The sequence below is a fragment of the Lissotriton vulgaris genome, chromosome 10 (genome assembly GCF_964263255.1).
Source record: "Lissotriton vulgaris chromosome 10, aLisVul1.2, whole genome shotgun sequence".
Taxonomy (NCBI): domain Eukaryota; kingdom Metazoa; phylum Chordata; class Amphibia; order Caudata; family Salamandridae; genus Lissotriton; species Lissotriton vulgaris.
The window spans coordinates 335,758,666-335,830,754 of NC_141698.1; positions in this window are offsets into that span (position 1 = coordinate 335,758,666).

The following is a 72,089-nucleotide window of genomic DNA, read 5'->3' on the forward strand; positions in this document are numbered from 1 at the left end:
ACGGTGGAGAGAAGAGGCGCATACATCAAAAGCTGGCGGAAAATCAGAGACGCGGAGTATGGATCCCTAAACACCCACCTGTGGACTGAACTATCCATTAGAGAAAACTCACCAGCAAGAATATATCTAATGGAATCATTGGAAACCCTAGGACTAACAAACTTATGGGAGTCAGCAACTGATCCCAAGACTTTTAAAAAAATGGTATTGAAGGTTACCAAGATGGTCTCATCAATCGAGGACAAAGCAACTCTTGCTAAGAGAGCACATGGATGGGTGGTACTGGATGGCTACACAGCTCTCAAGCCACAGCAGTATTTAACAATGGGTCTTACACAGAAAACAAAAAATAAGTTTCTCAATATGCGTCTTGGCAACATACCGATAATGCCTCATTTAGCACCTTGGAAAAGAGAAAACGCAGCAACCTGCTGCCGACTCTGCTCTACTGGAAAAGAGGATTTGATGCACATAATCTGCATCTGCACAAAACTTCTGGACATAAGACGCTACCTGCTTCGGCCCCTATGGATTCAGAGGGGAATAACTAGCTGCAGGCAGGCTGTGATGCTTTGCTTTAACCCTGGTGAAACCCAGTTAAATTGTAGAACAACAAAATTCTTTGACATTGTGGCTAACAGACTAAAAGAATTAGCTGCCGGGCCAACTGGAATCACTGCCTAATACAAAAAACTGTTAGCATCCAGTCGCCACAATGGATAACAGCATACCAAAACGTGTTTTTAACTATCAAGGAGAACTCAGCTGTTATTTTAATTACAAACATTTTGGTTAGAGATTGTCTTACAAATTTGCTTGTTTCAATAATTGTGAGTTTTTATTAACTGTGCAATAAATCTTTATCTTATCCTCTTAACCGAGACATGGTTCTGTGATGACTCCCTACCCACTTTGCTAGCCACTTTGCCCGCCCCCTACTACGCACTTCGAGTGGATCGTTCATCTGGCAGAACGGGGGGTGGCGTAGCTGTCATTGCCCGTTCTGATCTTCCATTTCAACTGCTCTCTCTTCCTGATATTGCCACCACCGAGTATCTTGCTATATGAACCACGTCCACATCCCCCCCTCTCACCTGTGTTCTCATTTATCGTCCTCCCCAGTCACCTCTACGCTTTCTCCCTGATTTCCAGGAGGTGCTAGCTACCCTCTCTGTCAATAACTCTTCTGTGCTACTACTGGGTGATTTCAATTTCTGGCCCTCTGACCCAGCAGAGTGTTTATCTTCGAGAGAGTTCTCAGACACACTTTTATCTCTTAATTTTGTTTCTCACATATCCTCCCCAACTCACGTCAAGGGGCATATCTTGGACCAGATTTAGTCCTTGAACAGCCCTGTCGACTCCCTTTCTATTTCTCCTTGCACTTGGTCCGACCATCACCTGATTTCTTTTGCTCTTTCTATTAGTTCTACAGCTAGGGCCCCCCTTCCTAAAAATGTCTGGGTCCGCTCGTGGAGCAGAGTTGACCCGGCAAACTTATCGGCCCTTTTAAGTGCTTCTTACCCTGCCTTACACGGTCTTTCCACCTTGGCTCAGGCTAACATCATTGAACAATGGCTTTCCTCAGCCAGCGAGTCTATTGCCCCCTTGAAACGATTGACCTCCAAGCGGGAGAAAGATGCCAATCTGTGGTTTACCGATGACCTTAAAACCATCAAATTATCGGTACGCCGTGCTGAGAGGGCCTGGAGGAGAAACTACTGTTCCATCTTAAGAGCTGATTTTATCACTCTATTAGCTCATTATAAGAATGCTATCTTGGCCGCCAAAACGGCCTATTTTTCCTCCAAGATCCTCACAGCCGAGAACCAATCAAGGGAAATTTTCTCGAATGTTCAGAACCTAGCCTTCTCAGATCGCACCTCCCTTAAGCCCTCTCCTTCCCAAGCCCTCTGTCACTCTCTGAATAGTTTTTTTATCGAGAAAATTGCCGCTATCAAAGCTAATATCCCTTCACCTTCCCCCTCTTTTGTGGATCCTCAGTGCCCTCCTCCGCAAGGACAATTAAACTCTCTCCCCCTTCTGAACAAGGAATCCTTCACATCTTTAATCCCCCTTGTAAAATCTGGCTCTCCTCTTGATACCTGTCCCGCTCACACACTTCGTCATATTTACACCTCTTGCCCTGATCCCCCCCTTAACCTTCTTAACAGCTCCCTTTCTCAGGGGGTTGTCCCTAACCCCTTGAAACCAGCTATTATTTTACCCATTTTAAAAAAACCTGGCGCAGACCCCTCGATCCCAGCCAACTATCGCCCCATCTCTCTCCTACCATTTTTGGCCAAGGTGCTCGAGCGCCATGTCACCAGGTCTCTGAGCACCTTTGTGGAAGAGAATGGGGTATTGGCTTCCCGTCAGGCTGGCTTCCGCCCCGCACACTCTACGGAGCCCGTAGTCCTTTCGGTCCTTGACAACCTCAGGGAGGGGAGGGATACCAATCAATTCCAGGCGCTGGTTCTCCTCGATCTCTCTGTCGCCTTCGACACGGTGGATCATACCATCTTACTTTCCCGTGTCGCGGCGGCGGGGATCGGGGGCACGGCCCTGGTTTGGTTATCCTCCTTCCTGAGGGACCGCACCCAGGCAGTTCGCCTGGGTGACTTTTCTGCGGACTTTCGGACGGTTTTGTGCGGGGTCCCCCAAGGTTCCTCCCTCTCACCTCTTTTGTTTAACCTTTACATTTCTCCCCTCATTTTTTCTTTAGAACAAATGGAGGTCGCCGTATATAACTATGCGGATGACCTCCAACTTGTTTTCAATCTGTCTTCTTCTTCTGCCTCTATTTCTCATTTCCAGTCTATTATGATTTTCATCAGGGACTGGATGGATTTCAACCACCTGAAACTCAACCCCGATAAGACCGAGTTGGTGCTGACGGGTGGTTGCTCCAGTCCCTGGTCTTCACTTTTTTGGCCCCCTTCCCTTGGTCCCCCTCCGGTCCCCTCTACCTCTGTCAAAACCCTAGGTATCAAACTCAACTCCCACCTTACCCTTCACTCCCAGGTTAGTTCTGTGGTTTCTTCTTCTTTTCTTTCTCTTCGTACCATCCGCAAGGTCTCTCGATTTTTCACCTTCGAGGCCTTGAAACTGATCGTCCTTGCGATGGTCATCTCCCGCCTGGATTATGGCAACGCCCTATATGCAGGTATACCTGCATATAGTCTCAGGCGGTTGCAGATGATCCAAAACCAGGCGGCTCGGTTGGTCTTTAACCTTCCCAAATCCTCACATGTCACTCCCCTCCTGAAAATCTTACATTGGCTCCCGGTTCGGGAACGTATCCAATTCAAGCTTGCGACTATCATCTACCTGGCTAGATTGGGCACGGCCACTGCATTCATTTCCTCTGAGATTTTCCCCTACTTGCCAGCCAGGGAGCTCCGATCCTCTTCCCAATTCCTTCTGACAGTCCCCCGGTTTCACCGGAAAAAGGGGGGGGGCTCAAAATTCGCCACCCTTGCCCCAACCCTCTGGAATTCATTACCCTTAGAGCTCAGATCCCTAACCCCATATCCCCAGTTTCGAAAGAAACTTAAAACTTATTTCTTCAGTAAAACTTTTATTTAGTCCCCTGTCACCAGTCCTCTTCCCCTTGTTCTTTGTGGAGATCTGCCAGTTACAGCGCCATGAAACCGCTGGTGTAAGAGCGCTATATAAGAATTTTTAAACTCAAACCACAAAAGGAACTCCACACAAGGTTATATAAAAATAACTTTTGTATTGTCAAAACACATCAGATTGTAATCACACAATATACATTGTGCCAACTGTCACGGGCAATATTCACAAGGGATTATTTACTCCAGGAAAGAGCCACGTGGGCCACTGTCAGAATCAGCACTTAGAAAAACTAGCACTTAGAATAACTGTAACACCAAATAATTATAGACCACAACCAGTAACCACTGGTAAAAGGTAGGTAGACTCTACGCAATACTAATAACCATAGGCATAGATCATGCATGCACACATAACCTCTCTAGTATAAACTATACTAGGCAAAACAACCTCCTAAGCATGAAAGCACATCTAGAGGTATCACAGGCATAAAGGCATTGCACATTACGCATACTTCACATTAGGCCTAACTAGTATAAATACAGTAGGCAATCTCTTCACTAGTCTAAACACATTAGACCCTACCCCCTAAGCATAACTCACATTTAGGGGCGTAAATCACAGTGAAGCACAATCTCACTAACACAAACCTCCATAGGTAAAACCATCTCTAGAGGTATCAACACAGGGTGCGTAAAACATACTAGATGCATTACATTTCCTAGCACCACATTTACAGCACATATCACCTTCAGCACATAAATCACATTAGGCAATTATCATCACAAACATAGTAATTAATCACATGGCGCAAAAATCACATTAGGGCCTTGCGCCCTATCCACATACCAGCCCCCCCCTGGCCAACTGGCCATCCAATAAGGGGACTCAAAAGCCCTATGCCCAGAATGTCAGGGCGCTCTGCCAACGCAGAGCCAGTCAGGGGTGCGCCACCGGCACAAGCCTAAACGTTGCAGCTGCCCACTACTTGCTGGGCAGCTGAGAACAACAACAGGGCCTAAACGTTGCAGCTGGCACTAAGTGCTGCGCAGCTGTAGAAGGCCTGGCACCTCTGTGCCACTTCTGTCCCTCTCAGGGACTCTCTCAATTGTGCCAAAAACGGTGCAGCTGCCCACTACTTGCTGGGCAGCTGGAAACTAAAAACTGCAACAGGGCCATCACTGGCGCTTCAGAACATTGCGGCCACTCACCGGAACTTGGAATTGGTGTACTGCTGCTTTAATCTGCTGAGCGAGGGATCTCCCCCCGCTGACTGTATCCAGTGTTGCCTGCTCTGAGCTGACGCTCATTCTCCATCGCTCCGTGGTGCAGCCTCCCCTGGACTCGCTGGTGTGAGCGAGAGCTGCAATCTGCACGCTCTGCCTATCGCTCCCAGCTAGAGTCAGAAGGGTTGAGGCCAGGGTGTGAAACCACAGCGCACCTAGCCTGGGGGACTGCGAGGACCAGAAATCCCAGCTGGGATCAGCTGGTTCCTCTTCCCCCAGGCAACACGCCCACGGACACGCCCACCGACGAGGCAGGATTTATTTTCGTGACACCCGCTTCGCGGGCGCCACTCACCGGAACTTGGAATTGGTGTACTGCTGCTTTAATCTGCTGAGCAAGGGATCTCCCCCCGCTGACTGTATCCAGTGTTGCCTGCTCTGAGCTGACGCTCATTCTCCATCGCTCCGTGGTGCAGCCTCCCCTGGACTCGCTGGTGTGAGCGAGAGCTGCAATCTGCACGCTCTGCCTATCGCTCCCAGCTAGAGTCAGAAGGGTTGAGGCCAGGGTGTGAAACCACAGCGCACCTAGCCTGGGGGACTGCGAGGACCAGAAATCCCAGCTGGGATCAGCTGGTTCCTCTTCCCCCAGGCGACACGCCCACGGACACGCCCACCGACGAGGCAGGATTTATTTTCATGACACACTTGGAATTGGTGTACTGCTGCTTTAATCTGCAGAGCGCGGGATTTCCCCCCGCTGACTGTATCCAGTGTTGCCTGCTCTGAGCTGACGCTCATTCTCCATCGCTCCGTGGTGCAGCCTCCCCTGGACTCGCTGGTGTGAGCGAGAGCTGCAATCTGCACGCTCTGCCTATCGCTCCCAGCTAGAGTCAGAAGGGTTGAGGCCAGGGTGTGAAACCACAGCGCACCTAGCCTGGGGGACTGCGAGGACCAGAAATCCCAGCTGGGATCAGCTGGTTCCTCTTCCCCCAGGCGACACGCCCACGGACACGCCCACCGACGAAACGCATAAATATCAACTTGCTCCCCGCGACGCGGGACGCGCGCGGGACCAAGCGCGGGGCTAAGCCCGGGCAAAGGGCGGGCTGTCTGAGGCCGTCCGAGGTCGAACTAGGACGGGACGGGCCACCCTGCTAACCATCTGCTCCTGGTAAGCAAAGTCTCCATCTGACTTGTTCCCCCTACTAGTGCCAATTTCTGCTCTCTAACCACGAGGGAATAGAAGCTAGCAAGTACCAACAGATATCGTGGGAAAAAAAAGAAATGGGGCTTATAAAATTACGATCTAGGACTATCTTTATGAAACGTATGGGTACAGAGGACGCTGTTCGGAAAACTTCAGACAAATCAATAAAACAAGGTCGAATTACACGGACCCCGGCTATCACTGAATATTTCTCTACCCTAACATCTAAAGACGAAATTGACAAAAAAATTCTGGAGACAGAAGAAATAGCCAACTCAATATTGCATACAGGGTTAGAAGAATGTACGCTCACTAAATTTGGGTCAAATCTAAAATCAAATCTGAGCGATATGGTTCCGGACAACATACAAAAATCTTTTAACAACTCTACAAATTTTCAAACCCAGGGACATGAGGAAAATCATTTAACATCCTCAACACCTAAAAAAAAGCCCTGGAAATACCTGTCAACTGGAAGAACTCTGTGCAAATAATTCCAAGATATCACAAAACCAACCTGAGCCAAAAACAATAAATAGTCCCCTTTTACTAAAAAACCAAGCGCAACCTCAAACACTTGAATCATCTGTAGACCCTTTTTACATAAAAACCAACTATTCAGCTAACATAGCTACACCAATGTCAAAAGCCCTGTTTTCCTTACACGAAATACTTGAGTCGGTCCTTTCCTTTCTGGGAAACATATTAGAAAATTCGGACCAAACCTTGGATGTTCAAATTGGAATCCTTAAGCATCTAGTAGAGGAAAAGAAGAAAAGGAAAGAACCTCCTGAAATGGAAAAAAAACAATTGAAGTCCAACAATAATGAACAAAGGAATTACACAAGTTACCAAAATAGAGAAAAAGAGACAGAAAAAAACGACTGTGGTACACAGACATCAGATGTTCCAAAACAAAAAACGGGAAAGCTAGTACGACAACATGAAACACCAATATTCTCCCTGAAAAAACTTTTTACAGAAAAATCCGTTAATGATAAGCAATACCCAATTTTCACAAAGGTAAAGAAATCAAACACACCAAAAAATGAAGATATGGATGAAAATACCCAAAAAGTCAGCTTTAATAATACATCAGAAAGTGAAAAAGGAGGAAAAATGAATAAAACTATAAATACTGAGCAAGTAGAAGGAAAAAGAAAGAGGAAAAAACCAATAAGACGTATCCATAGAAAAAAAAAACGCAAGCTGAAATTTCAAAAGTTTACAACTGTCAATAACATACAAGAAGTACAAGAAACTGAATCTATAAAGTCCGGGACCATTGTAAATACGGAAACTAGTTCAAAAAAAAGAGAAGAGAAATTAAAACCATTAGATCCGGCTGCAAAAGAATTTCTTCCGTATAATGTCCTTGAAGAATCACAACATCAAAACACGACTGAAAGAAATAACAAAGGAAAAAACCAACATGGAGCAGGAACACCATACTCCAGAACACTACAACTTGAAGAACTTTTTCCAATGGATATGATACTACTTAATAGAAGAAGGATCATCAATCTCCTTCACCATATAAAACCTTTGGAATCCTTGAACAGCAACGACATAGATCTAGTAATCTTCCCGCAACAGGATAATAATAAAATAGTTACAGTAACCTTCTGGTCAAACGTTATACCTGGGATTATAATCAGTGAAAAGGAAACACTACACAAACATGGATACGACGTCTATGTAAGAAGGGATCCTAATGAAAACAGAATTCCCCCAGGGTATGATGAACAAATTCGAAAAATCTCAAACTCTCAATACAAAAATCCTCTGAGAGAAACTGATGCGTCCAGAGTAACGTACTCAGGATTTAAACACTCAGGGAAAGACACTCTGAAGGTAAAAGTGGAAAATGGCGAAAGGTTAGTATGGCAACAAGATTTAAAGGAAAAGGAATACAGAGAAAGCATCAGATCTTGGTCATGGGTATCTGAGAACTTGGGACAGAGGAGTGCAAGGGGGGCTTGCACTGTTTCCAGGGGCACTCCAGTTGGAGATAAAACTCCTAACTTATGATTTCAAAAGTGCGTTTCATATAGTTCAAACAAGCGTAGTCAAAGTAATCTTTCTTGAAGATGATTTATTTGGTGGGTCACATATTAAATCTTCATAGTGACTCCTTTGTGAAACAAAGCGTTAAAGAAAACGTTTAAACAACATCCATGGATCTATGCATCATCCCTATGCATTTCGGGCGGGGCCCTTCGTCAGGGGATAGCAAAGGATCTGTAAGTAAATGAATCGAAATCAGGAAGGGGAGTTCGCAGCCACAAGTTGAATGAAACGTAATGTGTGGGTGCAATAAAAACATGCAAGTCTAAAGTAACGTCATGGGGAAAAGAAAAAGAAAAATGTGCACAAAATAAACCATATCATCCTGTCAGAAGTAGAAGAGAAAAAGATGAGCCTTGTCATGCTGTCAAAGTGGGTGGAAAAAGGAATCGCCGTGTCTGAGATGAAAAAAGAATCCGGACTGGTGCCTAAAGGATCCGAGACCCCTAGCGTGTGCGTGAAGTTGATGGCAATCGAAAACTCGGAATTCAACTGGTGGGGTTTTTTACAAAGTGCCAGTGAGAAAAATAGCCTTACGAAAGAAAGGTGATGTAGAAAAAAGCTTACCGATGGGTGAAAGTCGCAACGCGCCAAACGCCGTGTTGCCGAGGGTTTGTGAATGAACGCGAGTGATGCGGAAGTAAATAAAGTGCCGTGAAGGTAAAAAACGGACTAGCGGAAATGTGGGTAGATAGAACTATCAAATCGGTGAATACTCAATAGAGTTAAAAACATCATAAAGTGCCAAAAAATGTGGGGTAACATTGGTACAACATATCGAGTGAAAAATAAAAGCCAAATTATGCGTGAACTAGCACTACATTTAAACACGAGAATGGCGGCCATCTTTAAATGGGCTCTAAATGGTATACATACACAGTAGTATCATAGTAAACATGGCAATGAATAAAACAAAAGATAGACAGAAGGTATAAGTGAGAGGTAAGTAAGAGAGAAAAAGGTGGAAAACCAACTGTTGTGAATAACAGAGACCTGTTGCTGAAGAAAAAATCAAGAAGGTAAAGAAAATTAAATTTTACCAAAGAAATTGTAGACAAGGGAAAAGTATGAAATTGTAGACAAGGGAAGAGTCAGAAAAAGACTAAGCAAGAAATAACAGTGTGACAACCACTTAAGCTGAAGGAGAAAGGAGAGTGGGGGAAGTAAAGACGTAGAGAAACAGAATAAAGACATGTAATTTCAGACAGAAAACAATTGGATGTGTATAGATTTGAGACAACAATTCTCTATAAGAAACAACTATATTCGAGTCTGTCATTAAGCCCCTTGGGCTGGCAGGCATCCAGTCTCTTGATCCACACTGTCTCCCTTTGGAGTAGTAGTTTCTTGTTATCGACGCCTACTTTCAGTGGGACAACCTCCAAAACGAGGAACTTCAGTTGGCTCACGTTATGCTGGTGTGTAATGAAGTGAGCAGCTAATGGGGCTTTGGTTGATCTGTTCCTGATAGTGCTTTTGTGTTCGGTTAAGCGAACTTTAATCTTTCGTTCAGTTTTGCCTACATAAGGCAGTCCGCAGGGACATTTGAGTAGATACACCAGATTCATGGAATCACAAGTGGCGTTGGTTCTCAATTTGATGGCTTTTCCTGACGATGGATGGTTGATGGTATTGCCCGGAATTATATTGTGACAATGACTGCAATTGTGGCACGGTATGGTGCCACAGTAGTTGGTAGAAGTGTCAATGGGTTTGGTCTCAAGAATGTTCTTTAAATTTTTGGGCTCTCTGGTATGCGAAAAGTGGTCTGGTGTTAAAAATGCCCTGAAAGTCTGGTTCAAAGCGAATCATGTCCCAACTCTTAAGGATGATGGTTTTAATGGCCTTGCTTCTGGTTGAGTATTTAGAGACGAAAACTGGTCTCTGTTCATCAGTTAATTTGATGTTGGTTCTTAGAAGTTCTGCCCGGGTTTTGGTGGCCACTCGGGTTTTGGCTGCTTGTAGAGTGACTTCAGGATATTTTCTGTCTCTGTACTTCTGTAGTATTTTTTCTTCAGAATTTACATAGGCTTCTGGTTCAGAACAGATTCTTTTGGCCCTTAGGAGCTGAGAATATGGCAAATGGGTTTTGAGTGGTGTCGGATGACAACTGGTGAACATTAAAGCGTTGTTCCTGTCCGTGGCTTTAACGAAAAGATTAGTTGTCAGTTTGTTGTCGAGTAATGTAACCTGGACATCCAGGAATGGCAAACTTTGGGGACTGATGGTGTGAGTGAACTTCATGTGATCGTCCAGAGAGTTTATGTGTTTCAGGAATTCCAAAATTTCATCAGGTTGGCCAATCCAGATGAGGAAAATGTCATCTATGTACCTCCATAGGGTGAGAATGTTGTTAATCCACTATATGAAACGCACTTTTGAAATCATAAATTAGGAGTTTTATCTCCAACTGGAGTGCCCCTGGAAACAGTGCAAGCCCCCCTTGCACTCCTCTGTCTGTTGTTTAAATTCCTGTCCCTACCGGCCGGAAGGGACCATTTCCTGGCACCCTAAAATACTTACCATTGGTTTACTTTATTCATTTGATGAACATTGCATACCCCGTGTGCCGCCATCTTCCACTCATTTTGCTTATCTGAGAACTTGAACAGCAATAAATCCTCCTCATGTCCGGGACAATCTGTTTAGCAATGGTCTAAAAATAATATCGTGGAACATGGCGGGAAAAACTAAGACCAAATTGACGGAAGCCATAAGCAACCACCCAGATCTATTAATGCTACAGGAAACCTGGGCAACTGAAACATTTTCGCAAAAAAACTACTTTGTATATGACATCCCAGCCAAAGCATCCAATCGGGGCCACGCAAAAGGTGGTTTGGCCATTCTCTTGAAGGAGGATTATATGTGGGCCCAGGAAATTATCCAGACCAAATCATACTACCTGCAATGTTTAAAGGTCCTTCTAAAAACCCATAATGCAGCACCTAAAAAATCATTCTTGTTATTCAATGTATACGCCCCTCCTGGCAAGAACTACGATACCACTTTTCTAGAAATTATGGATTCCATCACACAGATTGTAGAAGATCAATTATATATTCCATACATAATAACAGGCGATCTAAACGGCAAAATTTCCAATTCGGAAATTGGTAAATGGATGCAACTTTATGATGAGGAATTTGTCGATCTCTCAGCCCCGCAATTCCCCAAGGGTGCAAAATGTGATAAAAGAGGGAAATTACTACTATCGACACTACCTTCCCTAAGAGGGGTAATTCTGAATGGAAACATAGAAGGAGACATTCCGGCATCATACACCAGACGGGGCAACGGAAGTTCATCCATCATTGATTATATTATCTGCAATATGAATCTAATAGAGACTGTCACTCATCTAAAAATACAGTCAAGTCAAGAGAGCGACCATGCACTGTTGATTTTAAACTCTGAATGGAGGCCTCAAACAGCAACTGACAGGCAGTTAATATTCCACAGAAGTTCTGTTGTGGTAAATAGTGATCAAAGAAGAATTTTCTGGAGCTCCAAAGCACTGGACAGAATATCGACATTGATTGAACAGAATGATCTCTTATTAAAAACAATCTCGGACGACCCAATAGAAAATTTTGAACACATTACTAATGAGCTAAAAAATCTTCTATTGGATGAATTGCATCATGCCTCCACAGGTGCCAATAATGGAAACAATAATAGCCGTAATAAAAATAACACACACAATACCCAAAATTCTATTACTAAGAAAAAATTGAACAGACTGGTACGTGCACAATATCTGAATCATTCTATGTCAATTAAGAAAGAAATCAATAAACTAAAAAACAAACTCAGTAGAGAAAAGCAAAGAATTAAAAAAGAAATTCAAGATCGCAATTGGGTGGACATTCAAGAAGCTGCAAAAGACATAAATTCCCGTAAATACTGGTCCCTTGTAGCTAAACTAACTGGGACGAAAAAGAAGCTTCAAGCAATACCTGTTCCACCAAAGGATTGGGAAACTTATCTTACAGATTTATACAAAGCAAACCCGATAAACTTTGAGGGGAAAAGCTCAGAACAAGTCAAAGGAGACGTTGACTTACAAATATACAGAGTTACAGCTATCTCAGTGGAATGGAACATTAGAAAAGCGAGAAAAACAGGTGCTTCTGGCCCAGATCAGATTCCTATAAAGATCTATCAGGCAAACCCAAGGGAATGGAGTAAGTTGTTATCACACCTATTTAACTATATTCTTAAAACTGGACAAATGCCAAAATCTTGGCAGGGGAGTACCATCATCCCAATACACAAAAAGGGAAGTAAGACAATCGCAGGAAATTATCGGCAAATTGCATTAATGGATGCTGCAGGAAAAATCTTCGCAGCAGAGGTTCTACAAAGATTAAAGGACTGGGCTTTTTCACTGGATAAAATCCCAATGTTTCAAGCTGGTTTTAGGCCAAAACATTCAGTTACGGATAATATTGCTATCATCCAAACAATAATAGACAAATACGTAACAGGAAAATCTCAGGCGGTATACGCAGTGTTCATAGATTACTCGACTGCGTTCCATCGTGTAGACCGACCTACTCTATGGCACAAACTCAAGGAACTTGGTATTCCAGAACTACTGCTCCAAACTATAGTGAACCTTCACACCAACACTTGGTGCCAGGTACAAATGGGAGGTGAAAAGGGCTTAACAGAAAGGATAAAAACAGCTAACGGCCTAAAGCAAGGGTGTCTCTTGGCCCCACTACTATTCTCCCTATACCTCAGCGATTTACCTAAGCAATTACAACAGGGCTCAAATGTATCCCCAAAAATTGCTAAACAAAGCATTCAAGTGCTACTCTACGCTGATGATATTGTGATGCTTGATCTCACTCCCTTTGGTCTGCAAAAATCCCTGGACATTCTTCATAATTATTCAAAAACAAACTTCCTAATCCCGAATTTAAAAAAAACAAAAATTGTGGTCTTTTCAAGGAAGAAATCCAGTGTCAAATATAGATGGAGTCTAGGCGGAGAAAAAATAGAAACAGTAAGCGAATACCCATATTTAGGCAGGATACTCTCAAAGAATAATACAAATGTAAAACAGTTAGAAAACTTAATGATGAAGTCAGAGGTACATACAGAGGCCCTCTTAAGACTATATCGGTCAACTGGGAATCGGCATTTCTCCTCTTTAATAAAAATATATAAGGCAAAAATTCCTCCTGTACTGTCATATGCAACAGAATACATTCCGATGAAACAATGGACCTACATGGACCGCAAAGAGGGAAAAATTTTAAAAAAGATAATGAAAGTTTCTGACTCCACACCAGTTCAAGCATTACGTTTGGAATTCTCGATCACAAGTTCCTACGCCACGGCGGTAGCCAACGTAATCAGGTGGAGCTACAATCTTCTCCATGCAAAGGAGGGCACATTAAGACATTTGTTGAAACAAGAAATCTTCGAGGGCGAATTTAAAAATCAGACGTTTTTAAAAAATATGACAATTATTTTTCAAATGGCAGAAATTAGCCCGGAAATGCTAAAAGGCTGGACAACAGCCCAAATGAAACTCTTCTTAAAATGCTTCACCCCGAAGTTAAGTTACGAACTAGATTACCAACATTGTAAAAAACTGTCAACATACAAATCCTTTGTAGATTCTTTGGAATACAAGCATAATCAACCATATATCGGGTTTTCATTGACTCATGGTGCAAGGAGGTCAATCACCTTGTTAAGATTGGGCACCTTACCCATACTAACTTACACAGTAAGATGGTTGCCAGGAGGATCTTTGTTATGCCCCCTGTGCGAAGGGGGAGACCAAAACTTAGAGCACTTGTTGTTCGTGTGTCCAAACTTAAAAGTATCTACTGCACGGACAAGATTCCTTGCCCCTATCTATCGAACTTGCAGAATCTCCCGAGTGAGCGAATTAATAGAACTATGTAAACAGCCATCAAACGAATTTGTCTGTTATAACTTTTATACATTTCTTAAATCTTTTTTAATATTGTATTGATTAAAATGTGTACATTTTTTTTTTTTTTTTGTAAAATGTAAATTTGTGGTCCTCTGTTGAGTACCTATACAAATAAAAACTTTTTTGACTTGACTTTTGACTTGCACCCAAATCGTTGGAGCCCTCTGGCTCTAAGAACAACTAGGCAAATGGTACAGCCACACCGGGCTTCTGAAAATGCATACTGCGCCCACCGCTGGAGCCCTCTGGCTCGGGAACTAACACTGTGCACATTGGAGCCCTGAAAATGAACCAGAACCCTGGAGCAACTTGACGCCTAAAATCATGCCCCCAAACACTGGTGCAGAACTGGGCCCCCTAGGAGCCACTCAGGCTCTGGAAATACTCTGTGCCCATGAAGCGCATTGGCTCTGCAAATAGTCATGGCCCCAATCGTGGGAGCCATCTGGCTCTGCATAACGATGCCCAAAATGTTGGAGTGTCCCACTGCTAGACGGGGCCACTCTTGACTGCCACGGGGCCTCGGGACCCTCTAGACTCAATCTGGCCACGTTGGGGCGGCCCACTGTGCAACCGGGGCCACCCTGACTCTGTCTCCCCTCGGCACAACTACCACGGAGAGGCCCATAGTTACCGGGCTCTCTAGGCGCAGGGAGCAGTCTCCGCTCGGCGAGGCAGCAGCATTGCGCTGCCGTTTCTTTTCTTCCCCAATGGTGGGGGTAGCCTTGCGCCCCCTCCGTCTCTGCTCACCATAGCTGCGGGCTCTCCACGGCTCCCGGGAGCCCCGCAATGGCCGCCTCGCTGGACTTCCTCCTTCTCCTCTCTGGTGCCGGCGGCGGGCGCAAGACTTTCCTCCCAAAACCGGAAGTCCCGCCCGCCGTCAGGCAAAACATCGCCTGACTTCCTGTTTTGCGGGCGTCCTCAATCCTGGTGCTGCAGCAGTGATTCTCTCGGGGGCAAGAGGGGTAGGCACCCTCGTAATTAAAAAGTAAATAGCGGGGTGAGTACCCGCTTCGGGGAACATCAAACCGGGTGGGCACCCGTAATAATAGTTAAAAATGCAAATAAAGACACAGGGTGGGCACCTGCGCACTTGGGGCACACAAAGGGCAGGAGCGTTACCCTCCGAGGGAAAACGACAGCGCTCTGCCCCGGAAAGCAGAATACAGTGCTCTCAAGGCGCTAGGGGCCTAGGCAAGCCCACAGGCCCCAGGAATGACCCCTACAATAAGAAGGGTCCCAGAAACACGGCCCCATAGGTGAGGAGGGCAGGAGAGTCCCACAAAGTCCTGGATCTCAGAAAGATGGAGCAAGCAGCTCCCAAGGAAAAAGGAAAGTCCTCCATCATCCAAGTCCATCCAGGGGCTGGGCAGGGCCCAGGGAGGCAAGTTTTCCCCTGGGCCCCAGCAGCAGCATGCCCCTGGTAGATTCTAGTTAGGAAAAACAAGAACATTTTAAATGAGGTCGCAGCCTCTTTTTATACACCATTTCCCTTTCTTTCCAAAGGTGCAGGCAAGGGGTGAACCAGATACAACTGGTTCCTGAGCACTTTGTTTTTCTCAGCCCCTCTCTCTATTCACAGGCTAGGCTAGGGTCATCAGTTGCACCACAGTGGGCGGAGCCAGCATCATGGAGGGAAAACCCAGCCCTATTCAGGTCCCAGGTGCACTCCTGCCCAGCCATCAACATGCATAGCTCTCCGTTCACCACTGGGCAGACCCATCCTGACTCCTGGAGCCAGGCTCACCAACCAGCTCCAGCCAATCACAAGCCAGACAGCTAATTCACATAATTTACACAGACCCACCAACTTCTAGAAGTGGCAGTTCCACACTAGACACATTAAAGCCACACACATCATCGCGCAGCATTCAATCTCACGAGTTTGCACATACCAAACTCGACCCTGCACTCCCCACACATCAGGAACTACCATGGTCACACATATTCCCCATGCATTCCTATGAGAGGGCAGGCTACTCACCACACATACACAGAGAGCGCATGCACATTACACTGGACCACAGTGAAAAAGTGCGCAGAGGCCTAAAATCACCAACACCAGGTTACAGAAATAGGCTAGGAAAAAGCAAAAAGTTTCAGGGTGAACCTGCCAAAAAGGGCCAGGTCCAACATATTGTTACTGCTAAACTTTTAAGTCGGCTACATAATTCTGATCCCAAAACTTGGCAATAACATGTTTGTCACAAGATATGATATTGTGCTCAATATCACTTCTTAAAGCATGTATTCATAGTTTTAATGGCAAGACTAGGCCTGTTTTTTTGCAGCATGCAGGAGTAAACCAGTTTCAGTTCCTGGAATTACAGTTCTGTATTTCATGGAACAAGGTAAAAAATGAGCCTAAGAACAGAATGCCAGTTCCATGAAACACAAAATGTCATGAATGTTTTAGTATTTGGTGGCGGTTCGTGAACCACGTGACCCATGACTAAAACTTCCAGGAAGCGGTGAAACTGTGGAATTCCATTGGACTTTGCAAGTAGGACCCGTTTTGCGAAACAGTCAGTGAATCTGTCAATCAAGATCTAGCAAATAAAGCAAGGCTGAAAATGTAGCATGCAAAATGCAGAAACAATTTCATATCCACATAACTAGACAGCATGCTCCATTTAAAGCAGGGGGGATATAGGCTGTGATGTTGTGATCAATGTTGCCACTTAACGTGATGTCACTTTCTATGGTGTCATTGTTCATTGCATTAACTAATCAGCCCCTACACTTTTGTATGACTTGAATCGTGTCGATTGGGCATTGATCCAGAGTTCCTCTGATAAAAATCAACAGTTACACTCTTAACAGGATCTTCCAGACATCCCCCCTTCACTACTCCACCCTCCAACTGTGTGGGCTGTGTTGGCCTGTGCTTCACTGTCCCACTACTGTAATAACCTCTGATCCACATCAGGATCTAACCATCATGCTTCTGTACTTCAAAACAACCCTGAAGACCTTTCTCCCCCACAACCTGGAGTAAGTAAACATCCTCCCACTCCAAACCGACCACCTCATGCCTGTCTAAGCATTTCTCTTCTTGTACACAGTACATGCTATTAGCATGTTTAGTCTTGCTCGCACGAATGTTACCATTCGTCTTAAGATGCGTCTTCTGATCACTGTGTGCCCACTGCCATCGGCCTGAGATAATAAACATGTGTTTGGGTGTAAGCAACACTTTTTGTAAATAAACATACTACTGTGTATGTTTAGTGCTCTTTCTAAAACTGCAGTGGAGTAACTAATATTGTTGCTGGAGGTGCAGTGGTCTACTGTAGCTTGGTTATGGCTGGCAGATTACTTCACAACGCAGGTGGCCCAATTGGGAGTGGATGAGCGGGCGCTGGGATCACCTGTGAGAATCCTCCACTCTCTCCCATTGATACTGTCTTCTTTGCTTCCCCCTCCCCCCAGCGAAGGTCAACAGACAATGACCATCCACGGAGCCCCTTTGAGATGGCCAGTTGGCCAGGGGGACTGGGAGGTTTGTTGGGCGCCAGGCGCAAATGTGATTATGTGGTGCTAGGAAATGTATTCCATGTAGTATGATGTATGCACCCTGTCCTGGTTACCTCTAAATGTGGTTTCTGTGATTATGAGAATGTCTTGCATATTATGGTTTATGCTAGTGAGATTATGTTCCACCCTGTGATTTATGCCCCTAATGTTAGTGATACTTAGGAGGTAAGGGTCTAATATTAGACTGTTGAGATTATGGGCATACAATGCGTTTGGCACCTAATGTGATGCTGTGCATAATATGGTTTCTGTTACAGGCTGATGCTAGGTACAGTGATGGCCAGTGGTTACTGGTTGTACGTTTATGATCTGTTTTAATTCTACTAAGTTCCCTTTGTGATGGCTCTGACAGTGGTCCAGTTGGACCTGTCATGTGTAATCAATTCCCTTGTAAATATGATCTAGTGCCAGGTGGCACATGTATATTATGTGATTACCTAGGTAAAAGGCCCACTAGCAGAATCATAGAGACTCCCAAGCAGTAAAGCTTTCTCAGCTACTGGAATCTGTGCCCCCATCTTCTCCTGCTCTGAAGTACCAAACCTGTTCCTAATCGCCTCACTTCCCTGACTGCACATTAGTTCAGATATCTTCACCCGCCGTCTGGAATATGTGCCCCCTCTTTGTCTTTATACTTCTCCTCACCAGCGCTTTCCTAGTAACACCCTTCTCATATCCCCACCACCCTCCTCCTCCTCTTTTTCCCAACATGGCCACCATTCGAGTTAAGTATGGAATTAACTGCTACAAAATCATTAATCCTTCTTACCTGACTAAAGAATCAGCAAAACGATTCAAGCATAACACCATGGAATGTTTCCCTGATTCCCATTTTGTTGATCAATTTTACAATGGTCGTTATGGGAGGCTCAAAAACGATTTCATTTTTTTCACTCATGACATCCCCTCTTGGTCCACCAGCTTTTATAACTCCCTTAACGTCACCTCCTCCTCCTCTATCCCTTATAGGAAACATCTAAAAATGTCCCCCTATGTGTGTTTCAAAGGCTCCCTCCCTATCTCACTCAATAACATCGGTACTGTCATGATCCAAGCCAAAGACACCTGTCTCTCTCTCGTTGACCACCTCTTCCCTACCCTATTTCCCTCCCCTGCGACCGGGTTGTCCCTTGACTCTTCATCTATCTCCACCCATTACTCCCTTTCTCCTCCCCTGACCCCCTACACTCCAATAGGCTGCACCCTCGGGAGGCACACATCGACCCTCTTACCTCCCCCTCCCCTCTGCCCTCCTCTCCCATTCTTCCCCCTCAAAGTATGCCCCCTTCATCACTTCAGCCTTACCTCTAGCTAATACGCTCCTCGTCCAATCTGCACCATTCAATCTCATCTCCTCCCCCTATCTCTAGCTGCAACCCCGCTTTTTAGTCCACCTCTCCTCCAACCTTCTCCCCTAGTTAACTTTCCCTTATTCCCTCCTCTTCTCCTCTTCACTTCCCCCTACCCTCGCTATGCACCCCGATTTCTCCATTAACCCATTGCATCTCTCTCCTTCCCCCAGTACTGTGCTACTCCCTTTCCCCCCTTGGTAACCCCTTCGCTTTCCCTCCCTCTGACCTGGCAGAACCACTTCCTTTCTTCAACTTCCCTATCTCCCAACCCCCTCACTCTGCCAGATGCCCGTTCCCTCACAGCCACCTCAGCTAGCTGACAGGACCTCTCCAACCCCTCCCCTCTTTTCCTCCCAAACCCTCTCGCTCCTGACCTACCTCCCTGTAATTATGTTAATTAAAAAATGTTATGTAATTAATCATCAACCCCAAGACCACCCTCAGAGGCACCCTCATCTACAGACCCCCAGGACCATGCACACAATTCAGCGAAGACATCGCCGACTTCATCAGCCCGCACGCCCTCTGCTCCGCTGACTACATCCTCCTCGGGGACCTCAACTTCCACCTGGAGAACAACAACGACCGCAACACCACCACCCTGCTGGACAACCTCGCAAACCTGGGACTCAAGCAGCTGGTCACCACTCCCACCCACTACGCCGGTCACACACTCGACCCCGTCTTCTCATCCAGCAAGGACATCGCCTTCAGCCACGCCACCGGACTACACTGGACGGACCACAGCTGCGTCCACTTCAGCTTCAGAAGGACCACGATCCACCACCACCAGAACCAGGTTGCACGTTGAAGCTGGAACAAGATCACAGCCGACCAACTCGCGACCTCCCTGAGCTTGAACCCTCCCACCAGCACACCGAACCAAAGCCAGGCGGCCACCAACCTCACCAAGTGGATCAGCGACTGCGCAGACAACCTCGCCCCCCTGAAGACCCCGCCAAGCAGACCCGGCAGCAAGAAAGCCCCATGGTTCACCGACGAACTCAAAAACTCCAAGAAGAACTGCCGAGCCCTCGAGAGAACCTGGCGCAGAGACCCAACTCCGGACAACATGGCTGCCCTCAAGCTCGCCACCCGAAAGCACCACCAACTCATCCGGGCCACCAAGAAAACCGCATTCAAGGAACGACTGAATAACAACGCACACAACAACAAGGAACTCTTCAACATCGTCAAAGAGCTCTCCAACCCCAACGCCGGAAACAACGACATCACCCCTTCGCAAGACCTCTGCAACTCCCTCGCCTCCTACTTCCACAACAAGATCGCGGACATACACAACAGCTTCAGCACTCAACCGACGCATGCCACAACCGAACCCCCGCCCCCCACCACCACCCTCCGCTCCTGGACTCCGATCAACACCGAAGACACCATCCGCACGATGAACTCCATCCACTCCGGATCTCCGACCGACCCCTACCCTCACCACGTCTTCAACAAGGCCGACGCTGTCATCGCACCCCACCTGCGGGACATCATCAACACCTCCTTCGACACCGCTACCTTCCCGGAGAGCTGGAAGCACGCCGAACTCAGCGCCCTACTCAAGAAGCTTTCAGCCGACCCCACCGACCTCAAGAACTACCGCCCCATCTCGCTGCTCCCGTTTCCTGCAAAAGTCATCGAGAAGACCGTCAACAAGCAACTGGCCGCCTTCCTCAAGACGAACGGATCCCTCGACCCCTCGCAGTCTGGCTTCCGGGCAAACCACAGCACCGAGACCGCCCTGATCGCAGCCACCGATGACATCCGAGCCCTGCTCGACAATGGAGAAACAGCGGCCCTCATCCTCCTAGACCTCTCCGCGGCCTTTGACACTCTCTGCCACCGTACCCTAGTACAGCGCCTCAGCAACGTCGGAGTCCAGGAGAAGGCACTGGAGTGGATCATCTCCTTCCTCGCCGGAAGGACACAGAGAGTCCGCCTCCCTCCGTTCAGATCGGAAGCCACCGAAGTCATCTGCGGTGTTCCACAAGGGTCCTCGCTCAGTCCAACCCTCTTCAACGTCTACATGGGCCCCCTCGCAGACATCGCACGCCAGCACAACCTCAACATCATTTCCTACGCCGACGACACCCAGCTGATCCTCTCCCTCACCAACGACCCCGCCACCGCCAGTGACAACCTACACGAAGGGATGAAAGAGGTAGCCGAATGGATGAAGAACAGCTGCCTGAAACTGAACTCGGACAAGACGGAAGTCCTCATCCTGGGATCGTCACCCTCCGCCTGGGACGATTCCTGGTGGCCCCCGCCCTGGGCAGCGCACCCCAACCAACGGACCACGCACGCAAGCTGGGCTTCATCCTGGACTCTTCCCTCTCCATGACCAGACAAGTCAACGCCGTCTCCTCATCGCGCTTCAACATCCTGCGCATGCTACGTAAGATCTTCCGGTGGATCCCCACCGAGACCAGGAAGACGGTCACCCAGGCCCTCGTCACCAGCCGTCTGGACTACGGTAACTCCCTCTACGCCGGAACCACCACCAAGCTCCAGAAGAGACTCCAGCGGGTCCAGAACGCCTCAGCACGTCTCATCCTGGACATCCCCCGTCACAGCCACATCTCCGGACACCTGAGAGACCTGCACTGGCTCCCGGTCAACATGAGAATCACCTTCCGACTCCTCACCCACGCACACAAAGCCCTACACAACCAAGGCCCGGGATACCTCAACAGCCGCCTCAACTTCTACGCTCCCAAACGCCAGCTTCGATCGACTGGCCACGCCCTCGCCGCCGTCCCCCGCATCCGAAGAGCCACCACAGGAGGACGGTCCTTCTCCTACCTCGCCGCCAAAACATGGAACTCCCTCCCGACCCACCTTCACCTGACCCAGGACCACCTCGCCTTCAGGAAGCAACTCAAGACCTGGATGTTCGAGCAGTAGCGGACCCCCCCTTCCCTAGCGCCTTGAGACCCTCTTGGGTGAGTGGTGTGCTATATAAATGCTGTGATTGATTCTTAATTCCTATCCTTCTTGCAATGCCAACAAAGACAACTCTCCTTTCACCTCTGATGCACCAACGCCCACTCTCAACCACAACCTTTCCCCACCTCTGAACCCTATAGCCCCACTCCCCTCCCATCCCCCGACCTCTCCCTGCCTTTCACCGCCAATTGCACCCCCTCCTGTTTCCATCGAGCCACCCAACATGCGTGCTCTGCCGTACTCTCTCTGGGAAAAAAAGCTAGGCTCCCTTATTACCTCCATCTCCCAACTTGAAGCTACCATTTCACTTTTAAGCTCCAAGATTTCCACTTTTGCACCTCGCCCCCACACCGCATAATAGCCAAGCATAACCTGTCACCTGCCAACATTGCAAACTCTCACAAGCCCTCAAACGCCCCCCTTCTTCCACTTCCACTTTCATCTCCAAGTAACCCTACTATCTACACTATTCTGACCATCTCCACTTTCAGAACCACTCATCCACCTAAACCCTCTAAGCAACCTCGTATAAGTACAATATCCCTATCACCCCTCATAGGAAAAGTGCCCCTTCACCAAAATAGTCTCGACAGAGCTGTGCTGTGTGCTCCACAACTGCAGATCTGCAATAAAACGCAAACTTGAAATCTCCGACACCATCATCCTTCACATTATTGACATGCTCTTCCTCCCAGAGACCTGGTTCAACGATACCTCTCACTCTATGTTTGATCTCCTAATACCCACAGGCTATTTTATATTTAGAAATTACAGAATTGACAAAGCTTGGAGAGGTTTTGCAGTTATCTTTAGAAACTCCCTTCAACTTAAGGTTTTTCCTAACAGCTCCTTCCACACTTATGAATGCCTATCTCTTGAGCTTTAATTGCACCACCGCTCACCCCTCAGATTCCATGCCATTTACCGCTCGCCATGTAGTGGCCCCTCAATTATGGAGGAGCTCACTGACTTCATTAGCGACCAATACTAGCAAAGTGACAATCAGATCTTTGTGGGTGACTTCAATCTCCACTGGGGCTCGCCTCAAGACTCTGCTGCGAATTTGCTGGCCACCTTCCTCTCTGCAAACGATCTTATCCAACACTGCACAAAAACAACACACTCCAAGGGCTCAATCCTGGACCTTGTTATTTCGAAAGCAGGCATGCTTACTATTGCTGCCCCTATTCATGAAGACTGGTCTGATCACCTCCTCATCCCATTTTCTCTTCACCTATCACACTCTATAACTCTCGGCCAACCTAAGAGGGCTATCTCCTGGTTCTGTGACACTAAAAATATTGACCACGGTACACTCTGTGAATCAGCTTTGCATCACTTCCAAGGCTAGACCCGAACCTAGATGTTAACGAACTTACCTCCCAATGCCTCACAGTCCTTGCTGTCAAAATCAATAACATCGCTCCTCTCCAAAGCAAACAGAAAAGGCCTACTCCCTCAGCACCTTGGTTCAACAAATCCATCTATGAAGAAAGAAAGTACCTAAGATCCCTGGAGAAACAATGGAGACAACCGCCCTCCACCGATAATTTGGCCAAGCTTGATTCAGCAAGATCCAAGTACCATAAGCACATCTTCCTTCTGCACTTCAGAACCCTCCTTGTCTCAACCAAAAATAGACCCAAAAAACTATTTGATCTCATCAAGAATCCAAACTGCTCTCCCCCAACCTCCAAGTTGGAGGATTTTACAAAGAAAGCAGCGGAATTCGCTATATTCTTTGACGAAAAAGTGAAATCACTTGTGGATCAGGTCATTCATCCTACCCCTCCAGTAGAGCGCAAATCTTTAGCCATTTGGCAGACCTTTTACCCCATTTCTGAAGATGCCCTCCTCAAATGCATCCTCGAAACAAAGCTCTCCAACCATTCTCTTGACCCCATCCCTAGTGCCATTGCCATTGACTTCTATACCCATTCTCTTTCCTATTGGACCACTCTGGTTAACCTCTCCCTCTATCAAGGCTCCCTTCCTGTTTCCTTCAAAACTGGGCAGGTTACCCCTCTGCTTAAAAAACCCACTGCTGATGAGAACAACCTCAACAACTTCCGCCCCATCACTAACCTACCTTTTCTTGCGAAACTCACAGAAAAATGTATAGCGAAACAACTCTCTCGTCATATCAAGGACAATGATCTTCTTGACAATTTCCAGTCTGGTTCATTCAGAACTGCAGCACTGAAACAGCCCTGCTACAAGTGATTGATGACGCGCTGCGGATACTCGATTCGGGAGAGTCTTGTCTTCTTATTCTCCTTGACCTTTCTGCAGCCTTTGACACTGTCAATCACAACACTCTCCTTAACACTCTTCAACAGAGAATGGGCATGGAATGGTTTGCTTCCTTCTTCTCTGATAGATCCCAAATGATCAAAATAGTGAAGAGTCTTTCATCTCCTTTGGCGGGAGGTCAAGGTATTCCTCAAGGCTCTATACTTACACCCACACTGTTCAATCTCTATTTATAACCATTGGGAAATCTCCTAAGTAAATCCAGGATTCACTATCATCTCTATGCGGACAACACTCAAATCTACCTTAAGGTGGCCTCCACTCACGCTCTCTCCATCCTAAGCTCTACTCTTGACTCCATTCAAAATGGATGTTAACTCATAAACTGATTCTGAATCCCTCTAAAGCTAAATTCCTCTTCCTCTCCTCCTCACTTTATCCTCCCCCGGTTCAATCATGGATGGATCAGATGAATCTACTTAACAATAAGCCCATCCTTGTCAACAGCGCAAAATCCCTTGGTGTCATACTCGGCAAAGAACTCAATCTACTCTCCCACATCAATTCCATTGCAAAGTCTGCTCGATACCAACTGCGCCTTCTTTGGGGGATTCGTCGCTTCTTCCCGGAGAAAGACCATAAACCTCTGGTTCAATTGCTGGTTCTCTCCAGACTGGACTACTACAACTCTCTTCCTACTGTCCTCCCCAAAACCCCCCTGCTCCCCCTTAAATCTGTTCGCCATTCAGCAGCTCCTTTCATATATGGGGCCAAAAGAAGCGACCACATCACACCCATCTTATCCACCCTCCGTTGGCTTCCCATCGAGGCAAGATCTATCTACAAATATCACCAAAAAGGCTTGCACTCCTCCTCTCTCACTACCTGCCGAATAAACTGAAACTCTCTGGAGGCTCTAGACCATCAAGTAATGCGGAAAATCTATTGTTTGAACCTCCCACTTTCAAGAAGGAAAGATCGATGGCCCAATCCTTTTCAGGCAATGCGGTGAGAATCTGGAACTCACTTCCGCCTCAGCTCCGGACCACCACCTCTTCCCAGGCCTTCAAAATTGACCTCAAAGCTCTCCTCCTTAAAAAAGACACTTCCAAATTTATTGCACGCCCTCTCTATTATCTGAAGGAAGTACTTCCATTATCGAAATTCTGTTCTACATCACAATAAGAAGTGCCTTCTCAATGTATTCTTGTGGTTTGAGTGTCTGCCATTTATTGCAGTATTATACTTCTACTTGTATTGTGTACTCTTTTGTAACGTGCACACATCACTTTTTTTGTCTTGTAATGTATTGTTTGCTACCCCTTGTATTATGTTTGCTTTTGATACATGCACAATTGCCACCATTGCCTCATGTAACATAACGTTTATTCTTGTGTTTTGAGTATGTGCCATTTAATGCAGTATTATACCTCTACTTGTACTTTGTACGCTTTTGTAAAATACACACATGTCAAGTTTTTTTTCTCTAGTAACGTATCGTTTGCTACCTCTTGTATTTTGTTTGCTCATGATACTTGCACAATTGTCACTATTGCCTCATGTACCGTAATGTTTGCTTTTGTAACATGTGTAGGAGAGTAGGGTCTGCTTCCTATGGTTACCCCCACTTTTTTTATGTTTCACTGGTTTTTCAACTTTAGTATGGCTGTGGTCCTGCTAATCAGGCCTACAGCCTAGCTGTACTCTCTCTAAATTGTTACCATGTACTTTAGGTACATACCAGATTGGTTACTGGGTTACCCTTGTGAGCCCCTGTATATGGTACCTTAGGTACCCAGGGCATAGGTGCACCCTAGGCCTATCAGGGGCTGCAGCATGTATTGTGCCACCCCTAGTTAGCCTTCCAAACTGACACACATGTCTGTACTTACAGCCTGGGTAAGGTGGTGTATTCACCCCTAACTTAGATATAGTATATCTATATCTACCTTATATATAGACACATAGTAACCTATAAGTCACTCCTATGGCAGGCCTTGACAATCCTGGAGGCAGAGTGCTTGGTTATGCGTGAGATAGTGCCCTAGCATGAGCTGAGCCCCTCTGCAGCTTTCAGAACCCTCTCCTTATAGCTGTTCTATGATATAGCCATACCATATATTCTTAAGTGCATTATAATCCTCGCAGTTAATTGTAACTTTTTGTTTGGCTTTATCAAAACATGTCCTGTAAGGTGTCAAACACTTTGGAATACTACCCCCGCCAGTTCTGGCGGTGGAGCCAGCATTCCACCCTTCTAGAGGGAGAAGACATGTAGTTACAGTTAAACCTGGTTAAAGGTAAACAGAGCCCCAGCATCACAAAATGGATGCTGCTGCCACAGACACGAGTCTGCCCCCCTGCTGCTGAATGAAACTCCAGCAGGGGAGGCCTGGAAAATAGGTTTCCTGTCCAGGGAGTTCCTAGCACCTCCCCAGACCGGCTTTAGTGTATTGAGGCAGGGTGGGTTGCATTCAGTGAATGCTTTTCAGACACTGCCTGGGGCACGCAAGGTGTTCCATGCATTTCCTAGTTCAAACCGGTTGCTGGGGCACTCAGCCCCAGCTCTGGTGTGAAACTGGACAAAGGGGAATGGGTGTCCCCACCCCCTCCCCAGGTCCACCCATAGGAGGGACCTTAGAGTTAGTCCAACCCCTAAACCTCCTATAAGTATAGAACCCCAGTTTCTAGGTCTTTAAATTACCCTGGACGAAACTCTGCCACATATATCCTGGACCTTCAACATTCCATTTCGACTGGAAGATGGAAGAAATCTCCCTTGTGGTCAAGGAGTGACCACCCTGTCCAAACAGGCCCCAACAGCATCTTTGCTGGTCTGCATTTTCAAGGCTCCCGTCGGATCCTGAAGAATCTGCGACACAGGACATGGACTTTCAGACATCTCCGACATTGACCTGCGCTCCCAGCAAAGCTGAGACCTGTAGCAGACACGACAGACGTGGGACCGGAACTCCTGGATATCCTGCATTTTTGATACTGCACCTACTTCCTGAAGAATCCCGAAGTTGTGCATTAGGGTATTTGAAGTCTCTGCCCGAGCACTTTTTGCTCCGAAGCTCAGAGGTCCAACCTCCACGACCGTCCAGTGGGCCCGCTTTGTGCATTTCAACTTGATGCGTCTTTGCAGTTCCTAGTCCATTGGCTAGTGAGCCCCCACGAAGACCAATCTTCACTTTCTTTAGTTTTCCAGATTGCTCCAGGCTTGCTCCCACTCCTCTCCAAAGGAGGAGCTCCCCAGATCTTGCTGGTCTGCACCGAAGCCCATCTTGACATCTTGCGTGGATTGCGTTTGCTAAGGCTTGTTGGGTCCAATTTGGATGCTGACACCGCAGTCAAGTAGATCCTTTGTGGTACAGCTTGAATTCAGCTCCTGGTTGTTGTCAATCCCTCTTGGTCCTCGTGGCTGAAGAGACAAGCGTCACCTTTTCAACTGATATCACTTGACATCGGCTGGCATCTTCCTATTGCCATCCTGGTCACTGGCTAGTGACCCAAACTCTGTCTCCTCTGCTTTCAGGTTCTTCACATCTCTGATCCACTCTTGGATCCACCCGGGCACTTTTCCTCGGGTCGCCTACAGCACTCCTTCGCAGCTCTCCATTGGAATCGACGACGAAACCCGACACCAAAAGACACCTATGCACCCGGTTTTCCTGGGTGAGGTAACACGAGTACTCCGGTGCTCCCGTGGGTCTTGACTGTCGAAGTGTCCTAGTCTAAAAGGGTTCCATCGTAGTTCACCTAGAAGTGCCCTTAAATTGTAAATTTGTAACTTGTTCGTTCGCCATAGATAGTCAATGGTAAACGGCTGTGTTTAGACACTGCACGCGTTTCCTGTGGGCCTCCTACATCCTAACCTTTGGTGGTTCTAGGCAGCCCCAGCGATTCCACAGGCCCTAGGCCTGCTTTCCAACTCTCACGTGGTTCTTATACCACTATTTTAGTATATGGTTTGTGAGGCCCCTAGGGCATAACGTATACTGTGCAACTTATTGTATGCTAATTAAGTTACTTGTATTGTACTTTTACCTCTTACCTAATAAAGAGTCCAGAGGGGTTGTGTTTAGAATAAATACATATATATTTGGTATATACCTTGTGTGGTGTGCTTTCATTTGATCATTCATGAGATTATAATTGGTAAAACAACTTGCTTAACTTGTCTCCAAGTCTTAGCCTGAATGCTGCTCTCCACAGCTACCACTTGGATAGCTTTCTATAAGGTTGACTTTATAACCTACCATCAATTAGGGTCGTTTGGACTGGTGCAAGGTGCCCACTAGAAAAGTGGACATCATATACCAGGCCAACTTCTCACAACATGCTCACTTGTAATTTTTTTTATCATTTATCACTACTGTTCCTATTGTGAAGCGCTCTGACACCTTCGGGTAAAGTCCGCTTTATATAAAAATGCATAAAATAAATAAATAAATGAATAAATAAATAAATAAATAAATAAATAAATACATAAATAAATAAACAAAATACATTTTATTACCTATCAGACAGCCTGGGGAGCATTTTTCTTGCCTCCCTTAATGCCTATGGCACCCTTTCTACCCACTGCGAGTTTGCAGCCGAATTGAATGTCAAAATAAACATGCACCAATTTGTTGTTTCCTTGTTTATATAGATTTTGATACCTATGACAACTATTGGTTCACTTGTTGTGAACTTGCGACCATTAGCTTAATCTGAACGTGAATGCCAATTTGCGTCATTCTATACAGTTGGAAAATTGTCTTTCTTTATTGCCTTGTAATGAGGGACGGGTGCTATCTCCTCGTGCTCCTGCTGAGGTAGGTTTGCCGAAACCGACAAGGGGGGAGGGGCGGGGGAGGCAGGTGAAGCGAGGCTGTTAAATGACTGAGCGTGGCAATTACATCATAGCATAGCATTCCTGAAATGCTAACGAGCGGGGAAATGATCCCAGGGACAGATAATTAAGGCTTTGCCCTTTCACCTTTAGGAGGGAAATCCAAGCTACAACGAGGCATTCGGTGTTAATAGGCGTGTTAGATGGGTTCAAGCACAACTAATCACCCCAGACCAGGGTAACGTTAACAATCTGCCCATGCTGAGTCTAGCGACGAGGTAAAGAGGGGGCTAATGGTCTGGCGTTACACATTAGAGCTACGTAAATGTTCCAGCAGTGGTTAAATATGTCTTTGTTTTGCAGTGTCGAGAGTTAACTTAAATGTTTTGCTGAAGGGACTATCTTTTCATAAACTCGAATTCACTGCATGGCAGATTCAGTCAAAAGGATGTCAACCAGCTCACATATGTGTTTTTCTTCTTTGTATATAGAGCTCTATACTGCACAGAAGCTGCTTGAGAGCCAGCACACCCTTCAACTTTGTCTCTTGAGACAGGTTACATTTGTGGAAATAGAACTCCCAGAAGGCAGTGTTATGACAGGAATGCATAGCGCACACAGGTAACTTAACAAGCTGAGGTGTTTGCTCACAATTGTCACTTTTGCCTCATATAACTTGACGTTTGCTTTTGTAATTTGTTCACTTGTAATTTTCTCCTCATGTATCATTACTGTTCATATTGTGAAGCGCTCTGACACCGGCTTCGGGTAAAGTCCGCGCTATATAAATAAATCAATTATGAAGGTTGGTGCGGATGCAGATAATCTCACCCCAGCGGGTTCAGTGAAAAGGGAGACCCGCTGCACCACAATTATGAATGTTTTTAGCTCTCAACAGGGTGGTAGAGAGTATTTTCTTTGCTTGCATTAGACTCCACACTGCCCTTGCTACGTCACTGCAGATAACATTGAGAGTACAGGTATACTCAATTTATAATCCCAGTAAAATGCTTGAAGCGTTAATATAGATGATCGTTTTCCTGATTTCAAGAATTCCTGTTGCTATTTAGAGAGAGGTTTCCTGTACTTCAACTTTCGCTTTTGTAATTTTTTTTTTACCGCAAACATGTTTTCGTTTTAGAGATACAAAAGCCCTGGGCTCGGCTATAGGAGGGGGGAGCAGGTAGGGGGGGGGGGGGGGGGGGAGGGGGGGAGCCTTGCTGCGAATGCATGGCACACTCCGCAAATGCATGCGACAACATTAATCTGAGAGGGAATATCATGCGAGAAATTCAGAAAGACAAAGAGGACCTTCCACGACATTAGCAAGAGTTGGGGAAAGAGAATTTTCAGTTACTGACTTTTCTTAGGTTTGGCTTGTAAGGTAAAAAAACAGAATATGACTCATTATTCTCATACCATTACTTCGCAGCATTTCACTGCGAAGTTTTTACTTAGTAAATACCATTACTACGCATGTTTTTAGTTTGCATACCTTTACATTGCAAGTGTTAATGTATGCAAACTAAAAACTTGCCTAGTAATAAAAACAGACATTTACCCCAACACTTCACTACATACTAAATACAAATACACTACCCTACACATACACTCTAAAACACTACGCAAACACCCAAACACTACACTACTCAAACACCACTTCACTACCCTAAACCCTAAATCACTACCCCCAGCACGACCCTGCCCCTACCCCCAGCCCTGTCCCTAATCCCAAAGACTACCCTTCATGACCCCAACACTACCCTAAACCCTAAACCATTACCCTACACTACACAACACCACAACACTGCCCTAAAACCCAAAACACTACCCCCTGCACATCCCTCCCCGACCCCCAGTCCTGTCCCTACTCCCAAACACTACCCTGCATGACACCTTGACACTACACTAAACCGTAAAACACTACCCTACACCATACTAACACAACAACACTACCCTAAACCCTAAAATACTATCCCCGACACAACCCCTCCCCGACCCCTAGTGCGCTCCCTATAATACAACACTACCCTGCATGACACCTCAACGCTACTCCAAACCCAAAACACTACCCTACACTACACAAACACTACAACACTACACTTAACACTAAAACACTCCTCCTGCACAACCCTCCCCGACCCCCAGTCCTGTCCCTAAATCCAAAAACTCCCCTGCATGAGCCCCCCAGCACTACCCTAAACCCCAAAACATTACCCTAGACTACACTAATACCACTACCCTAAACTCTAAAACACTACTCCTCAAACAGAACACTACCCTTAGTCCTAAAAGGGACTAGTCTTGGTGTCTGAAGTAAGCGTCCTGAGGCGGAAGCCGGGACGAATACAATCTGAGAAAACGCTGCGATGAATGCGCTGTTTTTAAATTGTACATTAATTGTATTCTTCACCAGCTAAAGCACACTTGTGTCAGCGTGTGTCTTTATTTTTAAACTTGTTTTACTATTGTGGCACTGGGGACTCGAACCCTTCTGTGGAGGCAATCCGCTCCGGTGGGTCCCGCCATTTTGGGTCGGGAGCCGGCAGAGCAGTGCAGTGCTCCGCCCCTCCCGCCCTTTCTCCTTTAAAACCCTGTCGCTTCTAGCCCGAGACTGACTTGATAGTCTTGGTGTCTGAAGTAAGCGTCCTGAGGCGGAAGCCGGGACAAATACAATCTGAGAAAACGCTGCGATTGATGCGCTGTTTTTAAATTGTATATTAATTGTATTCTTCACCAGCTAAAGCACACTTGTGTCAGCGTGTGTCTTTATTTTTAAACTTGTTTTACTATTGTGGCACTGGGGACTCAAACCCTTCTGTGGAGGCGATCCGCTCCGGTGGGTCCCGCCATTTTGGGTCGGGAGCCGGCAGAGCAGTGCAGTGCTCCGCCCCTCCCGCCCTTTCTCCTTTAAAACCCTGTCGCTTCTAGCCCGAGACTGACTTGATAGTCTTGGTGTCTGAAGTAAGCGTCCTGAGGCGGAAGCCGGGACAAATACAATCTGAGAAAACGCCGCGATTGATGCGCTGTTTTTAAATTGTATATTAATTGTATTCTTCACCAGCTAAAGCACACTTGTGTCAGCGTGTGTCTTTATTTTTAAACTTGTTTTACTATTGTGGCACTGGGGACTCCAACCCTTCTGTGGAGGCGATCCGCTCCGGTGGGTCCCGCCATTTTGGGTCGGGAGCCGGCAGAGCAGTGCAGTGCTCCGCCCCTCTCACCCTTTCTCCTTTAAAACCCTGTCGCTTCTAGCCGAGACTGACTTGATAGTCTTGGTGTCTGAAGTAAGCGTCCTGAGGCGGAAGCCGGGACAAATACAATCTAAGAAAACGCTGCGATTGATGCGCTGTTTTTAAATTGTATATTAATTGTATTCTTCACCAGCTAAAGCACACTTGTGTCAGCGTGTGTCTTTATTTTTAAACTTGTTTTACTATTGTGGCACTGGGGACTCGAACCCTTCTGTGGAGGCGATCCGCTCCGGTGGGTCCCGCCATTTTGGGTCGGGAGCCGGCAGAGCAGTGCAGTGCTCCGCCCCTCCCGCCCTTTCTCCTTTAAAACCCTGTCGCTTCTAGCCAGAGACTGACTTGATAGTCTTGGTGTCTGAAGTAAGCGTCCTGAGGCGGAAGCCGGGACAAATACAATCTGAGAAAACGCTGCGATTGATGCGCTGTTTTTAAATTGTATATTAATTGTATTCTTCACCAGCTAAAGCACACTTGTGTCAGCGTGTGTCTTTATTTTTAAACTTGTTTTACTATTGTGGCACTGGGGACTCGAACCCTTCTGTGGAGGCCATCCGCTCCGGTGGGTCCCGCCATTTTGGGTCGGGAGCCGGCAGAGCAGTGCAGTGCTCCGCCCCTCCCGCCCTTTCTCCTTTAAATGGCCCCCCTCACGAGGCCCTGAAACCAGTAAATTTAATCACAAAACCTATGCAGGTGTTGCAGGGATATCCATAAGGCAGCCCCCTGACAATCAAAGGAGCGAAACCAAGGTGCAAACAAACACAATCCCAGGAAACACACAAGGGCTAAAGCCAGAAACCCGCAAAAGCCCCCACAACTAAATCACTGGGAAAGCAAGCAAGGAAGAACCGAGGGTAGAAAATAAAAAACCCCGAAAACAAAAAAGGAAAGGTAGAAATAAGATGGTCAATATAAAAAACTTTTTCAATAGGACAACCAAGACTCCAGAAAAAGAAAAAGAAGTGATAAAGGTAACAGAAAGTCCGCCCACGACTTCAAAAAGATCTCCGCTCAAGGAGACATCAAAGATGACAAAAAGGGAGAATCCCACCCAATTAATCTCAAAAGGGGGATCGACGGCAGACGGAAGCAAGGGATCCACCCTGAAACATGAATTTATAGCAGCCACCAACACGAACAATGGGGCAGTGCAGGGGGTGGACCATACAGCAGCCAAGACACACGATAGCCCAGGGATAGAAACGGGCACAGAAGGCATCAAAAAACCGGAGGCTGGGCAGGTGGAAGCAAACAGAGGCACAATACTGTTCATTCCCGAATATAAGTCTAGATGCAGAGGGGACACTCTCAACCGAGGTAACATCTTACACCTACTATCAACGTTCAGTAGCCTGTCGGACATTAGTTCAAAAGATCTAGCGGCAGTGGAATTCACCCACTGCTACCAACTGTCAGATCTGGAGATTACTAAAACAACATGGACAAGGAACGAAACTGCGATGAGAATAATGGAACTAGAAGCACACTTTCTATCCTGGGGGATTCGCCTAAAAAGACTGGAAAAAACTGGGTACCCTGAACCACTACGCCAGGCATATAATGAGCAACAAAGCCAAAATCTGACGAACAAACAATCACAAGCAAAAACTAAAAGTGTCTTAAAGGGGGCCAGAAGCCTTTCAGTTTCCAGGATGTCTCCTGAGACCAACAGGCAAATAAACAGGCCACTTGGCCACGACGAATGGAACTGGATAGCAAGGACCATCAACACAAGGGCCCCTAGGCTCTGACAAAACACTCAACAAAAACACGTAACACAACAACAGTTAAGAATATGTTCTTGGAACATAAACGGACTATGGAACAAAAGAGAAGACCTCGAGCTCTTTGATTACTTCCAAAAATTTGACATTATAGCACTCCAGGAGACCTGGCTAGACCAACCATATCAAATCCAGGGCTTTACCTCACATTATCTCCCAGCAATAAGAAATGCCAAATATGGCCACTTAAAAGGCGGACTGGCAATATACACTTCCATTAAGAGCTTCAATGACCCCATTCATATAAACGCGACACAGACAGGCAACAGTTGTATACTCACTATAGAATTAGAAGTGAGGGGTAAAGACCAAATCCAGAAGTTAAGATTTATGAATGTATATTTACATCCCCGGGAGAAAAAAGCTGGAATGAACCTCTTGATGGAAGAAATCTCAAAAACATTGGCAGAAGCGGAAACCCCCAACCTTATAGTAACAGGGGACTTTAATATGTTCCTGGGAGGGTTTCAAACTAGGGATACATGTTTGGAGGACCAGTTCCGAGCATGGAACATCCCACAACAAGCAATAAGTAAATGGGACAAACAAAATCGTCTGTCAAGGACTAGTGTAAAGGACCTAGAACATCATAACCTGGCAGCGCTAAATGGTCGCTTCACAAACGATATCCCCCCGACAGCCACCTTTCATAACTCATCTGTCAGCTCGATCCTAGACTACACATTCTCATCTCTTCAACTCTTTGGGTATATCACGGACTTCCGAATAGGCACAATGTCAGTCAGTGATCATCAGCCGCAAGAATTTAGCCTTAACTTCCAGGGGGCCGCGACAACCTTACCAGCAATAAATGTAGGTTGTTCGCTGACGATGGCACAGAAAAGAATAAAATGCAACACAACAAACCTGGAAAGCTTCACAACGGACGCAAAAAGCCGGTGGGAAAAGATTATCACAAATCAGCCCGATCAGTTAAGCGCCTGGGAGCAATTCACGAGCAGCCTTGGACAGGCACACACCAGGAAACCAAAGAGTCACATAAACAAGGAATATAGAAACAGCAACATACAGACAAAGATGTCGGAATCAACCGGAAACCGCTACAAGGCCACAAAGCAAAACGCCAAGATCAAGCATCTGAAAAGAAACATCAACAAACTACTGCGGAAATTACATCGAGACGGACCTAATATCATAATACAAAAGGAACTGCAAAAACTAAAACAGAGTAAAAAAAGACTAATATGGCACGAAAAAAGGGAAGCAGAGGATGAGTTATGGGCCAGACTTCTACATGACGCAAAAGGAATCAACACGAGCGGTAGATTCTGGAAGACCGTCAACAAACTCCAGTATTCTAGAAACACTAGCATAGATTCCTACTTAACTGAAGATGCCTGGTCCAACTACCTTCAGGCCCACTTCAACACAGCAAAAGAGCCGGCAACAAACAGACGATCAGAGAAGGGCAGAAAAACTCGAGCTGGGCCCCCAAAACAGGACATTACTGCATTAAATCCTACCGAAAAACAAATTATAAGCAGGATCGTTAAAGGAAAAGCGGAGGGAGCACCAGGCCCCAACGGGATACCGCCAATTCTCTACAAACAAAACCCAGAATATTGGGCTATGGTCTTACTACCTCTTTTCAAACAGGTAATAGACACCACAACAATTCCTGCATCGTGGAGAGGCTCGATACTAGCACCAATTCATAAAAAAGGCGACGCAAAGGATCCCAAAAATTACAGGCTAATAGCCTTAATTGATAACGAGTCCAAATACTATGCTGGCCTTCTACTAGAAGAGCTCACAGAATGGTCGGAAGCAAATGCAGTAATTCCAATCACCCAGACAGGATTCCGAAAAGAATTGGGCACATCAACAAACATTCTGGCCCTCTCACTCCTCATCGACGCCTCGAAGACAGCTAATCTGCCCTTGTACTTATGTTTTATTGACTTCGCCGCAGCGTTTGACAACATCAACAGGAACTTGCTATGGTCAAAGCTGGAAGACAGGAACATTCCATCGGGATTACTAACACAGCTAATCTTATTACATACGGGCACTTGGGTTCAAGTCAAGTTAGGAACAGGAGATCTCCTATCAAGGAAAATACAAACCACAAAAGGCTTAAAACAAGGGTGCGTGCTGGCGCCAACATTATTTAACATCTTTATGTCTGACCTAGCACAGAAGCTGGATGAAAGCAACTCTCATGCTCCAAGCATAGGTGGCTTCACTCTCTCAAATTTAATGTACGCTGACGACATTGTCCTAATTAGCAGAACACCGATAGGGCTACAACACCTAATCAGCACAACCTTTAATTACGCAACAGAGAACAGCCTAAGCATCAACCTCACAAAGACCAAAACAATGAGGATTAATGCCAAAAGATCACCAGTAGGGCACTGCTGGCACATGGGAGGGCACACACTTGAAAAAGTGGAGGAATACAAGTACCTCGGCGTAATTGTGGACACCAAGGGCTCATTTCAACAGCAAAAGGAAGCAATCAAACGAAGGGGTATCAGCATAGCAATAGCACTAAGGGGCCTAAAAACGAAAGTAGTTGGCCGAAGCTTTACCCCCCTGCTTCAAGTATTTCAGGCAAAATTGACACCAGCCATAACGTATGGTAGCGAATGCCTACGAGGGAGAGACGCTCAGCAATTGAATAACACAATAGTGAAGGCGATCAGAATGATATTCAGTTTGCCAACTTACACCTCACCGGCACAAATAAGGCTGGAATTTGGCCTAAGAAACCAAACGCTGGAGCGAATGGGTGCCTATGCCAAAAGATGGCACAAAATCCAGAGAGGAGAAGCTGCTAGTCTCAACTTCTACCTATGGAAAGAGATAGAAAGAAAGAGCAACAGCGCGGCCGCAAAATATTTAAACCAATCAATAAACACCTTGTGCCTACAAGAAGCCTGGAAATGCAGCGGGTCCCATAACACCTTCAAACAGCTAGTTAACAAATCTGTTAGAGCTATCTCGTTTATAGAGGACAAAGCAAGCCTAGTCAAACGTGCGCACAGCTGGATGGTCATTAAAAGCTACACAAGCAGCCTCAACCAAAGTTACCTAGGAGCTGGGTTTACCAGGAGCATAAAGGAGAAGTTCTTGCATCTACGGCTGGGCCTACTCCCATCTCAAAAACACCTTCCTCCATGGAAAAGGTCCAAAGCAACAATCAACTGCCGAATATGCGGGAACGCAAAAGAAGACATTCAACATCTAATTTGCACCTGCAAAGGCTTGGTCACAGAGCGCAGATTACATCTAAAAGTGCCCTTTAACAAGCTGGGCATAAGAACATGCCGGCAGGCGGTCATGGCTTGCTTTGATGGAAAACACATCCAATTAGCATGCCATTTCGTAAAATTTCTAGAGAAAGCAGAAAAGAAACAGGAAAGCCAGATGGCAGACACCAGCTGCAGTAAAAATCAAGAAGCAAATTAAAGTCGCACATTACAACAAGGCTTAAAACCCAGGGGCAATGCCTTCTACACAGTCACCGCAGGAATATAAGGGACCAATGCTACCGTGTAAGACTTTTCCTTCAAGCAATACAAGGGACTTACGGATTTTAACTCACGTTTTGTGGAAAAGCTGTATAAATTTCTGCAGCAATGACCATCAACATCATGAACCTATAGTCATTTTATACTTTTATAATTTTATTTTTTCCCATGTACTAATATTTGCAATGGTTTTAATTAACTGAGCAATAAAGATTACTTACTTACTTACCCCCTCACGAGGAAGCGCAGCGGGCGCGCTGGCGGCGCGCCGGAGGCTCGCCAAAGGCAAGCCTGTCTGCACCCATCCACGCCGGACCCGCGCCCAGGGCCATACCTCTTGTCTCCCCCACTCCAAACCAATTGCCCAAACTGGTCTACAACAGAGACACGCTTTTAGCCATAAACATCAAATATTCCAGTAAGGAATGTAAATCTTGGGAACCCGGGACAAAATACCCACCTACATCTTCCCACTGGGCCAATTGCTCGTTATTGCTGCCTAAACCCCTCTGGCTATCCATTGCACAGCTAAGAGACCAGACCACCTGTTCTAGAACTAACGACCCCCTGGCGAAGTGCCTCCTTCTCAATACGAGGTCTCTAGTCAAGCACAGCTCGGAAATTGCCGAGCTCATCCAGGATGAAGACATAAAAATTGCATTCATCACGGAATCCTGGACTGATGCAGCATCAGGCCCAGATATAGTTAAAGCCACCCCCCAGGACTTTATCTGCTACACCCAAAACAGGGACAAGAGGAGAGGGGGCGGCTTAGCCATCATTTACCATAAAGACATCAGAGGCTCTTTTCAACCCGGCCCCTCTGACCTTGACGAATCTCTGCTGTTTAACTTCACCCTCTCTAACCACCAGTCCTTCACAGGATGCCTTGTTTACAGGCCCCCAGGTGAGAAAACTAGATTTCTAGCAGCCTTGAGCAAACTACTAGAAGCAGCTGCACGCACCCAAAGATTCACTCTTTTGGGCGATTTTAATTTTCATTTGGAATGCAAGACATCCTCAGACACCCAGGAATTAACCGACCTATTGGCGGGGATTGATATGCTGCAACTAGTAACTAATCCCACACACAGAGCAGGACATACCCTAGACGGGATTTTCTCCAATCAGCCCAATTTGAAAGTCACCTCGGTTCTACCTGTCTACTGGTCCGACCATTCAGCAATCTACTTTGCTATTCCTCTCACCACTCCTGAAAAACCATTTAGCAAGAGAAACGTCCCGAGACTAGTGAGAAAATGGAAAAATATCACAGGGGACTCTTTAGACAACATATTAAACAACTCACTGACCCCTCTTCCTAATAACGTGGAGGAAGCAGCTAAGACCTATACAACCTGGCTGGACCAGGCCTGCCTACTCTTAGCCCCCCCCAAAACTACCCACTCCACCCGGGCCACGCCCGCCGCCCCGTGGTTCACAGATCAAATAAGGGAACACAAACCAAGGTGCAAAAAGCTTGAAAAAATCTGGCGAACGAACTACAGGGAATCGGATAAAAAAACGCTCAACTCAGAGCAAAGACGCTACAATGAAAGAATCGTACAAGCTAAAAAAGCCTTTCTCACAAGACAAATAGAAGACGCTAGTAACACCCCCAAAGAACTTTTCCTTACCGTCTCTTCCCTAGCCAATCCCAAACCCATAGAAATTCCAGCGAGTCTTTCACTCTGCGAAAGCTTGGCAACCTTCTTTCGTGAAAAGGTGGAGAACATCTTCTTCCCCCTAGACAGGCTAGTGAAGACTTCCTCACCGGGTGAGATCCCTGATCCCGTTAGACCCGGGACTACGCTTCAATATTTCCAGCCCATCACGGAAAAGGAAGTGAGGAGTCGCCTACTAAAAATCAAATCAGGCTCCCCTCACGATCCCTGCCCCACTGCAATAACCAAACTGGCACCAGATGCCATTGCCAGGGGTCTCACCCCCCTCCTCAATCAGATGCTGGAGAAAGGGGAATATCCCTCAAGGTGGAAGCAAGCCTCCATCCTACCCCTGCTAAAAAAAAACAACTTAGACATCACAGAGATGAACAATTATCGCCCGATTGCTAGACTCCCCCTCCCTGCCAAAATAATAGAAGGTAGCCTGAACGCACAACTAAGCGCCTTTCTAAAATCAGCGGATGTACTTGATTCCTCCCAACACGGCTTTTGGGAGGAGCACAGCACGGAATCCGCCCTGATTAAATCTATGGAAGACATTAGGCAGGTGATGGATGCAGGAGGCAGAGCAGCCTTGATCCTATTGGACCTCTCTGCGGCCTTCGACACGGTCCACCACAATTTATTGGTGGACCGGTTGAGGGCCTGTGGAATCCAGGGAAAGGCACTAAAAATCCTACAAGCCTTCCTATCCGATAGAACCCAGACAGTGGCACTGGGCAGTCATGAATCACACCCCTTTGTACTTCCTTGTGGAGTCCCCCAGGGGTCTTCGTTAAGCCCCACCCTTTTTAACGTTTATGTGTCTACCCTGGCCCCGGTGATCCGATCGTTCGGCTTTCAACTCACAGCATATGCCGACGACACACAGATTGTGGTGTCCCTCCTTCCCGGCAACACTGAAAACATCGCTGACAGATTCAGAAACTGCATGCTCGAAGAAGGCCGCTGGATGGCACAAAGCTGCCTTAAACTAAACTCCTCGAAGACAGAGGTTCTGCTCTTTGGTGCCAGAGACAACTTCTGGTCCCCGAGATAGTGGCCAGACGAAATGGGACCTCTCCCCGTGCCGGTTGACAAAGTGAAAAATCTCGGTATACTGGTGGATACCACCTTGACCTTCAAATCCCAGGTGAACGCTCTCTCTTCCTCTCTCCATTTCACACTCAAAACCATCAGAAAAATCCTTCCGTATCTGGAGAAGAAACACAGGAAAACAATTGTCACTGGTCTAGTGATCTCACGCCTAGACTACTGCAACAGACTGATGCTAAACGCCCAGCAGAGTGTACTCAATAAACTCCAACTTCTGCAAAATGCAGCCGCCCACCTAATCACTGACACGCCCAAATTTGCCTCGGTATCTCAGGATCTGGTGACGTTACATTGGCTACCTATCCGTAAGAGAATCACTTTCAAGGCACTATGCATGGTCTTCAAAGCCCTTCATGATACGGGCCCTAGGCACTTGAAATCACTTTTCTGCTGGCATAAACCAGCAAGAACCCTGAGGTCAGGACAACTGGCCCTGGTCACGGTCCCCAGAACCAAAAGAGCTCGCTGGGGAGGCAGGAGCTTTTCTCTTGGGGCGGCAGAGGCCTGGAACAAACTCCCACTTGCGCTCAGACAAACTCAGGGTCTGATGGCCTTCAGAAGAGGACTCAAAACATGGCTCTTCACTCAGTAAGCACGCTCCATCACACCAGTCTATCCTACCAGCGCCAGGACACCTCCGGGTAACAGAGCGCTCTACAAATGTGCCAAATAAATAAATAAATAAATAAAAGACTACCCCCAGCACAACCCTCCCCTACCCTAAACCCTTAAAAACAGCCCCTCTTACCTCTCTCTCCTAGTGTCTCTTGTTCTCCTTCCTGCGTGGTCAGAAGGGCGGTGCTCGTTGCACGTTGTTGTGAGGAAACGCCTCAGTTTCATCACAACGATGTGGTTTGCATTACAACGCATGCGTTGTAATAACATGCGTAGAAATGGCTACACGTTAATACGGCACATGCATTGTAACACTTGCATAGTAATGGTACGTGGTGTAATGACCGCATACAAATCGATGTTTACCAAAAAAACAAGCATTGGCAACAAGGGCTAAAAAAGAGGCATAGGTAGAGCCAACGTGTCTGGCGGTGGCTGTTAGACATTTGCCGTTGTTAGTGTTTATTTTGTTTTAACTTTTTTTGTAAAACGTTGTTGTTGGTAGAAGATGTTGGGCGGTTACCAATATATAAGGAAAGCATTTACTAAAAGCAGAAATATCATTTTTGGTCACAAAAAGCACAGTTGCAATAGTACCATTGTCACTGAAGGGAACTACTTTGCCTGCAGATGTGTTCTTCTAAAACAGCAGAATGCTATCACTCAGTGAAATTAGCCAATGGCTCAAATGGGCTGACCCATTGCCCCAAGCTGTATTCTTTAGTGGGCAGAAGAAAATGTGAATGGCACAACACCGGGCAGATTGCCACAATTTAGTAAGCCCACTTTCCTTTAGCAATGGCTTCCAAATGTATAAAAAACATCCATTGATCCAATTAAAATTTTTGGAGTGATCACTCACCAGGCTCACCCATGCGTTTTGGTAAATTCACTCAGAAGCAACAGTGCTATTCTATTTCTAATCTAAAATTAATTAATATAGTAATTGCAATTTCCCATTGACTTTCTTGCAGAATTTTTCTCATTTGCTCCAAAATTTGAATGTCCAAATGATGGTCCTTAATTCATGTATGGTTCGAAGCGCTGTGTACAGCTAGGAAATTAGACTGGGTCAACCATTCTAGTATGAATTTATGTGATTATACATATCTAGTGGTTGCCATCTAAATGTACTATTCTCCTGTGGTCGTTTTCCTTGAGAACTGTATGCAAATAAAACCACAGCTAAACATTGTTTATTTCGATTAGTTTTGTGGCAATTTCAATGCATCCTTAACTCCACCAGGTGAATGTCTGGTGGGCTGTCTGGTGTGACCTGATTGCTCTTTTGAACGACTAATCACCTGATTTGAAAACCACCATCCGAAAATGTGAGAATTCAGCTGTAATATGATTTGTGGGATAGCAAGATGTTTTTTCCAGGTAAGGTGCTTTCACCACTGACTCCTCTGTGGTTGACCTACTGATCCATATGGTCTGGCGTGATGTGTCTAATTGAGTGGTTGCACAAGGTTGCTCGAAAAATGTTAGGTTGTTGCTTGCTGAAGAGGAGCATTTTTTGGTTATGGTTGATTCCAAATTTCTCAACTGTATCGATAATTGTTTTCTCCTATGATCATGTACCTTGTTGTTCTGTAATAAATACATGGCAGTTCAACTCCAACTGGGAACATCTTCTGATTAAGTGATGATAAATGCGGTATGCAAAGGGATTTGATGGATCTTCTGCCTGTACCAGTGTGATCACAACTTCTGCGGGAATTAACAACTGCTTGAGTGATGGAAAGCTGTGGAAGTTTGTGTCTTTCAGTATCTTGTCTCAGAAGGCAATTTTTATCGCCCTTCTCTTTGACAGTGTTTAAAAGGTAGGTAATTCAAGGTCAATCAAATGCGTTTTGATAGATGTAAGATCAAGCAAATGGAATTTGTTTTTTATATATATGATTTTTTTTTTATAGGAGCATCAGTAGAACAAGACTATTACTGGAAGAGGTCCCTACGGTAAATCATTCTGCACAATTTTTTTTATTGCATGGCAGTGTAAAAACATTATGGTTACCTCGTTTATAGAGGATGGGCATGAGAGGAAAGAAAAAGAGGGTGGAAGGGAGACGTTTCGGGATGAGAATAGTGCCATACATTTTCCAATTTAAAGAGCCATAGTTTTTCCATACAAAGTTACTTTTAAAATATTCAGGAATATATTCTATAATAAGCTATAATGACTAGGCAAAGTGGATGGGATAACATGTTTGTATATGTTGGAAATTTGCCCTTTCTGCAGGCCCCCCAAACTTTTTATCTTTTTGATTAACCCTTTTTTTTCTGGCTATAGAGCTTTGTGATCTTTACCTCTGCTAACCAGTAGTATAATATGCTTATGTTCCTCTTTTTAACATAGCTAAATTGGAATAATCCTGATTGACATAGTTACCTTAACTGGTCCCGACTAATGTGTACCCAGGGCCTGAAAATTAAGTGTAAAAAGTGGGCTGCAGCACCCGTTGTGCCATCCACTACAGTGACAAAGTAAACAGGTCTGCAGGCCTGCCATCAGTAGCGTAGCTATGCTGGTTTTATCTGCAAATTTGAACTGTCAAAAAAAATGCCTTTTGACAGGCCTGAACTTTAATTTTAAATATTTATAAGCCCCCCAAATAGATCTTTTTGCCCATAAAGAAAGGGTGCATCGTCTTTAAAACTAGGACAAACAGAACCTTAATGTTCAGCATCTCATTATAGTGGAAATGCAGTCAAAGCTATAGGACCCGGATCCCCCAGCATGGCCCCACCTCCCCATCAATCATGCAGTACCCCATAGTTAAATCAACCAAAGAGATTTGTGTGGGTTAAAAACGGCCATGTTTAATATCAACATTTCATAAACATGACAAGGCAAATCAACTGCATACTTCAAAATTTACTGCACACTTTTAATATTGACTTTCATGATTTGTAAGATTACCCCCCAGCACCAAGGGGCCTCCTGGCTCGCGCCCCTCAAAATGAGTTTTCCACGCAGGCGCAGCGCGCCTGCGCCCTTGAGCGGTGGGCCCCCACCTCTGATCCTTGTCCGCCATTACCGGGTCCCACCCCCCGACCACCAGGCTGCCCAGGGACCCAGGAGGCTCGTACTCTGTCGCCCTAGCCTCCCCAGCTGGTGGTCGCTTTTCCCCGGGCGAGCTTACCGTCTCTCCCCTCGGTGCTGGCCTCAGGAGTACACAAGGCGGACTCCCCTCCATTCTGTAAGTCAATGTCACTGTTCGCAGGTCTCTTTACCGCCCGCAACACGCCCCCTCAAAATCTGGATTACGGGACGGGTGGGTGGGAGTTAACTAAAACTAAGGTTAGGCAATGGGAGGGGGGAGCGTAGAAGGCGAGGTCAGCCGGTCCCGGTGCAGCAGAGGGCAAAGAGGTCGAGGCCACGGGCACTTGACCCTAAATAACCCAAAGGTCTCCGCCCCCTGCTGCACCGGATGTGCGTCACTCCCCCCGACCCGGAAGCACTTGACGGCCGGACGCCAACTGGGCGAGCCGGCCGTCCCCTATCTACGTGACTGGGGGGCGGGGCCAGGGGGACCGGGTCCTAAGTGCGCGCTCCTTTAAACTCGCGCTTGGCATAGGACCCGGATCCCCCAGCATGGCCCCACCTCCCCATCAATCATGCAGTACCCCACAGTTCAATCAACCAAAGAGATTTGTGTGGGTTAAAAACGGCCATGTTTAATATCAACATTTCATAAACATGACAAGGCAAATCAACTGCATACTTCAAAATTTACAACACACTTTTAATATTGACTTTCATGATTTGTAAGATTACCCCCCCAGCACCAAGGGGCCTCCTGGCTCGCGCCCCTCAAAATGAGTTTTCCACGCAGCCGCATCGCGCCTGCGCCCTTGAGCGGTGGGCCCCCACCTCTGATCGTTGTCCGCCATTACCGGGGCCCACCCCCCGACCACCAGGCTGCCCAGGGACCCAGGAGGCTCGTAATCTGTCGCCCTAGCCTCCCCAGCCGGTGGTCACTTTTCCCCGGACGAGCTTACCGTCTCTCCCCTCGGTGCTGGCCTCGGGAGTACACAAGGCGGACTCCCCTCCATTCTGTAAGTCAATGTCACTGTTCGCAGGTCTCTTTACCACCACAAGGGTGGCCAAGGCCTTCGGGTCTGACACCCTCCCCACCTGCGTTCGGTATGAAAAAGGCCAAAGTCCCTTGACCCATGTATCAGAGTTAGATAATTGTACTCCATCGTGATGATACCTTGTGTCCCCCAGAGATCATTCTGTGTGGGATGTGACATAAGCGGCCCTTCCCTGAGCGCGACTTTTGCCAATTCCCAGTTAAGCCGCTTCACTGTCACGTTCAAGGATCTTCATCGCACTCCGGGGCCCCACATTCTGCGTGATGTCCTGGCAGCCCTAGTGATTCTGGTCGATGGGAAAAATTCACCCTAACCAAGCCAATTCTATCAGCAACTGTGATCATTGTGATACCTCACCTCACCGATAACCATTCAGTGTGGAATGTGACGCGAGCGGCCCTTCACTGAGCCCGACCCGGCCCATTCTTCCTTGAGCCGCCTGCGTGGTATCATACCTGACCATCGAATTCTGCCAAGGGCAAGATCCTTCCCAGCCTGGCCACTTCATTAACGGCCCCTCTCCGACCGTCGGGGAAGAGTGCCCCAGTACTGTACCACCGTGGCCGGGCACCCTACTGAACAGGAGAGAAATGGAAAAGTCAAGTACAGTCATGACCCAATTGTAAACATCATTGAACAGCCACCCAGGCTTGATATGATGGCGAAACCAGCCAACCACTAGTATCCTATTTTTACCAGAGTGTTAGATGGTGAGCCTGCCCTTGCTGCTAGGGCTGCTGCCCCATTCTAAATGCCCAACTAAAGCTATCGGTTCCTTAGTACAAGCCAACTGTCGTTTAAAACTTGTAAATCCCTATCATGATTATATACCGGCTATGAGTCAGTTCCTTAAATCTACTAGCCATATCTTAGACTGGCTTATTGAGGGCCATAGACTAGTAAAACTGAAGAAAGGCTCCACCTAGTTAGTTAAACAAAAAGATCCATTAGCTACTGGATCACTTAGGTATCCGAAAGACTATACGACTTGCTGTAGGCTACCTAACTGATCTGTAACTGATCCGCCCTTTCATAAACCCTAGCTATACTATAGGTATGTCAAACTACCGAGCGAGTAGCTGAAGTTAAATCGAAAGGTGACCCAATTCTCTGATTAGTCAGCATGGTGTCTACCAGCTAAGGGTTAGTTGGGCTGAAGGACCCCCTTATTCTCTACCAATCTGATTGCCAGACTCGCGGTTGGCTAGCTTAGTGAGAGTTCGGCCTGGTGTTAGGAAGGTACGATTTAATCAAACTAGTTAAACTGTCAAGGGCTCTCAACAGAAGTACGTGGCCGGGACCCTGACGTGTCAGATCTGAACCGTGTGTCTTATGCACCCTGGGAGCTCCCTTTCCCCTTAGTATGGGGGAGTCTTTCCCAGGCCCTACTAACATAGTTTGTAGCTACCCTATAATGGTGTGGCTGAGTGCGGTTATCAGTTAAGTTGATTAGTGAATCGTGCCCTGCACTTGACCCCACCCTCTGCCACAGATTACCTGCCGTTGTAATTTGACGGCAGCTACTTGTATCCTTAAGGGAACCCCCCCCAGATAAACGAGTTTACTGATCCAGGACACGTGTGCCTGAGGCGATAGCCCGCGCTTCCACGCACACCTTCATTAAGGATCACCCCTGGTTGCCTATTTTTACTGTGGAATGCCAGCCCCTTGGTGAGACAACGTGGTTGCTAGAGGCCGAGCGTTTACAGATATACCGTATTATCTTTCCTCTCTGTCTCCCCCCCTCCCGAGGGAGACAAAATAGTGTCTGTGAAGGTACACAAAATTCTGGCGCCCACAGATCATCCTGGAAGGAAGCCGCAGGTACCCCCACCTGCAGAATGATGACGAGCACCCACAAAACTCTATCACTGAGGGACTCTCCCTGTTCAAATGCGCATTTCGCACGCAGGCCGGGAAGGGCCAAGTAAAACACGTTTCAAGTCTTGGCCTGGTATTCGGACAGATGTAATTATGGCAAACAGGTTGTCCTGTCAACTGAATAATCTCCAACGAGGCCTCTCCTAGGCTAATGCAATTATTTCTCACCGGTAATCTTCGTTATGCCTCAGGAGAGAGCCAACGTATGCGGCATGGTTGACCCCACTGTATGGCAAGAAAAACCAATTGTGCTGCATAACCCAGCACCTATTGAGAAACTATTTTCCTTATTTGTACAATTGTTAACCCCCTCTGGGACTGGTTTGCCTCTTTAGTCCCAGTTTAACCCCTAAAGATAGCAACACGGGACATAAAGTTGACCTGTCCGCTCCAGCAAGAAAACCACTTATGCAGCATAGCACAGCACATATCGCGGAACTATTATGTCCAAATTTGTACCATCATTACCCCCACTGGGTTTGGTTTGACCTCTATAGCACCAGTTTAACACTAGCCAACTATTGCAATGGTCATTCCCCTTCACTTAATACGCCTCACTGCGATTTTAGTAACTTCGAACAGTTAGGGAAATATATCTATATTTGTAAAATCAGATTAGGCAGGAAATAATGGATTATGTGGCAAATGCAGCAAATCCATATTCATGTGAAAATACGCTGCGGCCGCACAGTTGCATCATTCAGGGGCACTGGCTTATTTGGCACCCCAAAGCACTGTTGGATTGGAGCCCTGGCCATGAACATGGCGACATGATCATGGCTACCCGGAAGAGTAAACTTAATCCGAGTGCTGATACTTATCCGTTGAAAGTAGGTACACTGAGTTCTCACATAGACAGCTGGTTTTCCCAGCTTCCTCGGGATGACATAAAATCTGACATCGGGTTACCGTCCCCCTCCCGCAATCCACGGCTGCCAGCAGGCCCCCCCGAGCACCCGGCTCCCTACCTGGCGAGATGGACGGTCTCCAAGTCCTACGCGCTCCTCTTCGTCGCCTCTCCAACGGGCTCAGCAGTGCTTTCCCGCCGCCGCTCCCAAATCCTCCGGCCTCCGATCTCGCAAAACCAGCAGCTGGGACAGTTAACTAAAACTAAGGTTAGGCAATGGGAGGGGGGAGCGTAGACGGCGAGGTCAGCCGGTCCCGGTGCAGCAGAGGGCAAAGAGGTCGAGGCCACGGGCACTTGACCCTAAATAGGCCAAAGGTCTCCGCCCCCTGCTGCACCGGATGTGCGTCACTCCCCCCGACCCGGAAGCACTTGACGGCCGGACGCCAACTGGGCGAGCCGGCCGTCCCCTATCTACGTGACTGGGGGGCGGGGCCCGGGGGACCGGGTCCTAAGTGCGCGCTCCTTTAAACTCGCGCTTGGCATTTTCACTGTAGCAGGTTTTGCTGTTCCATAGGAAAACACTGAGATGTAATACAATTAAGATATATTTAGTAGGTGTTAAAATCCAATTCAATTGTGAATTCTATTTGTTCTAAATATTACAGAAAATTAACTTTAAAAGAGTTAAAAAGTTACCTTTTGCCCTGACTTAAACCCCTGGAAGGTAAATCTGCATTTTGTTCCCGCATTTCAGCAAGCATGTAATTAGCATTTAAATAGTCACGTCCTGCTTGACACATCTGCTAGAGCTTTTCCTATGACACTTTGAGCACACATCGAAGAGGCAACTCTGGTTACAAACAAATATAAGCTGATACTGGGGCAGGGCACTCCTTTTGTCTTCCCAGTCAGTCAGACCCCAATCACAGCGGGCCTATTTTGACACTACAGTGTCACAGCCTGTCTGACAGATAGATAAGATAAGTTTACATATAACATTTGGCTGCACTTCAAAGGAGGGAAACAGAATGCCAAAACAATGTGTGTGTATCTTCTCTACGACTGCTAAAAGTTCAGCTGTTTAATTTCAAACTTCTGTCTTTGAGGTTGTTGTGTGTACATAGACTGCATTGTAGTGTTAGATGTGAGAGGACACTAGAATTACCATAATACACTCCTCAGCCCCCCCCCCAGCCCTCAGAGCCCAGGTTTAGTGTGGTGGAAGAATTTGAACATTTTTAAAATTACCAAGTGGGTAGAGTTAGATCCAGGAACCTTTACCCAATAATTAGGGCATCCCCAAGGGTCATTACCACCCACTAGCTCATGCTAGGCATAAATGTGGCATATCCAAACCCCACTTCATAACACTCCTGTACCTGTGGAAGACCAGAAGAGGACTGCACCTGGTGTCTGAGATTTGAGAACAGTCTAGTAGACTGGACCTGCTCTCCCCTCCCTCTTGTACTTTGGACAAAGAAGTTGCTTCCAAGGGTCATAAGGTTGACCTCCTGTTAAAGCTACAATGACACAACAAGCCATAAGAGGACATTTCATGCAACTGGACTTGAATTAGACCCTGCAGTGGCTTCTGCCTGACATACTGTCAGTCTCCCAGTGCCTCGCCTGATCTTTTAGTGAGCTTTGGAGGTGTCTCCTTGGAGTGGATTTTGACTTAAAGGACTAAAGTCAAACGGTACATTTTTTGACCAGGATGAAACTAGTTAGTGTATTCAGCACTGGATCCTTTTCTACTGTGACTGTTAGCTATCATTGGCACGTTGTGCTTCTTGGCACTGTCTCTACTTAAAATAGAATATATATGTATATATATATATATATATATATATATATATATAAAAGTCAAAATAACCTTTATTCGGATATTACATTATCCATAAAAATGTACACATAATTACATACATGGTCAAATACACGGATCACCGTTGAACCAGCAACAATATATACATAGGACATATATCTAAGAACATATGTCAAACACGTACTTTCTAAAAGGCATAGAGCGTATATCCAGGTTTTTAAACTGTCTGGATAAAGAGCACAATGTAATAGCAGCCAAGGATCAGAGGGTGAATTAATATCTATGTCTCCATATTTTACTACGATACTGACACGAGAAGAGTAGTACACATATTTACAAATAACAGCATAGGTTTTAAAGTGTCGATGTGCAAACAAATGCAAAGAACTTAAAGTGCCAATGTGCAAAGGTACTGAGAGAGCGCAATTTGAATGAAAAGTATATCTGTACCATATTTACAAGCATATCGCATAAACGTAGAAGTTGTAACATGAAGTAGCACTTGTAGCGTAAAGTTAGCCGATGTAACTTAAGTAATAGGAAATGTATTTGTATTCACTTTAGAATATGCCTTAGAAAAGACCGTATATGTAGTGGTCTAATATAGAAATGTATAGAAATGCTTAAGAACGTTAGAACGTGCTAAACTGAATATACGTATGTAATCATTAAACGGAGAAAGAAGACGAAATGTAAAGCGAAGAAATGTGTAGACTATATAGCACGGTGTAAGCACGAGAATATAAACGCTGTATTTTATGTAACATGGATTTAAGTATAATCACTGATTTGCTAATTCGATTATATGTATATATATGTGTTAAAAGTTATACCGTGTAGAAGAGTTGTAGGAATGTTTTAGAAAGTGTGGTCATGTGTGATTTTAACCTAACTGACCAAGGGTTCGCAAGAGCGTAGTCCGCTGTATGTAATTTAGTGGGCTCACAGGAACAGGGGATAGCCTTGATCTGTACGTGCGAGACAAGAGTCAAAGGTCTTGCTAGATTTAAGGTGACAATGCTGGACGAAGTTTATGGCTTAAGTGAGATAAGAGACGTTTGGAATTTGGGTCTTGTTTAGAAATGACCGTTCACAGGACCAAACGAGGTTATAATCACAACCGTAATGAATGGAGTTCTGTTGAGGTGATAGACTTTGCTCTGAAAGTGTCAACTGGAATGTCAATGAAGTCACCAGCACGAAGACGAAGATGGTGCCTAAGAAGCAAGGTCAACTTAACGGACGACGCGAAGAGATGAAGCTATGGAAAAACCCAAGAATGAGAGCATGTGTAAATGTATACGTGGTGGGCGTCAAGGGGCGTTCCACCCATACTGTGATTGTGTATTTAGGGACAGCACCCCGGGGAGAAGTTAGCGCAGAACAGAAGATCAGAGCAAGCGAAGAGCTCAGAGCGCAGAGAAAGAGCAGAGCGCAAGAGAACAGTAGGCCGAGGACCCTTAGAGAGCGGATGGGTAGGCAGAGAGGGTACTGTTTCTCGATATAAGTTACCATTAGAGGCTAAGAGAGTTTGAACTTCTTTGGAAGTCAAACTGCTGACACCTTTTTTAGGTAAGGAACTTGCGAAGTAGGGATTTCACCTAGTATAGAGTAGGGACAGAATTAACTTGTTATTCTTTTTTATAGATGACGCAACGGATCCACTTTGTGTCTATGTTTTTTTAATCTGTTGATTCTGGAATTGATCTTAATTGTATTCTTTTGTAGACTTAGATTCTTTAGGGAATTTATGTTCTTTTTAGTTCCTGTATACTTGTTGAATCTTATCCTGAGAGGATTGTATATGCAATTAATTCTGATTTTATATTACATTTTTAAAACTTTATCAGTCGTAAGTGATTCTTCAGAGTTGCGTCAGTCTATGGGGTTGATTTAACCTATGTGGGTTTGTCTTTTACTCAATGACAGAAAATAATCGATCCAAAAGGAAGAATGAGATAGGTATCTAGGTAATCAGAAAAGGTATCAAAATCTCATTCCCCGCAGTTGGTAGCAGAGAAAGATGGTTTTCTTCTTGAGGAAGACAACCTAGGTCAGGCTTAGATTACCCCAAGGTCCCTAGTCATCGACGACCAGAAGAAGAATCCCTGCCGAAGAAGGTGCTGACGGTGCGAGAGAAAAGCAGCAGAGTCGGTCGAGAGTGAGTATAAGGGTCATGCATTGCCAGATTGCGGTGTTTTGTGTTGTACTTGTGTTGTAATGTCAAGCGGAGTTGAATGCCTGTAGTGTGATTGAGGGAAGGTTGTGAGCGCGCGCAACCGGATAAAATCTTAAGATCCAAGGAAGGGCTTAAGTGGTTCGGGTGTATCGAACACCCAGAGTAATTGTCTACCATTGTAAAGGGGGTCATGAGGTACCATTGATCGCCCGTAGGACCGATGATAGGGGGAGTGACAGAGTGAGTGTATGAGTAACGGACGCTGGTCGGACGTTTACTGTGTGTAAGTAACCTATCAGTTAAGGCGAGCGTCTGAAGTGAGAGGAAGGCGTCTCGTCAGTTGAGGTGACAATTACAGTTAGACTGTGGACGTACAGTCAAGAAAAGTGATCGCTTGGACGGAAGTAGTCATTTTTCGGCGTATGAATGAAAACGCATGCAAGACCGTGAGACGAGCTGAGAAAGGAGAGGAACTGCTGCAGAGGGGACGAGTGACGTCAGCGTAGAGCCGCGCTGAGATTGGTCGGTCAGCGTAGAACCGCGCTGGGATAGGCTGGTCAGCGAGAGCCGCGCAGGGATTGGTGGTTGTCATCGGGAAGTAAATAAGGAAGAGAATTAAAAGGAAAATCGTAGATTTTGAAAATGAAGTGTTTTAAATGTTTAAGGGCGATCTTTAAGAGAGATAGAGGAAACTTGTATGCAGGAGAAGAAGCTCCACCAGAAGGCACACCAGCTTATTATATGGCTGTGAATGTAGGGTTACACTCCATACTATGGATCTCCGAGTGGAGTAAGCTAACAGAAGGAAATGAGGAACTGACGTTCCTGAGATACGGGACTTTTAGGTTAGAAGTATTGAACCAACTAAAAGCGGTAATGCTAGCAACGAGACCTCTACCGAGGCCAACACAGTTCGAAGCCCTTAGTGCATGGGTTAGAACGGCACACGAAAAGAGCTTGAATAGGCGCCAAGAAAGAGTGAGACGATCGGTAAAAGCAGTGCAGGATGCTAAATGGGATGATGAAGCTAAAAAGTGGAGGGTGCAGAAGATAGAAGCAGACAAACTGTTCACAATGCTAGAGACTACGGGAGAAAAGAAACCTCTAGAGGAAGATGAGGATAGCGAGCCGGATGAGGATCTGATAGAGAGGCTATTATTAGATAGACCACCACCGTACAACAGAGAAGCCGAAAGTCCCGAACTACAGCAAGGGGATGGGGCTAGGTGGGGGGAATATAAACCGCTCCCCACATCAGAGTGGGATCCCAAGAAAGGTGAGGAAGTACCTCAATCTAGTCCCGTACAGAGAGTAGTAGGAAGATTCGTGGTCCAGAAGGTGCCAGAAACGCAGCATGCAAGGTCGTATCAATTGCCGGATGCTCTACAAGTACCTGTTACCATAGGTCCTATAGTATCAATCTACAACCCAGAGGGAGTCCAGCAGGAGGAACAGGCACGATGGGACAGGGAAAGGGCAGAGATGGAAAGTAGGAATAATACGATCAATTCCCAAAGGCAGTTGCTAGGACCAAAGAGTCGGAGTACCCCATTGGATTCAGCAACGGGTCCCTGGATAGAACAAGGGGGTCAGAGAGGACAGATGGATCTGAGGGGACCGAAACCGAAAACCTTTAAGGAATTAAGGGAGTATTTGAAAGAATGGGACGCTGCGGAAGAAACTCAGAATAAAAGGTTAGAAACAGAAGCAGAATGGAGAGATCAGGATAACAGGATCCTCTCTCACTGCGGAGCTGGCGAAAGCAGCCCGGAGTGGGAGGGAGGGAGTCAAGGAAGCAAGGGAGATACTTGCCATACGATCGGTGGCATTAGACAAATGTGTGAGGACAAGAGTGCAGGGTGTGGGGGGGTGCCTCGCCTCATCCTTAATGAGGGAGAACGAAGGACGCAGGAGTACCGAGATAGCTTCAGGTGCACTCACCATGCCCCGGGAGAAAACGTGCGACATTGGAGTCACGAGAATATAGAGAGTCGCGAAAGGTCTCGCCATACATCCAGTGATCACGGACGGGATCGCGGGAACATGGAGGACCGTGAAGGACCTTACCGTTTATTGAGTGACACCAGACAGCAAGGGAGTTGCAGTGATATAGAACAGAACGGAGGATCCTATCTTGCATCTAGAGAGACCGAGCCGAAAAGACAGAACGCAGTAATGGGGGATAGAACATTGTTCCACCATACCCCAAGGGAGGATGGGAAAGCTTGGGATCTAGAGAGGTGGGAACAAAGAGAAGCAAGAAGGACGCCTCATAACTCACCTGTACCGAGACGTAGGGCTCGTAGTGGGGGTGAGAGGGATGTATACGAACCACCTAGGAGTGAGGTACTGAAAGCTGAGATAAAAGCAAAACGGCTCGATGTAATGAGTTTAAAATCAGACTTGGATGAAATCATAGACGGCACATTGCCAATGGAAAGGATAGAGCTGTATGATCATGATGAAATACTGTTTATGTCTAAGGATGTTACTCGGAAAGCGAGGTCAGTTCATGAAAAATTATCTGAGTTGGCAGACAGGTATATGATAGACATGTCATGAACTAAAGCTTTACAGGGCAACCATAGGCTAAATTGCACGGATCAAGATCTAGATGAGCGTAGGACGATTGGGCTGAAAGTACACATAAAGGAACTGATCCTGAGTATCAGAGTATGGAGGGATTTGGATAAATGGGAGGAAAGATGGTCTAAGAGGGGATCCGTCAGAAGGAGTACACTTGCGAGGTCCCAGGATGGAAAGATAATGCGAATGGAAGCTTTCCCTTTGCGAGAAATCGCGAACGGAAGCTACGTGCATGTACCCTGGAGTAGGGGGGATTTAGCGGCATTTACCAATTCCTTTCCAAAGCTCAGGGAGAACCCCGTCGAGTGGTATAAGCAGGTAGAGAGGTTTGTGAAGATCTCTAAGGTACTGTGGATCGATTTGAACACTCTGTTTGATATCGTAGTACCCGGAGATTTGTGGACGGCATGCAAACTTAGTGTCGAATGGCCCATTTGTGAACCCGCGAGGGATGCCCAGACGAATGGTCCATCAGAGAGAGTCATGGAAAAGTACGAGAGGGTAATTGCATGGTTAAAAGAGAAGGTGTCGGTGCAGGACATAGACTGGGTTAAGATAGATCGAACAACTCAGGAGCCTAAAGAGACCGTTCACGAGTTCTATGAGAGATTGCTGAAAGCATTCAAACAGTACAGTGGATTGGATGTGATGGACCCCAAAGACATAGGACAGTTTGTGTCGAAGTTTGTCCTAGGATTGAGGCCGGACATAAGCTTAATGATACAACAGCATTTGATCTGTTGGCAAAACAAACCGTTAGATGAGATTCTGAGGTATGCAAGGTACTGTAGCGATGAAATAGATTCAAAAGCAAAGAAACTTAAGGAAAAGCTGATGTTGGTACAGATGCAATCAGCTGGAAAGGGTGGACAGCGACAACAGGGAACAGGAACACTAGGAAAGAAACAGAATAATCAAAGCAGAGATGAGGAAGAAAGACCGAGACCGAGGGTAGATATCGCGACACTGAAAAAGACAACGAGGTGCCATCAGTGTAACGAGGTAGGACACTGGAGATGCGAGTGTCCCTATAATGTCGAGACGGGGGAATTAGAACAGGAGGAGGATGAGGTTCAAACCAGCATGGTAAAGGGAACAGCAGTCCCGAAGGCAAAGTTTATCAAAGGGGGGACTCAGACTCCTCGAGCCCCGTTCCCTCAACCGCCTCGCATTGCAAATGGAGGAAAAACCTATAGACAACTGCCACTGTTCGTAGGAGGAGAAGAATGCTACTACGTTGATCCTCTTACGGGGCAACGAATGAATAGGGAAGAAGACTGTACTCTAGGAGCAGCCCTGGAAGTAGACCAGAGAGGACCATACGTAGAAGCTGAGGTGGCTGGATGTCCTACGACCTTTTTGGTAGATACGGGGGCCACTCGATCCACTTTGAGATCAGCGGTAGTCCCAGGTTTGCCAATGTCGGGAGAGACGATTCAGGTGGTAGGAGTCGCAAACAGGAGAATGACGAATCCTCTGACTGAACCAGTGTCAGTGAAGATAGGGAACTACAGTGATGAACATCAGCTTGCGATCTGTGATTCTAGCCCTGTGTGTCTGCTAGGAAGAGATCTGTTGTGTAAACTAAATTGCACAATATATTGCACACCTGAAGGAGTAGAAGTGCAGACTAATGATGATGATGCCGATTTTAAGGTTGTAAACTCGCAGGGATGCGTGGAACTATATCCTACCTTAACGGTGGAGGAGCTTCCACAGGACTTGAAGGAGACAGTGTCAGCTGAGGTGTGGGATTTTACTGGAGAAGAAATAGGACTGATTAAAGGGGTAGAACTGGTAAAGATCATGGTAAAACCCAATGCTGAGTATCCAAGAACACCACAATATAAGTTGACACCGGAGACAATTGCAGGAATAAAGCCTGTGATCGAATCCATGATTAAACAGGGAATACTGAAGGAGATCGTGGGAAGTCCATGTAACTCCCCGATTATGGGTTTGCAGAAGCCTAGTGGGAAATACAGAATAGTGCAGGATCTTCGAAAGATTAATAATATCGTTGTTTCATGTTGTCCAGTGGTACCGAATCCATCAGTAATATTGTTTCAGATACCGTTCCAAGCTGAATGGTTCACAGTGATAGACTTGTGCCAGGCTTTCTTTTCGATTCCTTTAGATGAGGAGAGCCAGTATTTGTTCGCTTTTAAGCTGGAAAATCGCGTTTTAACATGGTGTCGTATTCCCCAGGGGTATACAGAAAGCCCATCGATTTTTAACCAGCTGCTGAAGAAGAATCTCGAAAGTCTAGTACTGCCCATGAATTCGGTTCTAGTCCAGTACATAGACGACCTCCTAGTGGCGTCAGAAACTGAGGAAGCTTGCAAAGTAGACACCATCACCTTACTAAATCACTTGGCCGAGAACGGACACAAGGGGTCTCCAAGTAAATTGCAGTATTGTCTCACCGAAGTGCAATACTTGGGCCACAGGATTGAAAAGGGAAAACGGAAGGTGTCTCCAGACAGAATAGAGGCAATCATGAAAATGAACGCGCCTAAAACACAAAGAGAAGTCAGGATGTTTCTAGGCATGGTCGGTTATTGTCGGCAGTGGATAGCCAACTTTTCACTGAAGGCAAAACCTTTACTACAACTGACGCACAAGGGAGTGAGTGATCCGGTACCATGGGAGAAAGATTGTTTGATGGCATTTTTGCAGCTGAGGGAGGACTTGTGTCGTGCCCCGGCTTTGGGAATGCCGGATTACGAAAAACCATTCTTGCTTTATTGCTGCGAAAGAGAAGGTTGTGCTTTAGCAGTTTTGGCCCAGATACACGGAAATGCGCGTAGGCCAGTCGCGTATTTTTCGGCTACATTAGATCCAGTAGCCGCAGCGTTGCCCGGATGTCTCAAATCCGTTGCTGCAACGGGTGTCAGCATTGAAAGATGTGAAAATGTGGTAATGGGACATCAGTAAGTGGTGTACGTACCGCATTCTGTGGAATTGTTAATGACCAGGACTAAGACTCAGCATCTGACGAATAGCAGGCTCACACGCTACGAGCAAGTCATATTGGCTGCTGAGAATGTGACCCTAAAGAGATGCTCTGTCTTGAATCCTGCTACTTTGATGCCACTTCCAAATGATATTGATGATGACATTTGTACAGATCATGACTGCCTTGATGTGACTGAACTATGCACCAAACCGAGACCAGATATCGTAGATGAACCATTGACTGACCCCGATGAAATATTCTTTGTTGATGGTTCATGCGTAAGAGACGATATCGGTCAGCTGAGAGCAGCATATGCAGTTTGTACAATTACCAGAGTTGTGGAAGCCGCCTGCCTGGAAGGAGTACATTCCGCTCAGGTAGCTGAAATCATTGCTTTGACCCGTGCCTGTTTGGCAGGTAACAAAATTCGAGTCACCATATACACCGATAGCCAGTATGGTTTCGGGGTAGTTCACGACTATGGGCAGTTATGGTCTCAAAGAGGTTACATGACCTCCTCTGGTTCTCCTATTAGGAATGGAGAATTCGTGAGATTATTGTTAGTGGCATTACAAGGTCCGACAGCCATAGCGGTTGTCAAATGCGCCGCGCACACAAAGAATACTGACTTTGTGTCGCAAGGTAACCGATACGCGGACGAAGTTGCACGTTATTGTGCAGAACAGGGGTATTCTCACACCAATGTAGAAGTGGGGGGAATACAGGAAAGAACTGAGCTGACTATGTTGTTAGACACTGTAGATACGTGGGACGAGCTGAAGTGTGTTCAGGAAAATGCACCAGATGATGAGAAAAAAGCATGGGAGACAGCGGGATGTAACAAAAGTGAAATGAATTTTTGGATTTCTGCAGATGGGAGAGCAGTTTTACCAAACGAACTTGTTAGTCCAATGGCAAGGAGATTGCATGGACCAGCACACATAGGTAGAGATGCTATGGTGAGAGTATTCAGACAGACGTGGTATAATCCGAAGTTTAGAGTAGCGGCAGAAGCCGTATGTCAGCGTTGTGCGATCTGTCAGCAACTAAACGTAGGAAAGAGAACACCAGTTACTTTGAGTCACATAGGGAGGTCTGGGGGGCCTTTCAATAGAATGCAGCTGGATTTCATTGAAATGCCCAAGTGCAATCGACTCAGATATGCCTTAGTGATTGTCTGTATATTTTCTAGATGGGTTGAAGCTTACCCGACACGTAGGTGCGATACACTTACAGTAGCAAAATTGTTGCTTAGAGAGTTGATACCGAGGTTTGGGGTGCCATCCTCTTTGGAATCGGACAGAGGAACTCATTTCAACAGCGAAATAGTGAAGATGCTATGTTCAGCCTTGAGCATTGACCAGAAGCTCCACTGTAGTTATCGACCAGAAGCTTCGGGGATTGTAGAGCAAATCAACAGCACAATTAAATCCAGACTTGCCAAAGTTTGTTCATCGACATCTCTGAGTTGGCCTGATGCACTTCCATTGGTTCTTATGAGTATACGTAGCACACCAGATAGAAGAACAGGTCTCTCTCCACACAAGGTGCTAATGGGAAGAGCTATGAGATTGCCATCGGTTCCGACTGCAGCGTTGTTGAACATCACAGACGATTTGATCTTGGACTACTGCAAGGGACTATCTGATGCCATTCATTCTGTGTCCCTCCAGGTCCAGGCTGCAGAGGTTCCATCAGCACAAGACTTGTGCCATGACCTGTGTCCATGGACTGGGTCCTGGTGAAGAAGCATGTCAGGAAGAACTGTCTAGACGCACGTTGGCGAGGACCGTTCCAAGTCATACTAGTTACGAACACTGCAGTAAAGTGTGGAGGCTTGCCCAACTGGATACACGCCTCACACACCCGAAGAGTTCCAGCACCTCTGGAAGAAACAGCTCCTCTCTCGGATGAGAATCCAGCGGAAAGCGGAGAAGCCACAGAGAGGGAAAGCCAAGCTGTAGAGGTGATCGAAGAGGCTGAGCCTGTGTCGGAGCAGGCCGACGACGGTCAGGACACCAGTGAGACCGAAGTCGCCTCAGAAGAGGAAAGTAGCTGGGAGTTCGAGTCAGATACCGAACAAGCTGCAAGTGATCAAGAGACGAGTCCAAGAACAAGGAGCAGGAGGACAAGGAATGGAGAAGCTAGTTGGCCAGAAAGACGGAGAAGGTCAAGCTTAAAAGCAAATCCAGAGAGCACCCTTGTCCCGATCTCTGAAGATTTAGAGCCAGACGAAGAAGCTACGGATTCAGGCTCTGAGAGTCCGAGAAGATCAAGAAGGGTACGTGTGCCCTGCAGAAGGTACGCCACCCCAGAGTGGACTTATCTAGCAGATGTCTTGGGGACAGAGATCTGGGAGAGTGAGAGAAGTGCAGGTGATCAATCTCGATCCATTTGTGGCAGTGGAGATATGGATGTTGACGCCTGGAATCGAGACTGAGGGGTTACTGACTTTCACACTTCCCATCCCCCTTTACCTAAGTCGGATCAAAGACCTAGTACTGAATCGATTAGAGTTTCCGACTTTTGATCATCAAATACCAGCACAAGAAGAAAAAGTCATTCGTTTAGAATTATTGGAACATGTTATTAGAGCTGCAGGTACGAGAATCATTGTAGATGCATAAAGACTTTTGTGTTTAAGCTATAAAGAAGAAGATAACCTAGAGCCGAGTGGAAAGAAGAATAAAATTAGGGATTACATTTAGAGGACGGAGAAGGGTTAGGGTTGTCTATTGCTGAAGATAAGAAGACATTGTTGTGAAAAGAGACTTTGTTGCTTAAGAGCGCTTCACAGACTGAGAAAGCAAATAAAGCAAACCAAAGACTTGAAAAGAAAACTTTTCTTCGAAAAGGAAAGAGCTACGCTGTTTTGATAACATGGAGAATGGCAACCCAAACCGAAAAGCCAAATGCATAGTAGGTACACTAATAGCAGTAGTAATTTTTCTCATTATTACAGTAGTTACCACATCGTACATGGTAGGACATGCAAGTGAAAAAGAGACAACAGATGTAAAACCTGTAACGACTTTGAAACCTGCTCTTGTTGGGAAGAAGGAGGAGAGCAATGTCATCCATGAAAAGACGTTACTGGCAAATGAAGCTCGTAGGTTACACGTAGACGAGTCGTAGGGAAATTTTAGATCAAATGCATATGCCAAGCTATTGTATGAGTATATTGATGCCATGGAGGCCAAAGATTGTTATGTGTGCATGCAATTGCCGGCTTCCGTAGATGAAGGCATCAGATATCATCATCTCCCACTGACATATGGGATAACGTAGTTTATTGCTCAGTATATTTTATGGTAGAGAAGGGTTCGAGTACTACTTTTCAAATTATGATTCGGTACTGCCTGAAGTCCCGAATTATAAACAAATGAATAAGTGGGACTATTATAAAAAGGAAGACAGATTAACAAAATTCTTTCTTCCTTGGGATACATTAGATACTTCATATGCATGCAGAAATAATCTGACTTGCAAAGTGTCAGAGGTAGAGAAAAAGTTCATAGGACAAGTAGATGACCGGTACAGAAGGCAGAAGATTCTAAAAATGTCAGGACAGTGGAAAACAGATTGGTCCGAAGAAGAAAAAGCACACAAGAAGAAGGGTAGCAATGGTCCAATAGCTTTGGATAGAACGCAGAAAGGAAAGTTATGTTTAACTCGAAGCAAGACATATTATGAGAGTGTATTTGTAGGTGAAGTAAATTGCGAACATGCTTTTCGATTAGAATACTATACGAAAGATTTTATGGAAGGGATGCAAGCGATTCCTAATGTATATTTTGTATGTGGAAGAAATGCCTATGTAAAACTGCCTGACAATTGGTATGGTTTGTGTTACTTGGCAATTGTCTTCCCGCAAAATATATCATGCAAAGGATTTAGAGATCATAGAAGGGAAAACTTCGAGAAGAGCGAAAAGGGAAGTAGGAGATGCTGAGGTAGTTGGAGACATATTTGGAGCAATGTTTCCTATGTTAGGTTTGATACTTAACGATGTTAAGATCAGGAGACTAGCTACGGTTGTAGATAGATTGTCTGCAAGTACTGCAAGGTCATTGATGCTAGTAGAAGGAGAGATGCAGTCGATTAGGGCAATGGTTCTTCAGAACCGTCTTGCTTTAGATGTTCTGCTAGCAAAAGAGGGCGGAGTCTGCAAGGCTTTGAAGGTCCAAGAATGTTGTACTTACATTCCAGACAATTCAAAACCACTTGAGAAAGTCATACAGAACATTACAGAGATACATAAAGAAATCGAAGATTTAACAAAAGTAAATGTTTGGGAAAAAGTAGGTCATGGAGTGGGAAAAGTTGGAAATTGGTTTGCCAATCTTGGTAAAAGTGTTGTGTGGTACATATTGAAACCTGTTTTAATAATATTGATTTGCATAATTACATTGTTGGGGTTAGTGAGACTGTACAAATGGTATAGGTCGAACCGGTTACAAAGGTCCATGAGAGAGCAAGAAAGGAGATTAGCTGCTTTACAAGATCAACAGTATAAAAGTTTAAGAGCTCTCGAAACGATAAAAAGAGGGAACCTTGTAACTAGTTCTATGTAAAGTGTCATTCAAATTGAAATTAGTGATGACCCCAGAGGTCATCAAAGGGGGGAACTGAGAGAGCGCAATTTGAATGAAAAGTATATCTGTACCATATTTACAAGCATATCGCATAAACGTAGAAGTTGTAACATGAAGTAGCACTTGTAGCGTAAAGTTAGCCGATGTAACTTAAGTAATAGGAAATGTATTTGTATTCACTTTAGAATATGCCTTAGAAAAGACCGTATATGTAGTGGTCTAATATAGAAATGTATAGAAATGCTTAAGAACGTTAGAACGTGCTAAACTGAATATACGTATGTAATCATTAAACGGAGAAAGAAGACGAAATGTAAAGCGAAGAAATGTGTAGACTATATAGCACGGTGTAAGCACGAGAATATAAACGCTGTATTTTATGTAACATGGATTTAAGTATAATCACTGATTTGCTAATTCGATTATATGTATATATATGTGTTAAAAGTTATACCGTGTAGAAGAGTTGTAGGAATGTTTTAGAAAGTGTGGTCATGTGTGATTTTAACCTAACTGACCAAGGGTTCGCAAGAGCGTAGTCCGCTGTATGTAATTTACTGTATAGCCTTGATCTGTACGTGCGAGACAAGAGTCAAAGGTCTTGCTAGATTTAAGGTGACAATGCTGGACGAAGTTTATGGCTTAAGTGAGATAAGAGACGTTTGGAATTTGGGTCTTGTTTAGAAATGACCGTTCACAGGACCAAACGAGGTTATAATCACAACCGTAATGAATGGAGTTCTGTTGAGGTGATAGACTTTGCTCTGAAAGTGTCAACTGGAATGTCAATGAAGTCACCAGCACGAAGACGAAGATGGTGCCTAAGAAGCAAGGTCAACTTAACGGACGACGCGAAGAGATGAAGCTATGGAAAAACCCAAGAATGAGAGCATGTGTAAATGTATACGTGGTGGGCGTCAAGGGGCGTTCCACCCATACTGTGATTGTGTATTTAGGGACAGCACCCCGGGGAGAAGTTAGCGCAGAACAGAAGATCAGAGCAAGCGAAGAGCTCAGAGCGCAGAGAAAGAGCAGAGCGCAAGAGAACAGTAGGCCGAGGACCCTTAGAGAGCGGATGGGTAGGCAGAGAGGGTACTGTTTCTCGATATAAGTTACCATTAGAGGCTAAGAGAGTTTGAACTTCTTTGGAAGTCAAACTGCTGACACCTTTTTTAGGTAAGGAACTTGCGAAGTAGGGATTTCACCTAGTATTGAGTAGGGACAGAATTAACTTGTTATTCTTTTTTATAGATGACGCAACGGATCCACTTTGTGTCTATGTTTTTTTAATCTGTTGATTCTGGAATTGATCTTAATTGTATTCTTTTGTAGACTTAGATTCTTTAGGGAATTTATGTTCTTTTTAGTTCCTGTATACTTGTTGAATCTTATCCTGAGAGGATTGTATATGCAATTAATTCTGATTTTATATTACATTTTTAAAACTTTATCAGTCGTAAGTGGTTCTTCAGAGTTGCGTCAGTCTATGGGGTTGATTTAACCTATGTGGGTTTGTCTTTTACTCAATGACAGAAAATAATCGATCCAAAAGGAAGAATGAGATAGGTATCTAGGTAATCAGAAAAGGTATCAAAATCTCATTCCCCGCAGTACAAAGAAACCTCCTTCCAATCTTATTAAAATAACATGGCAATATATGCATAGAACATATATAGCAGCATTATGTTGATCACCAATTTTCTAAAGTGCATAGGGTATACATACATTCTAGTTATTGGACTATCTTAATAAAGTGCATAGTGTAATAGCAGCCAGAGATCAAGAAATGAATTGTTATCTATATCTACGTATTACTTCAGTACTGACAAGAGAAAAGGGGTTTATATATTTACAGATAGCAACATCGGTTATAATATATATATATATGTAGCTCTGTCAAAACACGTCATGCTGGGGCACTGGCCAGGACTGACTGGATGCCAAATGAATAAATAAAAGCACTGCAACTATCGATACTGCCCCCTGAGTAGTCCGTACCTGCGTTTTGCGCCAAGGAGAAGTGGCGTCTTTCAGGATTTGTTCTTTATATATATGTATATGTCTATAAAAAGGGAAAAGTTGTGGTGATGCAGGCATGCTTCCATACCGCTGGTGGTGCACAGTACTTAGTACCACCGCTGGCACTACAATGTCAAAACATATCCCTCTGCTCAATATGAGAAAAGAGAACTGCACTTGAAGTCATGGAAAAATAGCCTGTTTACTGGATCAGATCTCCCCAGACATGAGGACACATCAGAGACGCGTTTCGGCAGTTGCAACTGCCTTTTCAATCTGACTTGCGCCATAAGAGTGCTTCATTTAAGTTAAAAACGAATTAATAGACATAGAAAGTGTACTCCCCATTTGCATTATAAACCAATCATCCACAATGAAGCACAAAAGGAGATGTAAACTTTTACACATCTGAAAATGAAAATGATGATTTTTCAGCAGTATTTGACATATAACTCTTAAATGAGTAATTAAACAGTACGCCCGACCAGTGCCCTTGAGCGTCCGTTCCTAAAAACACTGATTCTGAAAAGACCCATCTCGATGGCAATTAAAAAACTTGGACTGGGATGAAGTTCAAGTCTTTTGCAGCTGGGACGAAATATGTTGAATAAAACATGCAAACTCTTAATTATGAAATCATTTTTTGGAGAAAGCACTCAAATAACTGTTTACACTGCCTAGGTGTCACCTTTCATAATCATCGCAAGACACTTTTGTCATTGCATAATTGTATCACTGTCCTCAGGGGAAAGTTCAACCTCGTAATTCCAATGGATATTAAATATCAAACACTGTTCACAGAGTCTCATACTTTGCCTTACAGTTTGGGTACTCACAGGGAAGATGGCAAACAATTTGGCTAATGTCTACTTGTCCTGGTTAGATAAAATTCTCCAATCAGTGTTCAAGTTCCATGACCCCCCATGGTGGATTTGGACTTAAAGGACTAAAGTCAGATGGTACATTTATTGACCAGGATGAAACTAGTAAGTGTATCCAGCAGGTGCTCCATTGTGGTCAGCAAATTGTGCCTAGATCCTTACCTACTGTGACTGTTGGATATCATTGGCACTTTTTGCTTCTCAGCACTGTCTCTACTAAAAAAATTAAAATATATATTTCTATCTATCTATCTATCTATCTATCTATCTATCTATCTATCTATCTATCTATCTATCTATCTATCTATCTATCTATCTATCTATCTATCTATCTATATACATATACATTACCTACTGGCAGTAGGTAGTTATAGTTCGGACCTTGTTTCCGTTAAAAAAGAGTTTTTCCTTTGCCAATATCTTTGGTGCCGTTTGACGAACCTTCGTAAAATTTTCAAAACTAAAGACCAGCTCAGGCCAGCACCTCTCTTGAAAGGTTCGGTTGATTCATCAAGAAGGGGCCGAGAAAAAAGGGGGGTCCCAAAATACGTTTTCCCCATGTTAATCTCCATAGGAATTTTGGAAGTAGGCTACTGCTCTAACTGCTGAACGGAATTACACCAAATTTGGCACCAAGGTAGCTCTTGGCCCAGAAAGCAACCCTTTTTTTAAATGGTTTAAGTCCTTTCAGTAGTTCCTGAGAATTTAAAAAAATAAAAATATCCATATCTAAGGACGAGGAGGATTCGCAAACCCTCCTGAGCACAAGTTTAATTCTGATTGGCTGCCAACACTCCAAACCAGAATGTGTTGGCAACCGTCTTGTGACTCTGTAACACAGTCACAACAAAACATACAAAAAAAAATGACAAAAAAGAAAAGGGGGCAGGGCAGAAACACCCTGACCCCCTACGCCTATGGATAAAAAAGTATTTCTTTAAAAGAAATGTGGCCAAATTCACACTGGGTGCGCGAATCCGGCTGAAATTATTTTAAAAAATGAAGCGCGGTCCCTCGCACTTCATTTGTTTCAAGCCCCCGGGTGGGCCAGGTCCCGGGGGCAATTCCTAATTATGGTGTGGGGGCCTGTGGGGGGCCCCCACAGTCCCAGGGACTGCTACCTTCCGGGGCTTTGTTTATCATATGCGTGGGGCACGTGTCCCCCCGCAGCCCCGGGGAACACCACCGCCCCAGAGCTTTTTGACAAAAAAAGCATGGGGGGCTCCTGCCCCCTCACGCTGCCCCGGAGACCGCCACCTCACCAGGGCATGTAATTATTTTGGGTGGGGGGCCTCACTGCCCCCCCAAGCCCCGGGGACCACCACCTCCCCAGGGCTACATGATTTAAATATGTGGGGCCATGCGGCCCCCATAGCCCCAAAGAACCACCACCTCACTGGGGCTATATTCAAAATCAAAGTGCCCCGTGGACCACCACCTCCCCCAAGGCAAAAATGATTTACATAGGGGGTCCGTACAGATGCCCTGGCCCCTGGAACCACCACCTCCCCAGTGCTTTAAAAATGCTGGGAGGGCAGCCGCACGGCCCCCCTCCTGGAGCCCTCAATGGCCTCAGGGACCACCCCCCCCCAGGACCGGCTCCTGCAATGTTCCAGGGTGCCCACCCCTGGGACATCGCTGTTCGCTATGACAGGGCAGGAGCACGGCTCCCGCCCTGCCATAGCAAACACTGCTTTGTTTCAATAAAGAAAGAGCAAGAAACCTGTTCTCGCTTCAACTAAGCAAAGCAGAATTGCTTTTGGGCAAGGGGAGCTGCATGTTAGCAGCTCCCCTCGTCCAAAAGCAATACCGGCTACCGCAGGAGAGGGGGAGTCAGCAGGGACCGTAGGGGCATTGGGACTCTCCCCACGGTCCCCAACTTGAGGGCCGGCCATGTGGATGGGGTCCCTGGGGCCAAAAGTGGCCCAGGGGAGGGGGCCATGTGGCCCCATTCCCGGGAAAAATAAATAATTGAAAGAAAAAAAAGGAATGTCAGCCCTGGGGATGGGGTCCCCAGGGCCATAGTTGGCCTCAGGAGTGGGGCCACGTGGCCCCCCTCTAAAATAAAAAAATAATGTAAAGTCTGGCGTGACTGCTGGGGATGGGGTCCCCTGGGCCAGAAGTGGCCCATGGAAGGGGGGCCGTGCAGCTCCCTCCCGAATATTTAATTATAAAAAAAAGAAAAGCCGGCATCTTGCCAGAGGCCCCGCACCCTCCCTGCAGCACTCTGCAAACTCATCCTCTGGAGCATTCTAAGTTGGGGGATTAAGTCCCTTTCATTCCTGAGGGTCCCTGGGGGCCAACTAGTCCACCAGGTGGGTCCAGTAAGCCCCACACAGTAAGATTGCTGAGAGGTGTTCCGAGGCCACTCCCCTTTTTACCCCACTCTGCAAACGTGCCTGGTGGGGCAATGAGGTTCTCTTGTGTCCTGAGGACCTCAGAACACAAGTGGACGTCATCCCCCGAGCAGCAGAAAGCCAGGAGCTGCGTTTGCAGAGTGGTGTAAAAAGGGGACGTGGCCTTTGAGCACTCTCAGCAAACCAGCTGTATGGGTCTTACTGGAGGTAACAGGAGGGCTAGTTGGCCCCTAAGGATGCTCAGAAGGAAAGGGGACTTCATCCCCCAACCAAGAGCGTGTCAGAAGCCACGTTTGCAGAGTGGTGGAAAAAGGGTGCGTGGCCTGTGTCCACCTCTCAGCAATCCCACTGTGTGGGGCTTACTGGAGGTAAGAGGTAGGCTCTTTGGCCCCTAAGGACCACAAGCAGGGAAGGGGACTTCAATCCCCATCCAAGAGTGCACCAGGGAGCACTTTGGCAGAGTGGTGGGCAAAGGGGGCATGGCCTGCTATAAGAACTTAACACTCCTGCTGTTAATGTTAATGTTATGGGGAATTTATAAAACGCACGGCGACTCCATGGAGTGTCCCGGCGCTAACAGGTCCCCCTTGAAAGAGAAACAGTATGCACTCTCATACTAAAGAATCCCCATTTCTGATGAAACAGCCAGGTCTTAAGTTGGAGCCTGAAACTGAGAAGCTTCTGTTCTTGTCTGAGGGAGAGAGGTAAATTGTTCCGTAATCTTCCAACTACCACCTGGAAAGAACGTCCCCCCTTCCTAGTCTGGATGAATTTAGGCACTGATAGGAAATGTTGGGTCGATGACCTCAAAGTCCTGGCTGGGGTATAGGGTACAATTCTCTTTCTGATGTCCTGAGCCCCACTGTTATGAAGTGCCTTAAAGATCAGCAGAAGCAACTTAAAATTAATCCTATTTTTCACTGAGAGCCTGTGTAGAGCTTTTAAATGAATCATCATGTGAGTCCAGGCCCTACCAGAGAAATACCTCTGGTGGCCGCATTTTTAACTACCTGTAGGCGGCCCAATAAATAATTTGGGATGCCCAGCTAAAACACATTTGAATAGTCCAGCCTTGACAAAATCAAGGCTTGGACCACAGTTTTCCTATGGGACAAGGGGAGCAGGGGTAATACATTTCTCATCATTTTTAGGTGTCTAAAACACATGCTGGCCACAGATTGAACCTATAACTTCATGGAAAGATCTGAGTCAAGCATGACTCCAAGGTTTTTCATGGTGGTGACTGGACTAATAGGGGGATACTTCCTATGGAGTAAAGGTGCTTTACAGGGAAATCCAGCAGCAAGCTTGCCTCATTGTTTGACCGGACCAGAAGACACAGGGGCTCGCCTCCCGCTGCCGCACACAACATCTTCTGAGCGGCCGCCGAGTGGAGCGCTGGCCTGCTGGACTTCATTTCCCAGCAGCCCTAGCGCCCGGATACCGCGCCAGGGGCGAATAAATTACAGCGTCTACCCTGGCATAGCGGGGATACTTCCAACGGAGTAAAGGTGCTTTACAGGGAAATCCAGCAGCAAACTTGCCTCATTGTTTGACCGGACCAGAAGACACAGGGACTCGCCTCCCGCTGCCGCACACAACATCTTCTGAGCGGCCGCTGAGTGGAGCGCGGGCCTGCTGGACTTCATTTCCCAGCAGCCCTAGCGCCCGGATACCGTGCCAGGGGCGCATAAATTACAGCGTCTGCCCCCGCGACGCGGGGCGCGCGCGGGTGGGCGCCGGGCGAAGCCCGGGCCAGGGGCGGGCCCGTCTGAGACAGATAGAGACTGGACTGGGCTACCCCTCTAACGTTTCCGATATCAGTAAGACTTTTTAATATTCATGTTTAATTGCCTTTTAAAACTATTATTAATTGATTTTTACATTTGTAGCATTGATCTTTCCCGTAGGTATACTTATTGGCCCACTAGTCAGGATAATGCTTTCTTCTAAAGGAAATAAAGTGGGCACCGGGTACCAGGAGGAGGAGTAATTGGTACAATTGATGCATTCTTTTCTAAAGCAGTAACTGTATTGGAGAAAGAAATTGCTCTAACGAAATAGCGCCTATCCCTTGAACACGATTTTCTTAAAAGATCTTCTCTTGGGAGAATTGCCACTGTTGCTTCACCTGAAATACCCCTTACTCAGAGTACCCAAATTAACAATATAGTTGGTAGCAAGCGCGACTTCTCAACCATCTTAGATATAAGTGGGATTGATACCAGTGTAGACTCATTTATGGCATACCCAATTGAAGACCCAGAACGCCGCCAAAGTCTAGCAGTACTTAAGGAATTAACAAAGGATTGTAGCAGTCGTGTTACACCTCAGGCTGCAACCTTAAAACGTAAACGCGGGGGAATACTACAAAAAGGTACCTGTAAGAAAAAGAGCAAAATTGTTCCTACCAAAAAGAGGGATAATGGGGTTACGCACAGAAACAAGGCTCCTATCCCCATAGAGAAGACAGAGAAGACAGGCTCAAATCTCCTTAGTCCCATTGTTGAGATAACTGATAGCCTGCTCATAGATAACGGGAGTACCTTATGTACGTTGGAAAATATCGAACACCTAGTAAAAAGCTTAATTCTCCCATTGGTAGAACGAACCAGGAGGATAGGCGAGCATCTGCAAATCCTTGAGGAAATTGCACGATCCAACGCAGAGGTGCTGAAAAAGTTAGGGAGTCAAACATCCGCTGGCATCAGTGTATCTTTAGAACTGAATACAAAACCAAAACCAGCCCCTAGAAAGAAGCAAGGCCCCATTAAACAGGATCCACCTAAGGATTTGAACGACCTGACAAAAGTAAATGACCCTAAACTGGTTTGCAATGGGGAGACGGGTAATAAAGCAGCTTCAAGCAGTAAGACCAATATTAATACTAGAGGCCCCGATAAAACTATATCTGTACCAGAAACAACTAATATGAGGGCTCCAGTTAGCAGAGGACATCTAAAAAGAGTGGACCTTCCTCCAGATTGCCATTCGTTTGTAATTGTGTTAGCTGGTGTTCCAGAATTGAAAAATGATAGGGTTGAACCTGCCAGGGAACTGAAAAACAAAGTTATGCATTGGTTGGGGCAAAATAGACCCCTTAGTCCAGGATTGAGGGGGGAAATTATCGCAGTCCGGAGAGTTACATGGATAGGACGTAATGCGAAAGATAAAGATGGAGACTGTATCGTAGTCAATTTCAGAGATCCTAGAGTAGTACAGTTCATAAGTGACTTCCCTAATTATGACAACTGTAGCGGAATCCTTTCCTTGAACCTCAGTTATTTCTATCCAGCAGCACCTATTGTCCTTGGCAATACTATACCATACGAACCCTTGCATCAAGTAAGATCCTTTTACAATGGACATCGTCAAAGGGCCCCGATGACACCTATGATACATGGCGGCTTTGTACGAAACCGTCATTATAATTATCATCATCAATTCACTGTCCCAACCTACAATAGATTTGATGGTATGCTGGGTATGGAAGGAATTGATTGACCATCACGGGCCCAGGTAATTTGTATTACTGACAATAACCCCAATGATATTAAATCCTTGCCCCCAATAGTAACTATGGAAACAAAATCAACGAGTGGGGGAACAAATGATAGCACCCATGATTGCCAATACAGTAGGATTAATGATGGACTAGGGGGGGGGGCCTAATACAGATACTAATACATCAGAGAGTCGTATACCTGCTGCATCCAATCTTACTCAGGTAGAAAGCATCGGAACGAGGGATACATGGTCTCTCATCTTCTGGAATATAGCGGGTCTTAGATCCAAATTGGACAACCCACTGTGGTCTGATCTAGTTTATGGTCACGATGTGATATGTTTACAAGAAAAAAGGGATAACGATGCCTGCCACATAAATGGTTTTAAGACCTTTTTTACTCCTGCTACTGGCTCACTACATGAAAGAGCCAAAGGTGGGCTTTGTACATATGTCTCGAACTGTTTTAAATGTAATAATATTGAGATTTTAATTAATAAATGCCATTACCATATTGTTGGTCTTTACTTAAATAGTGCTCTTTGTATCTTGATTGTTAACCTGTATAATGATGTCCCCTCTGAAGACTTTTTTACTGTGTTTAGAATCCTAAGCTCTGAACTTGATGGAATAATACAAAGCGAGCATAAGGAATTTGTAGTTATTTGGGGGGAGATTTTAATTGCACTGTCTGTATTAAACCTGGCAAAGGTAGCTGCAGCTTATCAGTAGATAAAGACTCTAATTTGACACATTTTGAACACACTGTTAAGGGAGATGATCTGAACGAGATCCTGTCCATGTATGATTTAGGATTTGTAAACAAATTCTGTCAGCCGGAAGTTCCGTTTTCTTCAACCTTTAATGGGAGAGGGCTGACATCTATAATCGACTTTGCTCTGATTTCCTCTTGTTATAAGGACTGGGTAGTCAATTTCAATGTATTAGAGATCATGTTAAGTGACCACTACCCAATCAGAATTGAAATTGCAGACCCACATGGACCGGTAGATAGCATCCCAAAGCTGTTATCTGAAAATATTGAAATCTCAAGACAGAACGGCTATGCTCTAAAATGGTCCAGGGGAATACCCGAGGAGTTTATCAGCAATTTAGTCAAGGAAAATAATGAATGTTTTGATATCTGCCTGGATTTAGGGTCCAACAACAATGATGTGTTAGAACATTTTAAACTTATTATAACTAGGATCAAAGAAAGTCTGTGGATTAATTTAAGAACTAATGGAATTAGGAAGAAGGGTTGGTTCGACCAAGAGTGCACTATTGCTCACACTAAACTTAAAAGGGCACTGAACATGCAAGATAGAGATCTTAAGGAGATTAGGGAACTCCGGAAAGCCTATAAGTCAGCTATTAAAAAGAGAAGGGCAAAGATGAAGAGTGAAGCATGGGAAGCACTTTTAGATGCCTCTGATACTAAGGATATGACAG